General features: G+C 37.9%; 1 protein-coding gene across 1 annotated transcript; it reads left to right on the top strand.

Moving 5' to 3' along the window:
• Positions 1–22,852: 22,852 nt before the first annotated feature.
• RAB18 (RAB18, member RAS oncogene family) lies at positions 22,853–64,154 on the top strand. The gene is made up of 7 exons (XM_041767089.1): positions 22,853–23,042; positions 28,121–28,176; positions 52,295–52,356; positions 56,991–57,063; positions 58,277–58,395; positions 58,468–58,534; positions 62,219–64,154. The coding sequence occupies exons 1-7, from the start codon at positions 22,975–22,977 to the stop codon at positions 62,392–62,394; spliced, it is 621 nt and encodes a 206-aa protein (XP_041623023.1). The 5' UTR covers positions 22,853–22,974; the 3' UTR covers positions 62,395–64,154.
• Positions 64,155–72,089: the final 7,935 nt, after the last annotated feature.

The following is a 72,089-nucleotide window of genomic DNA, read 5'->3' as shown; positions in this document are numbered from 1 at the left end:
ACACCCGACACAGCGGAGCAGGGACTTGGACCCTGAGGTGGGTTTTAGCTTAGTTTTAAGGGTTGGTCTAGGAGACCTCCAGAAAGGGTGGAGGAATTCCTCAAGTTCTGTTTACATTTTGATATGGGGCCTTCAAGGGCATTGAGCTCTGTTCTTTTTTTTTTTTTTTTTTTTCTGTTCTTATTCTAATAGGGGCTTCCTGCCCTTGGCTTGGGCTCTGTTTTTTTTTTTTGGGGGGGGCTCTGTTTTTATTCTAATATGGGGCTTTCTAGGACGTTAAGCTGTAAGCTGTTTTCTTCCTGTAACTAAAGTAAGGTAAAGTTCAGCTCTTATTCACAGGGGCCTGGGATGGCTGTCCTTGTGCTAACGCTGAACTTAAAGTGGAATGGCCTTAATTTTCTCGGCCTCCACAAAGCATGCTCATGTGACCAAATGGGTCACCTTTTTTGGGTAATTTAAGGGTGTCTTCATAAATATAAACGGCATAAGTGACTGAGCATTGGTGAAGTCCCTGTGGAGGTTTTTAGGTCCATAATGTTTCTACTGATTTCTTTTCGTGTTTCTATGACATGTATCCCCAAAGCAGAGCTTAGCGTGTATGTTGAGGAGTAATCACACGCATACACACTAAACCTGCTTCACAGACGCTCCCAAGCGTGGTGCTTCCTCTTGGTCCCAAAAGGTAGCTTTCAGTGGTGATGGGAGCTGGAAGGGACATTGGGGGCAGGGGATCGAATTCAGGAGATCCCTATTTTCCCTCTGCCTCAACTGTCGGTCTTTTTTTTGTGGTCTTTTCACAGTCATGGAAAATAAAAACGTGATGTATCTGACCAAAGCTGACAATGAAATCCTACTGGCACAGATAAAAATTGGTCTTTGCGCAGTTCCATGAGTCACACACTCACAAACATCTGATAGTAATGCTAACATATGTTTAACATTTACTGTGTGCTCTCCATGCATCATTAATCCTGAAAAACAGTGCTATGATGTAGGCATTACTATTAGCCCCATTTTACAGGTGAGGAAATGGGCCTTGGAGATTAAGTAACTTGTCTCAATTTCTCCAGCCACCAAATGGAGCAGCTGGAAATGCTATCATGGTTCTCCAAACAATCACATGGATAAAACCTCCAAGAGCAACGGACACGGTCTCAGTCTTCTGGGCTCTTGACTAACCCCACTTAAAGCATACACTACCTCCTCCCCACCAACTTTTCAGGAGACCCACCACATCGCTAGGCCCTTGGGTAGAGAGTAATTAACGCCTGTCCTAAATAAGCAATATCCTGCAGGCTTAAGAGAGCTAGAGATATTTAAAGCTAGATTCAGCCAACGGACACTATTTACTCACCTGGCAAAATCCGGTCCAAGGGAAAAAAGGAAAGAACAATAATTATCTAATAAAAACTCCCTTTCTTTTTTCTGAAAGTTAACTTGAAAAGGGATTCTACTTTTGATGTGTAAAAACCTAGTGTTGAAAGGGATTTCTAAAGGCAAAGGACAGATCAATTCCAGCTTCTTTTTATTTTAATGTAATGCTTGAACACGAGTCTTTGTTTTAGAATTTTATATATTGTGAAGTTTCATAATAACAAAAGATGGCTGTTTTTCAGGTCTCAAAGCTTCTCTAGAAGGAAAGTCTTGTCTTGAAAGCATTTCTAGCTAAAAGCTTCAGCAAGCTCTGGCAACAGTTTGGAATCACGAACAACCTTGTTCTTTCTCAGACTGTTCCACTCCAAAGTCATTTCTGCTTGCTCCTTGCCAAATGGTTGAGCTACCCTAAGCCCTGCTGCCTCCCAGAATTCATCTCCAGTCAAATTTGCCTTGTCGCCTCTCCCGATTAATCTGGTTCTGTGCACCTGAACAGGGGACAGATCCAGAGGTTGTAATGCACTGAGGCAGTATTTTCCCTTTGGACTGCCAGCCTGAGTCAGGCCCAGGTGGGTGGTGATTCAAGTTGAAATGAACGTTGGCTCAGTCTAAGCTCTTGGTTTTGCTCTGTAGGAAAAATTCTTTGTAATGTGTGCCAGGGGAATGTAGCTTAAAAAAAATAATACTAATATGATGCAGGGAATTGTTATGTAAGAGTTAGAGTGCTTTATGGTTCCTTGGCTGAGATATTTAAAATGCTGTATTATAGGGGGAAAAACGTAAAGTGAAAGAATATTACAACCGAGTCTTTGGTATAAAACATACCCTTTAAAAAAAAAATTGGAGTTTAGGGCACCTGGGTGGCTTCGTGGGTTAAGTGTCTGCCTTTGGCTCAGGTCATTATCCCAGGGTCCTGGGATCAAGTCCCACATGAGCTCCTTGCTCCACTGGGAGCCTGCTTCTCCCTCTCCCTCTGCCTGCTGTTCCCCCTGCTTGTGCTCTCTCTTTCTCTCTGTCAAATAAGTAAATAAAATCTTGAAAAAAGTAAAAATAAAAAATTGGAGTTTAAGCACCTCTTTTAATGGACTTTGAGGCCATCTGGTGTGCCTTTTCAAGAGGTCACTCCATTTGCTGCTCCTGATATATTCTCCCAAATCTTGAAAGTATTAGAAAGTAATGAATCACAAAAGCCAAGAAGCTTCTCATTCTTGTCATCACCTGGCATGAGACTTACAGTCTCATGTAATATCCTTTAAAAATCATCTACAAAGGAAATCTCTTGATTTCTAAGATTGATTTGTATTTTAGGTAAATTTTTACTTGGAACAACATGTACCCAGATTGACATCAAGATAACTTATTTTTCCTTTCCCCTCATTTGACTAATTTTTATCTGTGGAATGCAGAGGATATTTGTGAAAATTTATGCAAGTAACTCTCACAAAATTTTTTTGAAACGCGGGTAATTAAAATGATTGCTTCAGTTCTCCATTTACTGATGTTATGCAAACACAGCAGCTGTAGCCCAAGTATTTAAACTCCAGTTTTTTATTTCTCTGGTTAATTATTTTTTATTATTAATATTTTAAAGCAGATATAGTGCTCGTAGGTCCTGAGAATGTGCATAAAAACCATCTGCTTAAACTAAAATCTATTGTAGTATGTGTCTAAAAATTAAAATTTAGAGATGCCTATGTGGCACAGTAGTTGAGTGTCTGCCTTTGGCTCAGGGCATGATCCTGAGGTCCTGGGATCGAGTCCCCCACATCAGGCTCCTTGCAGGGAGCCTGCTTCTCCCTCTGCCTATGTCTCTGTGTGTCTTTCATGAATAAACAAACAAAAAAATCTTAAAATAAAATAAATGAAAATTTATCAATAATAAGCAAAAGCAACATTTTAGGTAGAATATTCCCTCTAAAATAATTTCCACTTTCCTGTATATATGAAAACTTACATTAAAAACATTGAAAACAAAAGGACTATACTTACCTGACAGGACCTCTGTAACTTTCCCATTAAAATACCCAAGAAGATAACAAAAGGACAAAAACTAGAGACAGTGTAGGAAAGTAAGGAAAGAAAAAAAAAAACTGTTTGCAAATTTGAAAGACAATTGCACTATTATATTACTGGGGGTGGTCTAAGGGACACATTCTGGGACTCTGTGTGCTGTGAATTCTAAACAAAAGCAGCAGGGATAACAGCAATAAAGAAAGAAAAAGGCTTTGATTTACCTCAACTGCCTGCCCAGAACAAGGAGCTCTCTTGGACTAAACACCAGAGGCATTCAGGCGTCTCCCTGCTGTAGGAGCTCTGTTGTAAGCTGCTCGGGAGTTACAGCCCTTCACCCACTTAACCCACTCCCAGCCCCAGCACACAGCTCCTTTATTCCCTTTTTTCCTTTCTTAGATTTTTTAAATTTATTTTAAAGATTTTATTTATTTAACAGAGAGAGGGAGAGCACAAGCAGGGAGAGTGGCAGAGGGAGAGGGAGAAACAGACTTCCCACTGAGGAGGGAGCCCAACTCCAGGGCTCTAGCCCAGGACCCTGGGATCATGACCTGAGCCAAAGACAGATGCTTAACCAATTGAGCCACCCACCCACTCTTCTTTCTAAGATTTTATTTATTTGAGAGACAGAGAGAGAGAGAGAGAGAGAGAGAGCATGAGTGGGGAGGGCCAGAGGCAGATAGAGAAGCAGGCTCCCTGTTGGAGCACAGAGGTCAACGTGGGGCTCGATTCCAGGACTCCAGGATCATGACCTGAGCTGCAGGCAGCGCCTAACTGACTGAGCCACGCAGGAGCCCCGGCTCTTTCTTTCTATATCCACTCAGACTCTACAGCTCCTGCCACACCACTGGCAGGCAGTGTGATAGGTTTCAGTATAAAATGATTTTTCCAGAAGAACTATAGTCAAGGGGAAAGAAAGGAAGAGCCCCAAGAACAGTGTCTATAGTGGAATGGTTCACAAATGTCACAACAGAGCTAGAGATGGTAGCCAACTCTTGACAGTGTAGGGAGACAAATCCTCACTATCCATGACACATCCATTCTCACCAAGTATTGGTGACCATGGCCTGGGTGTTACAAGCCACACTTTATGCTGAGTTGGTCTACACCCACATGTTCATCCTTTTAAGTGTTCTTCGTTTTGTCTGCGGATTCTTTCTTCTATTTGGTATAATTTCCCATCTGTCCCCAAATTCTCTGCTGGCCATATCTTGCAGTGACAGTCTGATGGCAATGAATTCTCTCAGTTTGAAAATGCCTTTACCTTGCCTTCAGTTTTGAAGGAAAATTTTGCTGGAGGTAGAATTTTAGTTTGTCAGTTTCTCCCCTTTTTCAGGACTTGAAAGATGTGGTTCTGGTGTTTTCTGGTTTTCACTGTTTCTGGAAGAATTCAGCCATCATTCTCATCCTTATTTCTCTTAAAGCAATTTTTATTCCCTTCTGTGAATACCCATAAGATTTGCTCTTCATCTTTGTTTTTTGTTTTTTAACAGTTTGACCCTGTTGTGTCTGGGAGCAGTTTTCTTCATGTTTATCATGCTTGGAGTCCTCTGGCATGCTTGAATCTGTGAGCTGACATCATTAATTCAAGACATTTCCCAACCATTATTTCTTCAGATTTGTCCTCTGTTCCTCTCTCTCTCTCCCTTGGGGACTCAGTTACATGCACAATGTTAGGCCATTATTGTTACTGTCCCACAGAACTCAGATTCTCTCTCTCTTTAACCTCCTTCTGCCCCTCCCATGTTTGTTTAGCTTAATTTGAATAACTTCAGTTGACTTGTCTACAAGCTCACTGACTTCTTTTTCTCTGCTGTGTCTAGTCTGCTGAGTCCATTGAACGATTCTTCTATTATGTTTTTATTTATTTTTAATTTTTTTAATTTTATTTTATTATTATTTTTTTAAGATTTTATTTGAGAGAGAGAGAACACAAGCACTACTGGGGGCAGAGGGAGAAGGAGAAGTAGGCTCCTCACTAAGCAGGGAGCCCAATGTGGGGTTTGATCCCAGAATCCTAGGATCATGACTTGAGCTGCAGGCAGATGCCTAACTGACTGAGCCACCCAAGTGCCTTTGTTTTTTTTATTCTTAACATTTCTGTTTGTTTATTTTTTATAATTTCTTGCTCTCTCTGGATATTGCCCATCTATTTATGCATTGTCCATTTTTACCTGCTTGGTCCTTTTACATATTTATTATAGTTATTTTAATGTCCCTATCTGATAAGCCTACCATCTGGCCATCTCCAGGTTCACTTTTATTATTTCTTTTTTCAACCATAGCTCACATTTTCTTGTTTCTTTGAATGTGCCATAATTTTTTTTAAAAGATTTTATTTATCCATTCATGAGAAACATACAGAGAGAGGCAGAGATGTAGGCAGAAGGAAAGGCAGGCTCCCCATGGGGAGCTTGATGCAAGACTTGATCTCAGGACCACAGGATCATGCCCTGAGCTGGAAGCAGATGCTCAACCACTGAGCCACCCAGGCGTCCCTGAATGTGCTATAATTTTTAATATTTAATCAGGCAATTATGTATGAAAAAACAATGAAAAGGAAAATAATATATACTCCCAGAAAATAAATGTAAGGGCCTGAGTTAATCTAATCTTTAGTTGAACTGAGTATGGACTTTGTTGCAGCTTTAGTAGATTCAGGTCATCACTAGCTTCAAATTTTTTCTTTAAAAGACTTATTTGTTTATTTGAGAGAGAGAGAAGGTAGGAGAGGGAGAGAGAGTCTCAAGCCTACTCCATGCTGAGTGTGAGCCTGATGTGGTACTTGATCTTACAACCCTGAGATCATGACCTGAGCCGAAACCAAGAGTTGGTGGTTTAACCAACTGTGCCACCTAGGTGTCCCTAGCTTCAAATGTTTTGAGTGCAGGACCAGCACTTTCCCTTTGCCAAGGCATGGGACCCTAAAGAGGTTTTTTTTTGTTTTGTTTTGTTTTTTTGTTTGTTTTAGTTTCAGGGGTCGAATTTAGTGATTCATCAGTTGCATATAACACCCAATGTTCATTACATCACATGCCCTCCTTAATGGGCATCACTCAATTGCCCCATCCACTTCACCCCCACCTCCCCTCCAGCAACCTTCTGTTTCCTAGAGCTAAAAAAGTCTCTTACGATTTGCCTCCTTGTTTTTATTTCATTTTATTTTTATTTTATTTTTCCCTTCCCTTCCCCTATGTTCATCTGTTTTATTTCTTAAATTCCAATTGAATTTGGTGAATTCATATGGTATTTGTTTTTCTCTGACTTACTTATTTCACCTAGCATAATGCCCGCTAGTTCCATCCATGTTATTGCAAATAACAAAATCTCATTCTTTTGGATGGCTGAATAATATTCCATTATATCATTAAATATATATATATATATATATATATATATATATATATATATATATATATATACCATATCTTCTTTATTCCTTCATCTGTTGATGTGCATCTGGGCTCTTTCCATACTTTGACTATTGTGGACATTGCTGCAATAAAAACTGGGGTCCATGTCTTTATGATTTAAAACCAAATCACCAGCTTTACAGGCTAGCTACCAACTTTTTGGGTCAATGGGAAGTTCTCTTTGCCTTTCAATTATGATCCCCACTCAGAGGGCCTCAGGAGATCTCTCTGTGCCTTACCCTGATGGCTTATGCAGTGCATTCAGTGAAGGCCAATAGAGCCCAGGGGTCTTTGTCTCAGGACTCTGCTCTCCCCTAGCTATAGGAAGCTGGCAGCCAATTTCTAGTACTGAATGAAACATTCAAAGAGGTTTCTCTCAGTCCTCCTTACTTGTTCCCAGGCTTTGGTTTACCACCTCTGTGTATTCAGTGAAAACTCCTGGGATAGAGCTGACAGGTGGATGCAGAACTGATCTGTGGATAGGCTCCTTGGGTTCTAAACTGAAACGAGTGTTCACATGGGGCATTGAGATTATGCGACACAGCTAAAGTTGTCTTATAAGGAAGTACAGGAGCTTACTGAATATAATGGAGAAGAGGGCAGCCTCGGTGGCTCGGCAGTTTAGTGCCACCTTTGGCCCGGGATGCGACCCTGGAGACCCGGGATCAAGTCCCATGTCAGGCTTCCTACATGGGGCCTGATTCTCCCTCTGCCTGAGTCTCTCTGCCTCTCTCTCTGTCTCTCACGAATAAATAAATAAAATCTTTAAAAAATATATAATGGAGAAAAAGAAATCCTGAAAATCAATGAGATAAGTCTCCATCAAAGAAACTAGAAAAAGGGATCCCTGGGTGGCGCAGTGGTTTGGCGCCTGCCTTTGGCCTGGGGCGCGATCCTGGAGACCCGGAATCGAATCCCACGTCGGACTCCCGGTGCATGGAGCCTGCTTCTCCCTCTGCCTCTCTCTCTCTCTCTCTCTCTCTGTGACTATCATTTAAAAAAAAAAAATAGAACAAGAATGTAAAGATAAATCCAAATGAGGAGAAATAAGAAAATAAAAAAAATTAATGAAATGTATAATCAAAATTTTGTAGAGATTGTATCATACCAACAGATTGTAGAGAAAATTGAAAAAGACCAAAATGAGTCTTTAGAAAGCATTATAAATTGTATAAATTTCTGTAAACACCAATTGCAGTAAAAGATGGAAGGCCTTAATAGTCAAGAAGGGAAATGAGACATACCTCAGATGTTACAGAAATTAAATAGTCTAATAATAAAAACAAAACAAAATACTTCAGACCAAAAAAAGGGGGGGGGGGACTTAAAGGGGACGAGTCCTTAAGAAAAACCAACAAAAACCTTAAAATGAACTAAAAAAAGAAAAAGAAAGCTTTAATAATTACTAAATAAATAAATAATAAACAAAATTAAAGAAATTTTTATCAGTAGTCAAATAGCTATAAAAACCAAAAAGTCAGGCTCATGTGGCTTCACTGGAAGGTATACCAAGTATTAAAGGAAGGAATAATACAGCTCTTTGGATAAAATCTTTCAGATAATAGGAATAAGAAGGGGGAGACTTATTTTGTGAGGCTAGCATAACTTTGATACTATAACCTAACAAGGACAAAACAGGAAAGGACAATGACAAGCAAAGTATAATGGGTAATATGTAAAAAAAATAAAGATAACCATTGTTACCAAGTGGGGCTTATATGAAAGACGTAAATTTAGCATTAGAAAGTCCATAATTTTGTAACTATATATGATGACAGGTGTTAATAGGACTTATTGTTTCACAAGGTATACAAATAATGAATCATTATTTTGTGCACCTGAAACTGTACATTGTTATATGTCATTTATACCTCAATTTTATAAAAAGGAAAATTGGTAAGTGTAATTGATTGACAAAGGAAATACATCCTGGGATCCCTGGGTGGTGCAGCAGTTTGGCGCCTGCCTTTGGCCCAGGGCGTGATTCTGGAGACCCGGGATCGAATCCCACGTTGGGCTCCCGGTGCATGGAGCCTGCTTCTCCCTCTGCCTGTGTCTCTGCCTTTCTCTCTCTCTGTGTGACTATCATAAATTTAAAAAAAAAATTTTTTTTAAAGGAAATACATCCTATAATAATCTCGACAGATTCAGAAAAAGTACTTGATAAAATTCATGATCATTTATGATTGAAAATTCCCAGCGATTGTGGAAAAAAGCAAAATTATCTGTAGATTACCAGAAATCCTTCCATAAACTTTTTATGTAACAAGTGAGTCACTGAAGTTTCCCTTGGAGTTCAAGAAAAGACAAAAATGTTCATGCCACATCTTCAATTTAGCATTTTGGTAGTGCTCCTAGGCAGCACAATAAAGCAAGTGAGAGACATAAAGTTTTGATGATTGAAAAGGAAGAAATGAAACAGGTATGATTCACATGTGACACAGTTGTGTTTTTGGTAAAACAATAATATACAGATAAAATATTAGAGTTAGCAAGGAAATTTAATGAGAGAGGTCTATATAAAATCAGTAGACAAATTTCAACTGGCTTTCCATAAACCAGCAAATTCCTCAAAACATACAATTTACAATAGCATAAGAGGAAGTCAATTATCTAGGAATAAAATTGACTAAAGTTATAGAAAGGATATATTTTTAGGAAAAATACCAAACTTAAGAGGTGGTCACAGATTTAAATGAATGAAAACCACCATGTGCATAGATTAAAAGACTCAATAATGCAAAAATTAAATTTTTCACAAATTGATTTACAGAAATCATTTATAAGTTGCATTACATTGAAATTAAGAATTTTACTTGAAAACATCATAAAATAAAACACTAGCCATGGTGTGGGAGAAGACCTATTTCAATTATATCCTTACAGAGGACTAGTATGAAGAGCATTTCAAGAACTTTCACAATATGGAAAAGAGACAGAACCCAAAATGGGCAAAAGGCTTGAAATAGGCACTTCATAAAAGGGGAAATTCAAATGCCCATAGACATGAAAAGATGCTCAATCTCATTAGTGATTGGAGAAATGTAAATTAAGATCATGAGATACTGCTTCTGTGTTATCAAATTGGTGGCTTTTTTATTTCATTGTTTATTAGCTTGACTGATATCTTTGAAAATCTAGGCATATGTGTAGGATTAAGCAATGGAGACTTAAAGAAAAGATCTATTTACTTATTTTTAGTGGGGAGGAGCAGAGGGAGAGAGAGAGAGGATCTCAAGCAGACTCCCTTCTAAGCACAGAGCCCTTTCGGAGCTGGAATCTCACGACCCTGAGATCATATTCTGAGCCAAAACCAAGTCAGATGCTTAACCAACTGAACCACCCACATGCCCAGATAAATAATTTTGAATTTACAGAAAAGTTACTAGAATGGTACCCCCCAAAACCCTTGGACTATTTGGTTGCAAGACATAAGTTGCCACATGATTGAAAAACATTTGTGGTCTCAAATGCCAAGAGTTGGCAAAGATGTGGAACTACGAGAATTCATAGGTAGAATAAGTGAGTCTCTAAATTGGTAGAACTACACTGGCAGATGGTTTGACACTGTAGGATAATGTTCACAATATGTCTACCTTATGACTCAGAGATTCCACTCCTACTTATACCTGAGATATATGTACAAGAATGTTCAAAATTATCCCAAACTGGAAACAGCCCAAAGAGTCATCATTGGCAGAAAGGATAAATAAATTGTGATATTTTTACAAAATAGAGTCTTACATAGCAATGGAATTGGATGAATTATAGCTATATACAATATAAGTGCAGGTTGTGAACAAATTAAGAAAACAAGTAGGATTGGTGTGCCTGGATGGCTCAATGGTTGAGCATCTGCCTTTGGCTCAGGTCGTGATCCTAGGGCCCTTGGATCAACTTGATCTTTGATTCTTGGTCCCACATCAGACTTCCTGCAGGGAGCCTACTTCTCCCTCTGCCTATGTCTCTGCCTCTGTGTGTGTGTGTGTGTGAATAATAAATAAAATCATAAAAAAGAAAACAACTAGGATAAAACAAATCATTCCACATAAGAAGTTCAAAAGTAGGCAACACAACACATATTATTTATGGGTGGAGGCATATATGGTAAAAATATAAAGGAAAATAGGAAGTGATTAGCCTAACAGTTGGGATAAAGCAGTGCTCTCTCAGAGGGGAAGCAGGGTTTTAGGAGTAGGAAGGACTGCTCCATGGGTTGCTGCTATGCTAGGAAATTTCTATTTTGTGACCTACAGGATGGCTGTGCTGGTATACAGGACTGTATGTTTGTCTGTTTTTAGCTATTTGTTAAACTATACATGTACTTTTTACATGTGGTAATATTTCACAATAAAGAGTGTGTGTGTGTGTGTGTGTGTGAGAGAGAGAGAGAGAGAAAGGGAGAGGGAGAGAGAGAGAGAAGTGAAAGGGAGGGAGAGATTGATTCTCGGTTTGATTTAACGTGGTCCCAATAAACTTATTGTTCACTGAAGCAGGCATTTGCCAACAGAGATAAAATTTTTGCTATCTTAAAAAAATGGATTGATGATGAGAAAATAACCATTTAGGAGTGGGGACAGGCAGGGTTAAAGTATCATTGCAAGAGTGGCTGGCCCTGTCTTGGGATTTAAAACCAGAAACACTCTCAAGATGGCAGAGCCTTGGGGCACCTGGGTGGCTCAGTTGGTTAAGTGTCTGCCTTTGGCTCAGGTCACATTCTCAGGGTCCTGTGATTGAGTCCTGCATCCTGCTCCTTGCTCAGTGGAGTTTGTTTCTCTCTCTTCCTTTCCCTCCACAATCTCAAATAAATAAAATCTTTAAAAAAAAAAAATTAGGGCAGCCCCGGTGGCACAGCGGTTTAGTGCCGCCTGTAGCCCAGGGTGTGTTAAAAAAAAAAAAAAAAGAAAAAGAAAAAAAAAAGAAAAAAAAAGGAAGGAAGAGAAGTTATTACAGGAAGAGAAGTCATTATTGTACAGTTCAAAGATAGGATTGAAATGTTACAGAGTAGGTGAGCTAAAGTGCATTGGTTTCATCCAATGACCTTCTTGCCTCTCTTGATCTGGGCCGAAGAGACTCCTAAAATAAGCGCCTCCCTGTTTTCTCCTAGAAATAAGTGATACAGAACACAATAGTTTTGTTTCATCCAGCTGAAGCTTCTCTCATTTGGAGGAAGTGAATGAATCACAACTACTCCTTCAGAGTTTTGCTCTGTCTCTGAATTTTCAAATTACAGTAGCAAAAAGCAGTAACAGTATAACGGAATTGCGTGTGTAGAGGTTATAAGGTATATATTCTTAATTCAGGGCCTGTATACTGCTATGGGAACACTATATTCTTGGTTTTGTCCTTCACAGTTAGAAAGACAAGCTATAATTTTGTAGCTATATATAAAAAAAATTCTGACTTTAAATAGTACTGAAAGTTTAATCCAGAGTACTGGATTAAGTAATCCAGTACTTAAATAGTACTGAAACCTTTAGCTTCCCTAAAAATAGTACTAATAGTACTGAAACCTTTAGCTTCCCTAAAAACAAACAAATTGAAACTAGATTTACCTCTGTACACATGCACACACAAAGCCCGCATGGAAATGTCTTCCTCTAACTGGAACAAGTGGGACTCCACCTTCTCAGAAAGAAAACAAGATCTGTATGTTCTATATGCAAACAACTACCTTGAGTATTCAAGTAACAGAAAGTTAAGGGAACTAAGAGGTCCCTTCAAGGGAGAGTGAAGAGTTAAGAGAGCAAATGCAGGGAGTTAGTATCTGCATTCAGGTCATGACCTCGCTCATTTGGAACAAGCTGTTTTCATATGTTTTAAAATAATCATCCTGAAGAAAAAGCACATTAAATCGCAGTAATATGGTTCACAATAGGGTGCCGGCATAAAATTCGGCAAAGAACAAAATTGTTTATTATTTTAATTAAAGACTAATTTTGAAAAATCCTTCCAGTCTGATTGATTATGGTATGGAAATGACTTTTTAGGGAACACAAAGGCTTTCCTCAAACATTTTTGTAGGGCTGGTCCTTTTGGTATGGAGAATTACCAGCAAGTTCAGATCTTGTTCTGCTGAAAGATTTCTGCCCCTTTTCTGCAGACTGCAGGCCCTGCTACAACCACATCGTATTCTCAGTTTTCCTTTGCGCTCTTCCAACTAAGACAAGCCAACGTAACTGGAAGGAAAGGACTATAGGGTAGGGTTTATATTTTTCTGTACTTCCAGTGTACAGAACTCTGGATTAAGAGCTAGAGGATCTGGATCCCAGACACTTCATGGTTGAATGATTTAGAACAGGGTACTCAAATTTTATTGATCTAGGGTTCCTGAGGTTCTTGTGTTTTTGGGGTTTTGTTTTTTATTTGGTTATTTGGGTTTTTTCATCAATAACCTAGGGATAAAATTACTTATCTTGCCTACCTCACTGGGTTCTTAAAAGGATCAAATAAATGACATGTTTTGAAAACCACATGTGAATTTTAGAATCATTATTACTGTACTCTAGAACAATTCTCTGCTACTGGTTCCCCCACTCTGTGCCAGCACCCTTTGCCCTTGCCCTGGCTCTGGCTTGCCATTGGAACTCCAGAGCCTACTATGGAGCCAGTGATAGGATGGCAGAAGTAGTGGCATAGATATTGGGACAGGAGGAAACTAAACAGAGTAGTCCGACGACAGTTTAGCTGCTCCAGGTTATCAGCCACTTTTTGTTAGAGTCATAGCCGAGTCATAGCTGAAAGAACACTTTCTGAAAATTATTGCAGAATGTCAGAAAGGTTTCTGGACGATTGTCTTTTCTAGCTCTGAGTTCTTTCACTCTGATCTCTAAAACTTAGATTTAGGATTGGGATGGAGGAGGGTCTCTTACTCTAGGGCAATCACTTGCTCCACCAGAGAGAGTTCCATCCATATTGTTGAATCATGAAATAAGTTGGATGTCGTGGAATTTGGTTTACTAAGCATTACTTGAGACAGGCAGGACTGTACAGGTTTCAAAATGGTAACACTTAACAGAATGTAATACATGTTTTAATGGGATTTACGGAAGAATGTGTAATGACAGTGTTTTCTACACTTTTCTCTGGCAGATCACAAGCTTTGCATTGATATACAAGTGTATAGGTTAGAGGTACCTGGGTGGCTCAGTCAGTTAAGCGTCTGCCTTGGGCTCAGATCATGATCCCAGTGTCCTGGGACTGACTCCCACATCAGGTTCCCTGCTCGGTGGGGAGTCTGTTTCTTCTTCCACTCCCCCAGCCCTCCACCCCCGCTCACGCTCTTTCTCTCTCTCTCAAATAAGTAAATAAAATATTTTAAAAAACTGGTCACACATACAAAGAAAACCACAAGTGCATGAGTTATATGCCTGAACATATAATCATAGGGGTCACTTTAGAGGGGAGTTTTCTCAGTCTTTATGAGGGTTCCCAGGCTAAGGAAGGAATGCTTTAAGGTTAAATAATGTTAATACATGCGTAGGCATAAATTAAGTTGAAAGCAAGACTAACCAGAATAACTGGCCTTACCACCAAAATGGGGTTTCTCAACAACGGTGCTATTGACATCTTGAGCTGGATAGCTGTTGTTGTAGAAAGCTGTCTTGTGCATTGAAGGATATTTTGCAGGATCCTTGGCCTCTACTCTCTAGATGTTGATAGCATTCTCCAGGCAGTGCCAAATAACCCGTGGGGGTGGGCAAAATCACTCTTGCTGAAAATCACTGCACTTAAAACCAGTAATTTAATTCACTGCCCAAAATTCTGTTTTCCTTCTGGAAATTTGCTCTTAATGAAGGAACATACTTCTCAAATAATCAACACATTTTAGTTCTCACTAATTTTACAAATAATTTTTATGGCTTTATAATTTACAAATTATTATTTTTTTAAAAGATCATATTTATTTATTCATGAGAGAGAGAGAGAGAGAGAGAGAGAGAGAGAGGCAGAGACAGAAGCAGAGGGAGAAAGAAGCAGGCTCCATGCAGGAAGCCTGTTGCAGGACCTGATCCCAGGACTTCAGAATCACGCCCTAAGCCAAAGGCAGACGCTTAACGGCTGAGCCACCCAGGCATCCCTACAAAATACTTCTATATACAATATTATGGAATTGAAAGGAGAGGAGTCAATATTTATTATTTACCATATGCCATCCACTGAAGGATTTAATTCAAATACACTCTTCCATTGAGATCCTGGAGTATTTCTAGATGAGAGTATTTTCTTCTATATTACAGATGATCAAACAAGCTTAGAGATGGTAAGTGGCTTTCTCAAGAAATGTAGCAAATCTTCTGACCTCAAGTTTTACTATTCTTTATCCCACATAAAAGCTGCTAGGGAGGCACTGATCTTTTACACTCCAAGGTGAAATAGCAATTATGATCTGTGTATCAGAATTTGCTATCTCATAAGGGGCTCAAGTCATTTTTTACAAGAGTGTTACACTTTTCTATTTTGAGTTTTTTTTTTATTTTAAGATTTTATCCATTTATTCATTAGAGATACAGAGAGAGAGAGGCAGAGACACAGGCAGAGGGAGAAGCAGGCTCCATGCAGGGATCCCGATGTGGGACTTGATCCCGGGTCCCCAGGATCACACCCTGGTCCGAAGGTGGCACTAAACCACTGAGCCACCCGAGCCTGCCCATCTATTTTGAGTTTGATAGCCCCCACATCCACCATGTATCATTATTAAAACAAAATTCAATTCCATGTTTTCCATTGGGCCAGTTAAAATAATCAAATCACTCATGCTATTTCTGGGTCAGTAAGTTATGTTACCCTTCCATGTGGCTGGTTTGGATTATTACAGGGTGTGTGGGTAGCAGAGTAAGCAGGGTAGCAGATGTTACTGGGGGATTTGGAACAAAGGTGGGCAATTTCCTTGCAGGTGATAAACAATTTGAAATGAAGTATTAGATACCCCTTTTCTTAAAAGTCTTTGGGCCACTGCATTTCCAGAATGCACCCCATTCTTTCTGGCCATCTTTTCCCCTGGCTTCAATCTGCCATCACACACATCATAATCAATCTTTTCACTCAGGTATCCTCCCCTATTCCCAGACTCTCTAGATACCTTCATGTTTAGCTCTCCCCTAAATTAGATTTTCATCATTTACAGGGCAAAGCAATTAGTTCTCTACCCCCTCTTCAGGATGGGGTCCACCCCCACCTATTGGAAGATGCATTCATCACTTTGCTAAATCAAAGGCCATCCCTTCAAACACTCACCCCTGTGCAGCCCTGAAGAATTGGCAGGCTTTGCAATTTCTATCTTTCCTTAGTCCTCACCACACCTCCATTCTCCTCCTCCCAAGCTCTGTAAGCAGAAGAGGTCAATATGACATTTATTTTCCCATTGAGAAGAATTGACGAGAGGTGTCTGGATGGCTCAGTTAGTTAAGTGTCTGCCTTCGGCTTGGGTCATGGTGTTGAGTCCTGGGATCGAGCCCCACGTTGGTCTCCTTGGTCTCCTTGCTCAGCCGGTAGCCTGCTTCTCCCTCTCCCTCTACTGCTCCCCCTGATTGTGTGCTCTCTCTCTCTCTCTCTGTCAAACCAATCAATCAATCAATCAATCAATCAATAAAATCTTAAAAAAAATTGTCTAGCCAGCCCCACTCACATCTTGAATGGAAGCAGTAGTCAGTTTTTTATCTTTAAAAATGCTTTGAAGTATCCAATACATACAGAAAGGGTCACAATTCCTAAGTGTATACATCTATTAATTTTTATAAACTGAACACACCCATATAACCAGCATCCAGAACAAGACACAGAACATTACAAGCATTCCAGAAGCCTTTTGTTCCCTCTACCAACCAGCGTAGGATTTTGTAATAACAAAGAGTCTGTACATGCCAGCATATGCTCTCTAACCAAGAGCATGGTAGTGAGTAACTTAGTTTTATTACTGTACTGGCATACAATCAGAAGTTCACCACATGAGGCACAATTGCTTATGTTGTTTGTATACAAATCACTGAATATGTAGTCATTGTGTTAATATCATGGTTTAGGGGTTCAAGATGGGAAAGAGACCTCCTGCATCCTGTTCCTAGGAGTTCTCAGAGCCCGTGGGTCTTTCCTCGATGGGGTTCTCTCCTCATCACCCAAGAAGCCCTAATTTTCTTTGGGTTCTACAAGTTTTACCTAGTCTGATAAGTGATGAGGACTCTCCCAGCAGAGTTCACACTACTGCAGGTGAAATTATTGTTCCTAGAACCATCAACACCACCACTTGATACTGTAATGTGTCAGCACATGGGAGAACTTAAAGTCATAGAATTCTCTACCCCGAGTGGGTCTCATCCCTGGCAGCACATTAGTATTGAAGAATTTAAAATAACACCGAAAACAAACCCCCAAAACCCCACTAACCAGCCAAACACACACATACAAAACCCCCACTAGTCACATCTACCAATTACATCAGAACCTCTTGAAGGGTAGGGCTCAGCATTGATACCTTTAAAGTTCCAGGTGTTTCTGAAGGGTTGAACTTCTCAACCTCCCCTAGCAGCTCCCCTCCTTTTCACTTTTAGACAGATCAGCAACTCTAATTACATTCTCAAGGTGATTGAAATTTACCCCAGGCTTGATTCCTTAACTACCTTTCAAACATAAGGTAGGGCATTTTTTCCTTTTCTTTTCTAACCTAGGGACTATCCTTAAGTTATAGGAAATGGACAAAACGCCTCCATTATCTCCCAGTTTCCTTCCATTGGCCAGATCCCCTGGGATCCCTGTGATGGAGATCTGACCCCTAGAAGCCCTGCCAGGGGAAGTGAAGTCTATTCCAGCACAGGAGCATGCCTTTGTCTAGTTGCTTTCAGTTCAGGACACCAGGTATACCTTAACAGAGCCACATGAACAAGTGCCTCCTGTGTCTCCAAAGGCAGTTTTACTGTCAACACTCACCAGTCACTCACCAGTTACCTTTTGAGGGCTTATGAGCTGCACTGGTGATAGGAGGGGGTCGGTAGGCAGAGAAGAGGATCTGGCAGTTGGTCGAGGAGGGAATATCCCAGAAGTTAGTTCAGGAAAGGTATAGAGAGATAGGAGCTGGCCTGGCTGTGGAGGATTTCTCTTACATAAAAAAATTAGTCCCTGTTTTCTATCAATGTCATCACGTGCTTGCTTTTTCTGGCTTTTTCTCTCCCCCTAGAAAGTATTGTGTCCAGAAGATCTTCCTTGGAACTGCATCTGGCTCCCACCACTTGAACGATGCAATAACTACAGGATGCACAGTGACTTGAGAAGATATTAGAGGCGACCTGTCACCATGCCGGGGGTGGGGGTGGGGTGTCACATGAAGAGCTGTCTCTCTGTGTTCCTTCTAATCTAATATTTGGAGGGTAGGAGAATGGATGTCATACTGCATAATTTGCTCCAAACTCTAAACTTCCAAGAGATGTCTTTGCTGGAAAGCAAAGTGTACCCCTTGATAAACTTGAAGCTCCAGCTTTGAAACAGGGCCCCAGGCAAATAATCCTCAACTCATCCTTCCATAGTAAAATCCCTAGGGAGTCATGATCTCTGATGGCAGTTCTGACTGATGGGATTGGCTGAATTAATAATAATAATAACAATAATAGCCATCATTATTGAGGATCTGCTGTTCACCAGTCACTGTATATTCATCATGTTATATAATTAACCCTTAAAGGTAGGTATAACTCATGTCGTTTTACAAATGAAGAAATCAGGGCTTAAAAACTTGAATGGCTTGCCTCTCATCACACAGTGAGTGACTGAATGAAGCTTTGAAACCAGGTGTGTCTGATTAGACCCTGTGGCCTTTCATAGAGAACATTGTCTTCCTGTAAAATAAGCTGCTAGACCTTCTCAGGTCTAGTGGCCTGGTACTTTTATGCCAAACCTGAATTCAGAATTTCTCCCAATCACCAGCCAGTTCAGGCTTGCTTTCCTCCTTCATAATCCCACAAGAAGAGAGCTATGTACTATTCTCCACGTAAGGCTCTCTCTCTCTCTCTCTTTTTAAGAGATAGCTACCAAAGTAGCAATGGTTCCAGTTCTATGCAAAATGTCATGAGTTCATCTTTGGTTCCTAGAAAATACCTTTAGTTTATGAGATCCCTCCAAAAGTAATGCTTTAACCAAGATTGATGCTGATAGTTGGGATTTTAGACACCTTGAAGAGAGGTCTATATGGGGTACTTTTAGAGGTTTCTTGAATGTGTCAGTTAGGACCCTTTGGTTGGCAAGTAAAGGAAATGCAAACTCAGTCTAGCTTAAGGGAAAAGAAGATATACTAGCTGCAAACATCAGAGAGAGAATGGTGAATACATAGTTTTATGGAATTTATAATACAGCACTTTAAATGAATTATAGCTATGTCTCACAACATAAGTAAATCTCTAAAACAACACTGAATGAAAATGTCAAGTTGTGTTGAGTCCCTGTGTAATTTGATAAAATTATCAAGTTAAAAAAAATCTATAAAATAGGTTTAAGGATACATAACTAGGTAGTAGAAATCTTATGTCATGTATGGGCATGATAAACACTAAATTTATGACAGTAATTATCGCTGGGTTGTAGTTGGGATCTGGTGGAAGCACACACATGTTGTTTCAAATCTGCAATGTTTAATGCTTTCCATGGAAAACACTTAAATTATGATGCTTATCATATTTGATAAAACTAGATGTTCATTATATTATTCTCTACTCTGATCTGAGTGTTTAAAATAATTGAGAATTGGGGCACCTGAGTGGCTCAGTCAGTTAAGCCTCCAGCTCTTGATTTTGGCTCAGGTCGTGGTCTCAGGGTCATGAGATCATCCCCCACATCCGGACTCTGTGCTGGGTGTGGAGCCTACTTGAGATTCTCTCTCTCTCCACTGCTCTTCACTGTGCTTGCTCTCTCTTTCTCTCAAAAAAAATAATAGTTAACTAATTAATTTCTCTAAGTGAAAGTGACTTACAGGAAATATATCTTCAGTCTCACTGAGGAATATATTTATATATGAAAACTCATAAATAATGTGCCAGAGAATATAACTGAACAGTGTATAAAAGAATAATTTGCCAGAATAATTTGCCAAAATCAATCAAGATTTATCTCAGCATAGAATAATATAGCAAAAATTCATTAATATAATACATTGCATTGATAAGTTATGGGAAATAACAAACAATAGGTGGAACTCTATAGCTATTCAAAAAACAGTGCTCTCACTATTACTTATTATTATTTTTTTTAATGAAATGCTAAGTCAATGCATTAAGGGAGAAAGCAGTTATAAAAAGTATCATAGATAGAAGCTTGGGAAAATATTCTACCCATAAAAGACCAAAACTAATAAAAGTGGACAGATTCAGTTCAGTTTATGAATAAAGAGAACCTGATCTCAAGGAAGAGGACAGACACAAGCTTGCTTTGGAATGGGGACAGTGGGAGTATTAGATACAGACCCAGGTTGCTCTAAGAATTATCTCAGAACATAAAAAGAATAAGATACAGCCCCCAAGAAATGAGGCTGGCATGAATGAAGCCAGAAGCAGGTTACAGCCAGCTGGCTTGGTACCCATAGGGCACTGATACCATAGCACCAAGAATAGGGAAGCCCCGAGTCCTCTCTGTAGAAGAGAGTCAGATAGGGGCCCAGGCGTGCCATGTTGTGTATCTGTCAACACCTCTTGGCATTCTGGAACTGAACTATGGACATACTTAATGTAAGCATACTTAGGTGAGAGCAGCAGGGTGAGAGATTTTGAGGTGGTGCTAGGCTGCTCATCATTGGTGGGTGAAGGCAGGCAGCCTATTATTCCTAAATGGATACTCCTTTGACAGACAATACAACTTGGCTGAGAATAGTATGGGATGAGCCCTGACAATGATCTCTATGTGTATCAAGGATTGTGAATAGTATATCATAAAATAAATCGTTATGTTTTAAATACACTAATAAAAGGCATCTGCTGACGTTTGAGCTTTTGACATGTTACTCAATAGATCTAGTCCTGAGTGTGCCAGAGGGCCAGAAATGCCAAAACTCAAAAGGAACTGGTCAAAGTATCTGCTCTTAGGTAAAAAATAATGCATATACTCCACTTCTTCTCTCCCACTGAATGAAGTTATACAACCTGGAAAAAATGTGTGGCGCAACTATTTAAGTACTCTGAAAAGTAAATAGCATATGGCCTGGGAAAGAAGACTAGGATTTGAAATACCACTAAAGCAGCTGTATTTATCATTCTTTTTATTTTCAAAATTTCCTGGCCTCAGTTCAATGTACCAGAAGTGGGCAATGAGGCACAGAAAGAAAGTTCTAGGAGAAGTCCTTTGGTGGTGACTTAAATGGAAAACATAGCTTCTAAGCTCAGAGTGAGTGTGAAGTTTAGTCCCCCTGTTTCTTTTCAAGGAAAACAAAGAGGGGGAAACACTATGTATACTGGATACGTTAAAAGGATAATAACTCTACTTATATAAATTCAACAGCTTAGTGAAATAGACTCATTTAATTCCTTAAAAAACACAAACTCAGCCCCGGGGGGGCTCAGCGGTTTAGCGCCGCCTTCAGCCCAGGGTGTGATCCTGGGGACCCAGAATCCAGTCCCACGTCGGGCTCCCTGCATGGAGCCTGCTTCTCCCTCTGCCTGTGTCTCTGCCTGTCTCTCTCTGTCTCTCTCTCTCTGTGTCTCTCATGAATAAATAAATAAAATCTTAAAAAAAAAAACAAAAAACAAAAAACACAAACTTCCTAAACTGACTAAAGGTGAAATAGATAACCTGAATATATAATGATATAACTGTATATAACTGTGTACATATATACAGTTTTATATATATACATATATATGAAATTATTTAAAATAATTAATTCTTGGTTAAAATTCTTTTGAAATTCTCCAACCTCAAATAGTTTTACTGGTGAGTTCTACCAAAGAGGTAAAGAAGAAGTAACACTAATTCCACCCAATATCTAAATAAATTAAATCAATATTAAATAACCTTCTCAAAAATAAAGCACCAGGCCTAGATGGTTTCACAGGTGAATTCTACCAAATATTTAAGGAAGACTTAAGTTTAAATTGAATTTACGTCAGTTCTCCACACTCCTCTAGATAATAGAATGCAGACCATTCTCTAATTCATTTTTATAAAGCCAGCAAACCCATACTTGGCAAAGGTAGTACAGACAAAGAAATCTATGTATACCAGGTTTATCCAGGTTTTAGGTTCTCAGACTACACTGATTAATAACTCACAACTAACTTTATAATAAAAAAAATACCTCTGACACTATATTTTCTTTTGAGATCCTTTGTTAGCTTTTCTCTTCCTGGTTTTTGGTAATTGAAGTTGTTGGCTATTGACATCCTGGTCTTTTTACCATTTGCTCTAAATATCAGCTATTCGTTTAATATGTCTTCAAGAAAATCTATGGCCTACCTTGAATTGTTGCTATCCTCTCCGCTCTATGTTCAAATATCAGAATGTTTACTTGGATGTTTGAACTGAAAGGATCATAATCAACATGAAATACCTAGAACATTGTCGTCAGTAGTGAAAATGAGCTCAATGCAAGTGTTTGAATAGCATATCCATTTAATCACTGTTCCCGAAAGTAAATTTTTCTTCCTTTGTGGCTTCTTGGTGGCTAAGAGACAAAGCTTTAAATAGCCCGATGAATTAGGGCTTCTTTTCCTAGATCACTGGGCACTGGCGGTTGAGGAAATGAAACTTTGCAGGTTTAGCTCAAGTGTACATGTTTATGGTGACGATACGATATGGAGTGATAGAAGTACATTGCAGCTGTTACGAGGAGCTGCTGAAACAAAAGCGCCCCGCTGGGCCAACTCAGTCCTTCCCCAAGTAACACCAGCGACGCAAGGTTAGGTTAGGGCAGGGGAGGGGCGACAGCCTGCAGAAGGAGGGCGAACTCACACGCGGGGCTTCCCATCTGCGCTTGCGCAAGGCTGATTAATCACTCCGGAAAGACGCCGGAGCCCCCGAGTTTGCGCAGACGCAGAGCTTCCTCAAGGCGGAACTGGGGAGACCGGGCCTTGTGCAACCTAAACAGCCCGGGTAGGAAGGAAGGTGGCAGATGCGCAGCGCTGCGCATGCGCGGGCACCGCTCCCGGGGGGGAAGGGTTGAGAACCGGACCCGGGCGGCCGGCTGGGCTCAGAGCGGAGCAGGGTCAGGATGGACGAGGACGTGCTGACTACCCTGAAGATCCTCATCATCGGCGAGAGTGGCGTGGGCAAGTCCAGGTGAGGCGGGTCTGCGGGCGGTGACGAGGGCAGCGGGCTTGCTGCCGCCGTGGCGGCCGTGCGCTGGGCCGCTCGGGAACGGTAAAGGCAGCGGCCGGTGCGGGCCGGGGGGCGGGCTCCGCGCGTGCTCCCAGGCCTGTCGGCGGCGCGGCCCGCGGCCCCGGCCCGGCCCGGCCCCCCGCCCCCGGCCCCCGGCCCCCGCCGCGCCCGCCTCGGTGTCGGCCTCTGGCAGGCCCGACTCGTCTGGATACGTGTCCCCTCCTGTTGAACCGGATAAAGAACAGTTCCGAGGGCCGCCGCTCGGCCCGGCCGGCGGGTTCGCTGCCGAGCAGCCTCGGGCGCGGCGGGCGGGTGTGGGCCCGAGTCTGGACTCGGCCGCGGGCGGGGCAGGGGGGCGCTCAGGCTCGCCGTCAGCCCGCGAGTGGAGTTGAAACTTCAGTCCTTTGATTTCTGTCAGGCCTTCTCTGGATACGTAGTGTTCCACGCAGGAAGTTTCGTGACGCCCTAGGTCACGTTCCTGGCCTACTCGGGTGCCCCACCCCCCGTGGGTTCGGAGTCAGCTTGTGGAAGAACCCTGTGGTCTTCTGACTACTGGAGTAATTCACTGTAGTCCAGGATGCTGTGAGTTTAAGCTGGGACCACCGTTGAGAATAAAGGGTGTTTGTTTGACTCCGCATTCTGCCACAGCACAGAGAGGTCAAGGAACAAATGAGTATGTTGTTTCTTTTCTTGAGGGAAAATGATAATTGGCAGGAGTTCGAGTTGAGATCAGGTAAGAGCAGTGGAGCTCGAGCAGTGGGTGTTGCAAGCGGGTTGTGATTTCACTCAAGCCTCGGAACAAAGTTCTCCAGGTAAAGTTACCCTTGCCATCTGGCTATTATTATTATTATTATTATTATTATTATTGATCCTAGTAGTCGAGGCTGTCCTGGTTTGTAAACAGTGTTCAATTCCAGAAGTTCAAATCACTTCATCAAGTTTTACTTTTTTAGATGCGTAAGGATTTCAGATTTTATTCTGTAATACGTTCTTTTTGCAATTTTATATGTTTTTAAAGTATGACAATATATTTCCAATTTTTCTCGTTTAAATGTATTAAGTACAGCGTATTTTGGAGTGAAAGATTTGTACACAACAAGGAATAAATTAATGAAACACTGTGGGCTAGTATAGTAGTGTGGGGAGTGTGTGTGTGCATTATTTAAAGGACTGAGTAATTTTCACGATCACCATCTATTATATTTCGGATTAAAAAGTTGCTATATTGAACATTGTCTTAATAGGACTTCTATAGCCCTGTGATCTTTTTTTTTCTTGAGGTGTGACTCATGTAGGTTAAGGCATATGAAATTGCTGATTCTGAAGTCAAGAATGGGTTGACTGTCATTTCATATAGTTCAACCCAATACAGTTTTTGGTAGGCAACATTTTCCTAAATGTATCGGGTGGATGACTGGTTGTGTTAAAATTTTCTGGAAGGTTAATAGAATGTTTACATAATTGAGGTTCTTCCTCTAGCATAAGATCTGCTAAGTGGATTTATTGGATTCCTTAGTTCCCTCCCCTCAGACAAACATGTTTGGATCTAATCTGCTCCAAACTTTTCTCAGTACTTAATGAATTTTCAGCTGCTCACTGCCAAATTTTAACTTTTAAAATTTTTTTTAAAATTTTAAAAAAAGGTCTTTTTTAACTTTACCTCTTTCAAGAAAGGGTCGTGTTCAGGGAGAAAGTTGGCTTATTTTTCTAGCTAGACATGCATTATTGGTGCTTGTGCTGTGCTACGGAAAACAACCTTGAATACTTATTCTTTCTGGGTACCCAGAGAACAAATGACTCTACTAAGATAGAAGCCTGTGCTTTTTAAGTTAGTACAAAAACATTTGTCGTGGATGTAGTCTTTAAGAATTGTTCTGACCAATAAGTTTATATTTCTTTACAGATCTAGAGTTAATGGAAGTGAAATATCATTTGTATTGTTGCACGACAAAGGATATTTTTTTTTAAAGATTTTATTTTATTTACTCATGAAAGATACAGAGAGAGAGAGAGAGAGGCAGAGACACAGGCAGAGGGAGAAGCAGGCTCCATGCACCGGGAGCCCGAGTGGGACTCGATCCCTGGTCTCCAGGATCACGCCGTGGGCTGCAGGCGGCACTAAACCCCTGCGCCACCCAGGCTGCCTGACAAAGGATATCTTAACTAATTCAAATTAGTAGGTTATTTTTCCAGTTTATTTCAGACTGTTGGAGTGTGATCAGCATGTGTGGTAGCAGACAGGAGATCCGGATTATGAAACTGGTGCTGTCACTTACGTGACCTGTGTGATACTTGTGAATGCTCTAGGCCTTCATTTCTTCGTTTGAAAAATGAGGTTGGAATAGAAATCCTTCAAACCTTATCTAATGTTAAATGTATAAGATGCTTTGAGCCATGGTGAAGTAAAGAACTAGCAAAGTGTTTCAGAAACTGGAAGGTTGGGACGCCCGGGTGGCTCGGTGGTTGAGCGTCTGCCTTTGGTTCAGGGCATGATCCTGGAGTCCTTGGATCGAGTCCCGCATCCGGCTCCCTGCATGGAGCCTGCTTCTCTCTCTGCCTGTGTCTCTGCCTCTGTGTGTGTCTCTCATGAATAAATAAATAAAATCTTAAAAAAAAAAAAAAAAAAAAGAAACTGGAAGGTTATAGAGACCTTCTGTTACCTAAATTGCTGTCCCTCCTATGTCTCTGTATCCCCCATCCTTTTTGGCCAACTTCATTTGTAAATTAAGAAATGCAGACTAGTTATGAACGCACTGTTTATTACAGATTTGATTTCCTCTAACTGGTAGTTACTCCTTCCATCTATAGCTCTGCATGGAGAGTATTTTTCTTCTCTAACTTTGAAAATATGAACACGTAAATAGCATTGGTTCTTAATCATTTTCTGGTTGTGGAGTCTTTAAAAAGTCAAATAGAGAAGTAGACTCTCTGCCTAGGAAGAAGCATAACATAGAGTTTAGAATACATTTCCAGCTAACAATGTATCCCTTGCTATGACCTGCTTATATTCAGAGCTGGTATTAAAATTTGTTGTTTTGTACCATATCAGTTCCCTGGCTTTCTGACAAAGTACCTTTAATGACAAGGGTTATTGTAAGGATTAGCAATTATGTAAGAAGAACCGCTGGTTCAAATGTCTGGCACGTTGTTACTCTCCAATAAATGATAGCCAATACCATTGTTATTTTATTATTCTGGTATTTTTACTACTACTAGTACTCTGCAAGTTTCTTTTGTTTTTGTAACTGAGTCTTTGTAGTAACTGAGTTAGATACATACCTTTTCCATTCTTAAAATACGAGTAACTAAATTTTTAGCGAAATCTTCACTTTTATGAATTTAAAAACTTAATGTTGGGGAGAACATTTTTACAAGTGCAGTCTTAAGATTCTTGTTAGTGCAGTCACCTAACTCATGTTGGAAGTAAGCAAAGTTATAATCAAGAGGGTTCAATGTTAAGTAGAAAATCTATTTATTTTACTTCTATGATGCTGGCTTCATCGAAAACACAAGAAAGCAAAACCAAGAAAGGGAGAGTTAACCCTTCAATACAATTAATGACACCAGCTTTTTTTTTTTTTTTTTTTTTTTAAGATTTTATTTATTTATTCATGAGAGACAGAGAGAGGCAGAGACATAGGCAGAGGGAGAAGCAGGCTCCATGCAGGGAGCCCGATGTGGAACTCCAGGAAGGCAGATACTCAACCACTGAGCCCCCAGGTGTCCCAGACACCGGCTTTTGAATACCAAAAGGCCATTATGTGTTGCAGTATACTCTGGACAAAAAAAACCTCTAGCAACAAAAATTCATACCTTTTTTTTTTTTTTTTTCATTTCAGACATCTGATAGCTATTTCCTTGATTTTATTAATGCATACAGGTGGATAGAACAGTCTTTTGTCCTATTGTAGGAGATAATGTGAGGGAAGATGGATTAATTTTATTAATTTAGGGCTTTAACAGAAGCTTAGATTGTATTTTTGAATAGCTTCTAATAACTGACCCTTCTGCCTTATAATAAATAAAAAATTCTGGGAGATATGAAATCTTAGAGTACTCATATGTGTCTTTTGCTATTATTTCATCTCTCATCTCTTTCTAGTTTCTTTACCATTTCTTAGGTTTAGTCCTTCTTATCTTTCACCATAACCATGGCAGTTGTCTTTTGTTAATTTTCTTGCTGGCATTTTTTGCTGGCATTAAAATGAACAGTTTTTGTCAAGAATTCTTTCTTTCTTTATTTTTTTAATTTTTTATTTTTTAAGAAATCTTTTTTAAAAAAAGCTTTTGGGAGCTCCCTATTGCCTACTTTTTTCATTCACCCTGCCTAGCATTTGCCAGATAATACTTACTCTGGCTATCTATTGTTTGGTCAGTCTACCCTTTCTGTTTATCAGTCTGCAGCTTTCTGTTTATACTTGAATTCAGAGTGGAGTATACATCAGATTAAACAAAAAATTAGCTTGTTGCATTCCAAGGGACTTATTTTCCCCCCTTTTGACCACATTACAGTATGATGTGTTGCTACTATTTTCTCACAAGGATACATTTATAGTTAAAAACCAAAATCAAGCCTAAATCTTTTTTTTTTTTAATTTTATTTGTTTGAGAAGAGAGAGTGACAGAGAGAGGGAGAGTACAGAGGAAGAGTAAGAGGGAAAAGAATACTCCCCGCTGAGCAGAGAACCCCACTTGGGTCTGGACCCAAGGACCTTGAGACCCCAGGACCTTGAGATCATAACCTGAGCTGAAGGCAGACGCCTAACAGACCGAGCCACCCAGGCACCGTGAAACCGAAATCTTTTCACACTTGAGAATTGTGTAGAGGAGTATGGGGAATATATTAAGGAAACTTCTTTGCTCTTGGGATTCTTTTATTGCCTTCCAATAATTTAATTCCTCTCTGTATTTCTGCAGTGAGGCATTATTCTTGTGAGCAGACCTGTGTCTGATTTGTGACAAAATATAATCATGAATGTTTTGCCAAATGGTTAGAGAAAAGACAAATTTCTAATCTGTGTTTTAAACATCTCTTTTAGCCTGCTCTTGAGGTTCACAGATGATACTTTTGATCCAGAACTTGCAGCAACGATAGGTAAGCCTATGTTTAAAAATTCAATAGAAATACCATGTATTTTCTAGCCTTCAGTCTTTTATCTAATTCCTTCTACCCTCCCTCTCACCACCTCATTGCTTCCAAGTCTGTTGAATTATTTCCCTTTAAAAGCTTAGCTATGGTTTCATTAAGTTTCTGGAGCCTTTGTAGATCTCACCAAGCAAAAATAACTTATTTGTTGTTTCATGACACTTGGTTAGCACTGTGGGTATTATGATTATGATTAATCTATACATACATTTCTTTCTTGTACTATGGATTGTCTTTTACTTAGCAATTATCTGAATATTTATTGTATGTCAGGTACTGTCCTAAGGGTTGGGGTTGTAATGATGAATAATATAGACTTGGTATCTATCATCACGGACCTAACAGTATCACTTAATACTAGAGTGTGTTAATACTGTGTTCTTAGCGTTTGCAACAGTATCCTGCATAATTCTGAACTCAACATGTTTATCGATATTAGTTACTAAAGATTCTTAGGAGCCTTTTTAAGATGAGATTTAGATCTGAAAGTGGTTTGTCACATTAGCTTACTAGAATATAAGAGAAGATTGAGCTAAATATTTTGGTGTATCACATGTTTAGGGAGTAGATGACAATATAAAGGTATTAAGAGACAGCTTGCAATGTGAAAGAGCTGAGTCAGAGCAGGATAGTAGCCTTGGCTCTGCCTTGAACCAGTTGGCAAGATCTTGAGGAAGTCCTGTAACTTCACTGTTTCCTCCTATAAATGGAGGAGTTTTGTTGAGAGATAATACATTTTTCTTACAGCTCTAAAATTTCATGATCTGATGAGTAGAATGTATTAAATACCATCCTAGCATTATTATTAGGGAAAATAAAGAGTTTCTCTTAACTGGGTTTGTTTTCATTTATTATGTTCATTTATTCGTGTTCATTTATTTATTATGTAGGTTTTTTTTCCCCTTTCTTTCAGATGCTAAATAATTTCATACTTAGAGAAGTGTTGTAAAAAATAGTAGAAGACTTCTTGTATGTCCCCAGATGTTAATATTTATCACATATGCTTTATCATGCTCTCTCTCCACACAACTTTGAATCCAGAGTAAAATTACAGAAAGCTCTCTAAATACTTCAATGTGTATTTCCTGAGTGAACTAGATACAATTTTACTGTATACAGACAGATTTCATTAATTGTCCCCCTAATGTCTTATTTAGCCAAAAAAAAAACCCAAAACAAAACAAAACAAAAAAACAGAAACTCAAAACTATTTTCTGGTCAGCATCCAGTCCAGGATCACAACTGAGTTTAGTTGTCATTTCTCTTCAGTGTCTTAATCCGGGCAGTTCTTTGGTCTTTCTATGTCTTTTATGGCCTTGACATTTTTAAAGAGTACATACAGGTCGATTATTATAATGTAGAAATCCTTCAGTTACATCTGTCAAATATATCTTTGTTGTTAGATTTGGGTCATGTATTTTGACAGGAATTGCAAAGTGCTTCTCAGAGCATGGTGTATATTTGTACCATTATTGGTGATGGGACTTTGGTTACTTAAGGTGATATATGCCAAATTTATTTAAAGTATCATCCTGTCATTCTGTGATGGTTGTCAGATGGTGATTTTTTTAAAATCCCGTCATTCCATCTACATTTCTTACTTAGAATTCTGCCAGGAAGAGGTCTTGTTTCTTCAGTATAAACTCATAGTGCCTCTAAATGTTTAGTAAGTTATACCAGGCATTACTTAGCTTTTGTGTGGCATATTAATATTTACAGGTTTACATTTATGTGTGAAAAGAAATCATTTACAACACTAGTAATTTAAAATCCACTTTAATTTGGCTTTGCTATATTATTTGTTCCTTTAAAAAATTAGTTGTAAAAAAAAAAATTAGTTGTAAAACTTCATTTCACTCAGTACATGCCTCACAGTGGATGGCAAGGAGAAGAGTAGGAACTGGCAGGAAAATGAATTTGCCTAGAGTTAAAATTGTACTAAGGGAATGATCAATATACAATGTAAAGGTATCTCTTCATTTTAAACCCAAATGAAATCCGGGAACTTGGACATGACAAATTATGTATTGTCTTTATTTTTAAAAAGGCTTTGTCTGCTTTAAAAACCAGGACTAAGATTGTGATATACTGATTAGGATATACATAATTTGTTTCCCAAATGGACCCTAGGTCTTGAAAAGTATCTTTTGCATTTAGACATCAGATTATTTTCTGCCTTAGTTATAACTAATACACACATGAGTTTTTAAAATAAAAACAACTCAGTTGCTAATGGCCCTGTAAAAATTAATGTTTTGTGGAAAATTAGTATTTTACGTAAAGTAGTAAGGAAAGCACACCTCTATCTTTCAGTAATATAGTGAGACATTCAAGTTTCTATCTTGTATAAAATATTCTTTTATTTATTTATTTTTTAAAGATTTTATTTATTTATTCATGAGAGACACACACAGAGAGAGGCAGAGACACAGGCAGAGGGAGAAGCAGGCCCCATGCAGGGAGCCCGATGTGGGACTCTGTCCCAGGTCTCCAGGATCATGCCCTGGGCCAAAGGCAGACGCTCAACCGCTGAGCCACCCAGGCGTCCCTAAAATATTTTTTTGACATAATTGTTGGGTTTTGAGTCTGAGGATGGTACAGTAAAGCTGGCATTTTTTTCTTCTGCTTTCTGGAAGTTAGCCAAAATAACAACAAAGAGAGGGAAAAAGTAAAACACAAGCCCCATATTCCACTGAACTAGAAGAAAGCTAAAAACCCCAGGCCACAAGATAGGTGGAATGGCTGCCAAAAGCAGTAGCATAAGCAGGATGCATTTGGGAAGAAGGAGGGTGAGGATGCCACAGCTGCAGAGCTTAGAACCAGCCAGAGATGCTTCATGAATCTGAGAGGCCCACCTGGAGATGCCTAAATCCCTTGTTTGCAAAAGCAAAATGGTTTTTTAAGCTAATGTCAGGGGTTTCCCTGCACCTGGTTTGATTCTCAGACTCAAAGGAAGAGGGGAAGCCAAACAAAGAATCACAGGAACAAGCCATTTTTGCATTTGTCCCTATCTGTAGCATGAGGGGAAGGGATGTCTTTGCATTGTGAAAACTTCAAGGCTGCCTGTCTCCATTTGCTGTTGAGAAGTACAAAAAGAACAAAACAAAAAACCCTACAGGATTCTCCTATAAAATCCTGAATCAAGACAAAGTTTTGCTGGTCAGGAATTGGAACCACTATAGCCTTCTGCATGAACCTCTTACAAATAGCTTTTCCAAAACAACCTTACCTCTAAAGATGAATTATCAAAAGGATTTCAGCTTAAAGCCCCTCCCTCCCCATTCAAGAATCAAAAAGGAAGAAAGCAGAAAAACAAGGAAGAGTTGAAGAATACTCAACAGAAAAAAATATTTCTGTAAAGGAAATGAAAATCATGCCCAGCTGTTTTGCTCTGAATTTGAAACACTTTTTGAAAGTATTTACCACTGAGAGCACAAAGCAATAAGAGGTCAGGGAAGAGATAGTGTGACTGCATGAGAAAATGCAATGTAAGCTGAGCAGAAAGAAAAATAAAGAAAATAAAACCAAAAAAAAAAAAAAAAAAAAGAAAATAAAACCATCACTGAAATAAAGGTGAAATTGGAAGGATCACAAGGGACAGTAGAGACTGGAAAACAAAATAAAGCACAATAGAAGCTCGAAATGGAAAAAGTGGGTAGAATTTACCAAAATGAATAAAGACTTTAAAACATAGAAAATGATGTGGAAATCAGGAAAGGAGGAGAAAAATTTCCTTGTTCTAGGTGACCTTTGAGCATAAAAAATGCTTTAACTAATAGTTATTTCAAATTAAAAAACTAGAAAATTTATTTATTTAAATTAGAAAATTTAAAGCAAATTCTTTTTTCTTTTTTTTTTTTTTTTTAAGATTTTATTTATTTGAGAGAGAGCATGTGCACACACAAGTAGGGGTAGAACCAGAGGGAGAGGGAGAGAAAGAAAATCTCAGGCAGGCTCAGCGAAGAGCCTGGCTTGGGGCCTGATCTCATGACTCTGAGATCATGACCTGAGCCAAAATCAAGATTTGGATACTTAACCAACTGAGCCACCCTAGTGTCCTGAGGAATATATTTATTTAATTGTTTGATAAATTGCTTCATTTCTTTTCTACCCCCCCTTCCTACTTTTCTTTTGGTTTATTTTTTAATTTCTTAAGATAAGTGTTAAGTTCCCTTCTTTTTAGTCCTTACTCAGGGTGTCCTCTAAGAACAAGTGCCCCATAGGTTTTGGTAGGGTGTATTTCTTTTCTCATTGCTCTTTGGACATATTTGAAATTTTTGATTCAGAAATTCATTTGTTTTTTAATTTCCAAGTTATTTTGTGGTCATTTGATTTCTTCTTTATTGGATAATGATGTTTGTTTGGAATAAGACCATCCCTCCCTCTGCCAGCCCCACGTCCATCAGCAGGAGTCAAGTTGGAGTCTTCGGAATTCAGCCAGCTTCTGACAAGACCTTTCTCAACCCCACTCTTTTCTCTCCAAATATTTTTTTGTCTTGCTGTTGCTTGTCTCTCTGTAAGTAGTCATCACAAAAAGCCCTGGACTCCCAGATTATTCTTCATCTCCCAGACTTTAGTCTTCATAAGGTTTTGTATGTCATTTCTCACCCCCTTCCCTTCCTTCTCAACTCTTAAAACATATTTACTCTGTCTTCTGGGGTAGCAGAGAACCTACCTTTTTTCATTGTTGATACTTTTAAAGTTTGTAAACTCAATTTTGGGGAATCTAGGTTGTCATAATATTTTCTCCATTGGATCCTTAAGCTTTCATAGTATCCCTCCTGATGTCTCCCTACCCTGATATTCTCTACTCCCTCTTCTCCCAAAATAAAGTAGCAGGTGAAGCAGGAATTTTTATTTCTTGATGAGAAGGGGGAAACCTACTTAAAGAGGTTAAGCTCTTGCCTATCTAGACCTCAGTAAGAGAGCTGAGACTAAATCCACCTTCCTAACCTCTAACTTGGTATTCTTTTAATCACAACATAGTAATACAGAAATAAAAAGAATCAAGCACAAATTTGAATGGAATGTTAAACATAAGAAGCAACAGAATTAAAATAAATTAAAAAATTGATATATTTAATTAAATGTCAGTAGGTCCAATTCTCCTAATAATTTACATTGTCAGATAGAGTTGAAGAGTACTTAAAACAAATAATGAAAGGTTGAAAAAAAAAAAAAAAGAGTAGGCCAGGCAAGTGCAAGCAATACAAAAGCAGAGGTGGTAATATAATGTAGTTTAAAGTAGAATTCAAGGCTAATGCACTGGATATAATGAAATAGGACAGTATGTAATAATGAAAGGCCCAATTAATTCCTAACAAAGTAGTTGTAACAGTTATAACAAGTAGGCACCAAACCTAGATGCTCTTTGTGACAGCAAAATTTGTTCAAAACATAAAGAGTAGTTGATGAAAATAAAGTTACTTTAGGAGATTTGTTACATGTCTTTCATACTTAAGTAGATCCCAAAGACATAAATGAGACCATAGGGAAATAGAATAACACAATCAACAAATCTTATTTATTTATTTATTTATTTAACGATTTTAAGGAATCCTACACCCATTTTGGGGCTCAAATGTGCAACTCCAAGATCACGAGTTACATGTTCTATTGACAGACCTAGCCAGGCACCCCTCAATCAACAAGTCTTTTTTTCTCTTTTTTTGTAAGATTTACTGAGAGAGAGAAAGAGAGAGAGCCTGGGAAGGGAGGGGGCAGAGGGGGAGAGAGAGAGAGAGAGAGGGAGAGAGAGAGAGAGAGTGTTAAGAAGACTCTGCTGAGTGCAGAGCCTAACGGATACAAGGCTCCATCTCACAATCCTGAGATCATGACCTGAGCCAAAACCGAGAGTTGTTTGCTTTTTTTTTTTTTTTTTTTTTTTAAATTTTTATTTATTTATTATAGTCACAGAGAGAGAGAGAGAGAGAGGCAGAGACACAGGCAGAGGGAGAAGCAGGCTCCATGCACCGGGAGCCCGACGTGGGATTCGATCCCGGGTCTCCAGGATCGCGCCCCGGGCCAAAGGCAGGCGCCAAGCCGCTGCGCCACCCAGGGATCCCGAGTTGTTTGCTTAACCAACTGGGTCAGGCAGGACCCCCAGTCAACAAATCTTTTAGATGAGGAACTCATTACTTCAAAAGCCCACGGAACAATTCTACAAAATCAGTCTTGGACTTAGTATCAAAGTAAATCATAAATCAGTACAAAGTAGGGATTTTATAATACATGTTCTCTTATAATTTATTCTTTCAGAAAATATTTTTTTATGTGTTATCTTTCTACCATATGAGTAGAAGTGGGTTTTTTTTTTAATTACCATACAGTAAAATTGATCTTTTTTTTGGCATTTTGGTATTTGATATTGGCCAGTTTTTTGAATTTTAACATGTATTATACAAATGTATATAGTCACTTAATTGTTACCGCAGTGAGGATATTAAGCAGTTCTATCATTCCAAAAAACTAACTAGTGTCTTTTTAGTCATACATTTTCCCTGCCTGTACCTCTGGTAACCACTGGTCATTCTTCATCAGTATAATTTTATCTTTTTGAGAATGTAATATAAATTGAATATATTATGCAAAATTTTCAGGCTCTTTTCACTTAGCTTACTTACTGCTTTTGGGTTATATCCAAGTTGTTGATGCCAGTAGTTTCTTTTTATTGCTCAGTTGGTTATATTCCATTGCATGGATGTTTCTTTTTTTTTTTTTTTTTTTAAGATTTTATTTATTTATTCATAGAGACAGAGAGGGAAAGGCAGAGACACAGGCAGAGGGAGAAGCAGGCATCATACAGAGAGCCTGACATGGGACTTGATCCAGGGTCTCCAGGATCACGTCCTGGGCTGCAGGCAGTGCTAAACCTCTATGCCACCCGGGCTGCCCTGCATGGATGTTTCTGAGTTGATTTATCCATCCACTTATTATAGGACATTGGATTGTTTCCAAGTTTTGGTGATTATTAGTAAACCTGTTATAAACATTGAAGTGCAGGATTTTATATGAATATTAATTTTTATTTCTTTAGAGTAAATGGCCAGTAATAGAATAGCTGGATCATATGGTAAATGCATGTTTAACTTTGGAAAATAGTTCATCCATTTTTTAAAAAAATTTTTATTTATTTATGATAGAGAGAGAGAGAGAGAGAGACAGAGACACAGGCAGAGGGAGAAGCAGGCTCCATGTACCGGGAACCCGATGTGGGATTCAATCCTGGGTCTCTAGGATCGCGCCCTGGGCCAAAGGCAGGCGCCAAACCGCTGTGCCACCAGGGATCCCCATCCACTTTTTAATAAAGTGATTGTATCACTTTACATTCTCACTAGCAGTATTTTAAAATTTTACATTCTCACTAGTAGTATATTAAAATTCCTGTTTACATTCTCGCTAGCAGTATATTAAAATTCCTGTTTCCACATCCTCACGTGTTATATTTAGCATGATCAGACTTTAAAAATTTTAACCATCCTAATAGGTATGTATGTATTGGTAATCTCATTGTGGTTTAATTTGCATTGTCTAATAACTAATGATGTTGAGTGTCTTTAAAGTTCTTATTTGCTGTCTGTTGATCTGTTTTGAGTGTGTGTGTGTGTGTGTGTGTGAAGTTTATAAATCTTACTCATTTTAATTGTTTTTTTCTTATTGTCGAGTTTTGAGAATTCTTTACATATTCTGCATATGAGTCCCTTATTACATAATATATGCTTTGCCGTATTTTCTTAGTCTGTGGCTCCTCTTGTCATTCTCTTAAAAGTTATTTCTAAAAGTAGAAGTTTTTTATTTTGACGAAATGCAGTTTATCATTCTTATGAATGATGGTTTTAGTGTTGTATCTTTTGCTTAACAGAGGGTTGCAATGATTTTCTCTATTTTCCTCTAGAAGTTTTATAGTTTTATGTGTTACTTTAGGTCTGTGATTGATTTTGAGTTAATTTTTGGATACAGTGTTAAGCATAGGAATCAAAGTTCTCTTTTCTTTGTTTTCTTCCTTCTCCCCTCTTTTCTTTCTTATATGTTCTAAAACCATTTGTTGAAAAGACTGTCATTTCTGCACTGCATAGCTTTTGTACCTTTGTAAAAACAGTTGTTTCTATAGGGTGAGTCTATTTCTGGACTCTGTTCTGTCCCTTTAATGTATTTGACTTTATGTCAGTGCCTCCCTGTGTTGGTTTCTGCAGCTTTATAATGGATCTGGAAGTCATGTATTGTTAGTATACCAGTTTAGTTACTTTTTTCAAAGTATTCATTCTTCAGGTTCCTGGAGTTGCTTAGTCTGGATTATTATTATTTTTAAATATTTTATATATTTATTTGAGAGAGTGTGCACACAGCAGGGGGAACAGCAGAGGGAGAAAGAGAAGCAGGCCCCCCGCTCCCAACAGGGAGCCCCATATGGGGCTTGATCCCAAGACTCTCGGATCATGACTTGAAGACAGATGCTTAACTGACTGAATGGATTACTTAAATGTTCAGTAGAATTCATTTTGGGCATGAAAATTTTTTTTAATGGAAAGGTTTTTAACCATAGATTCAACCATAGATTTCTTTGGTAGATGCAGAACTCCCCAGTTATCTATATTTTTATTGTGGTAAAATATTCATAACATAAAATTTACTGTTTTTAAGTGTACAGTTCAGTGGCAATAAGTACATTTGCATTGTTTCACAGCCTTCACTGCTATCCAGTTTCAGAACTTTCTCATTACCTCAGACAGGAGGTCTATACCAATTTAACAAAACCTTCGACTCCACTTTCCCCTCAGCCTGTGGTAACCTTTATTCTACCTTCTGTTTTTATGAATTTGCCTATTCTATATACCTCATATAGGTACAATCATACAATATTTGTCCCTTTGTGAGTAGGGGCATTTAGCATAATGTGTTCAAAGTTCATCCATGTTGTAGCATATATCAGAATTTCATTCCATTTTATGACTAATATTCCACGATACATATAAGCCGCCTTTTGTTTATCTGTTCATCTGTTCGTGGACACTTAAGTTGCTTCAGCCTTCTGTTGTAATACTGCTATACACATTGTTGTGCAAGTATCTGTTTGAGTTTCTGCTGTCACTTTTGGGTATATACTGACGAGTGGAATTGCTGCATGATATGGTAATTCTGTTTTTAGCTTTTTGAGGAAACATAAAACTATTTTTTCACAGTGACTGTACCATTTTACATTCCAACCAGCAAAGTACAAGAGTTCCAATTTCTCTATATCCTTGTCACCATTTGTTATTTTTCATTTTTTAAAATAGCTATCTTAATGGATGTGAAATATAATATTTGGTTTTTATTAGCATTTCCCTAATGGATAATGATATTGAGCATGTTTTCATGTGCCTATTGGCCATTTGTATATATTCTTTGGAGAAATGTCTATCCAAATCCTTTGCCCATTTTTGAATTAGGTTATTTTGTTATTGTCGTTGCATGATAGTTCTCCATATATTGGGATTATACTAATCCTCTATCTGCTGTATGTTTTGCAAATAGTTTCCACTCAGTGGGTTATCTTTTCATCCTTTTGATGGTGTCCTCTGATGCACATAGTTTGTAAATTTGATGAAGTCCAGTTTATCTATTTTTGTTTTTGTTGCCTGTGCTTTTGGTGTCATGTCCAAAAAATCATTGCTGTATTCTGTGTCATGAAAACTTTTCCTCCTATTTTTTTCTAAGACTTTTAAAGATTTAATTTTTACATTCAGGTATTTCTTCATTTTGTGTTAACTTTTGTGTATGAAAGAAGGTAAGGCTCCAGCTTCATTCTTTTGTATACAGATACTCACTTTTGCCAGAATTATTTGAAGATGCTGTCCATTCCCCGTTGAATGGTCTTGGCACTTTTGCTGAAAATCAATTGGCTTTATATGTTAGGGTTTATTTCTAGGCTCTCCCTTCTGTTCCATTGGTTTAAATGTCCGTCCTTAACGCTAGTACCATCTGCTTTAATTATTGCAGATATGTAGTAAGTTTTGAGGTTGGAAAATGTGAGTCTTTAGACTTTATTCTTCTTTTCCAATATTGTTTTGCTATTTAGTACTATTTGCTTTATATAAATTTGAATACCAGCCTTGTCATTTCTGCAAAAGAGTTGTTGGGATTTTTATAGGGATTGTGTTGGAGCTGTAGATTGTCTTAGATAGTATTACCATCTTAACAATATTAAGTTTTCCAACTCATAAATACAACATGTCTTTCCACTTATTGATGTCTTCTTTAATTTCATTAAACAGTGTTACAATTTGCAGCTTTCAGTGTGTCAGTCTTAAAAGTCGCTGGTTAAATTTATTCCCAAGTATTTTCTTTTTGATGCTACTGTAAATGGAATGGTTTTTTAAAAATATTCTTTTTGGATTGTTCTTTGCTAATGTATAGAAATGCAGACTTAATTTTTGCATGTTGATTTTTGTATCCTACAAATTTGCTGAATTCATTTATTCTAACAGTTTTTTGTTTTTGTTTTGTTTTTTTAGTTTGGGGCATGTGTGTATTAGGATTAAAAGTAGGATTTTCCAGGCAGCCTGGGTGGCTCCGTGGTCTAGTGCTGCCTTCAGCCTAGGGCCTGATCCTGGAAACCCGGGATGGAGTCCCATGTCGGGCTTCCTGCATGGAGCCTGCTTCTCCCTCTGCCTGTGTCTCTGCCTCTCTCTCTCTCCCTCATGAATAAATAAATAGAATCTTTAAAAAGAAAAAGTAAGATTTTCCTTGGGGGGGCAAGATGGTGGAGGAGTAGGGTCCCCAAGTCACCTGTCCCCACCTACTTACCTAGATAACTTTCAAATCATCCTGAAAACCTATGAATTCGACCTGAGATTTAAATAGAGAACAGCTGGAATGCTATAGAGAGAAGAGTTTGCACTTCTAACAAGGGAGGAAGACGAAAAAAAATAAATAAAACAGACTCAAGTGGGGGAGGGGACCCCGTGAGGAGACTGCTAAGGGGGGCAGTGAAAGCCTCCCGGGACAGGAAAGCCCAGCCCTGGAGAAGCAGGAACTTTAAAAATCCAACCGGATTCTTCCTGAACAGAAAAGCGCTTAGCAGGGAAACTGGGCCGAGCCATAGGAGGGGCAGTGGGGCCTCCAGGTTTCCAGGGTCACTAATAGGGGAGGTGTACCCGGGGGAGAGCGCCACACACACTGTGGGCCAAGCTCAGTTAAAGGGCTGGAGTGCGTGGCTAGTGGGGCCTCGGGAGGAAGCTCAGGCGGCGGCTCCGGGCAGAGGGTGCTGCGCCCTGCTATTTTTGAGAGCTGTGGCCCCAACAGTGCGATTCCAGCAACATGGATCCCAGGGTGCCGGGGGACACAGCCCAGGAATCTGTGCTCCTCCCGGGACAAGCAGAGGCAGGGAGGACACAGGACAGCAAGGATTGTCCTGCCCCTGGGTGCCCCCAAGCTGTGCAGATCAGCATCCCGCCCTGGGAACATCCAGGCCCCTGTGGACTGGGAGCTGCAGTAGTTACTGTGGGAGCTGACTCCAGAGCTAGAAGGCAGGCTGCCGTCAGTCTTGTCCTCTTGGTGTCATCCTGTGCCTGGGACGGAGCGCGCCGTCAGGGAACAGGGGCCTCAAAGGATGAACAGCTTCCAAAGGCCATGCACCTGGCAGGGGGCGGGCAGCTCCCCCAGGTGCACACACCCAGGAGAGAGGAAGTTCTTGACCAAGCAGCGCTGGAAAGCTCCAGGGGAAGTCGAGGGATTTACAGTATATAGAACCAGAGGATATCCCTCCTAGGTTTTTTTATTTGTTTGTTTTTTTTTCTTTTCTTTCTCCCTTTTTTCAGTACAACTCGTTTTTAGCCACTCTGCTGAGCAAAATGACTAGAAAGAAGAACTCACTACAAAAGAAAGAATCAGAAACAGTCTTTTCTCCCACAGAGGTACAGAATTTGGATTACAATTCGATGTTGAAAGCCAATTCAGAAGCACAATTAGCTACTGGTGGCTCTGGAAAAAAGCATAAAGGATTCAAGAGACTTCATGACTGCAGAATTTAGAACTACTCAGGATGAAATTAAAAATCAATTAAATGAGATGCAATCCAAACTGGAGGTCCTAAGGATGAGGGTTAATGAGGTAGAAGAAAGGGTGAGTGGCATAGAAGACAAGTTGATGGCAAGGAAGGAAGCTGAGGAAAAAAGTAAAACAAAAGACCATGAGGAAAGGTTAAGAGAAAAAAATGACAGCCTCAGAAGGAAAAAATCTACATTTAACTGGGGTTCCAGAGGGTGCCCGAAAGGGACAGAGGACCAGAAAGCATATCTGAACAAATCATAGCTGAGAACATCCCTAACTTGGGGAGGGAAATAGGCATTCAGATCCAGGAGATAGAGAGATTCCCCCCCCCCCCCCAAAATCAATAAAAACCGTTCAAAATCTCAACATTTAATAGTGAAACTTGCAAATTCCAAAGATAAAGAGAAAATCCTTAAAGCAGCAAGAGGCAAGAGATCCCTAACTTACATGAAGAGAAATACTAGGTTAGCAGCAGACCTTTCCACAGAGACCTGGCAGGCCAAGAAAGGCTGGCAGGATATATTCAGGGTCCTAAATGAGAAGAACCTGCAGCCAAGAATACTCTATCCAGCAAGACTCTCATTCAGAATAGAAGGAGAGATAAAGAGCTTCCAAGATAGGCAGAAGCTGAAAGAATATGTGACCACCAAACCAGCTCTGCAAGAAATATGAAGGGCGACTCTAAAAGAAAGAAGCCCAAAGAAACACTCCACAGAAACAGGGATTGAATAGGTATCATGATGACCCTAAATTCATATCCTTCAGTAGTAACTCTGAATATGAATGGGCTTAATGATCCCATCAAAAGGCGCAGGGTGTCAGACTGGATAAAAAGCAAGACCCATCTATTTGGTGTCTACAAGAGACTCATTTTGACCTAAGGACACCTACAGCCTGAAAATAAAAGGCTGGAGAACCATTTACCATTCAAATGGCCCTCAAAAGAAAGCAGGGGTAGCTATCCTCATAGCAGATAAATTAAAGTTTATTCCAAAGATTGTAGTAAGAGATGAAGAGGGACACAATATCATACTTAAAAGATCTATCCAACAAGAGGACCTAACAATCCTGAATATTTATGCCCTTAATGTGGGAGCTGCCAACTATATCAATTAATAATCAAAGACATACTTCAATAATAATACACTTACACTGGGAGACTTCAAGACGGCGCTTCTGTAAATGACATATTTTCTAAGCACATCTCCAAAGAAACAAGAGCTTTAAATGATACACTGGACCAGATGGATTTCACAGATATTTACAGAACTTTTCATCCAAACGCAGCTGAATACACATTCTTCTCAAGTGCACATGGAACTTTCTCTAGAATAGATCACATACTGGGTGACAAATCAGGTCTTATTCGATACCAAAAGATTGTGATTGTCCCCTGCTTATTTTCAGACCATAATGCTTTGAAACTTGAACTCAATCACAGGAGGAAATTTGGAAGAATTCAAACACGTGGAGGTTAAGGACCATCCTGCTAATCGATGAAAGGGTCAACCAGGAAACTAGAGAATAATTAAAAGAGTCATGGAAACTAGTGAGAATGAAAATACAACTGTTCAAAATCTTTGGGATACAGCAAAAGCAGTCCTGAGAGGGAAATACAGTGCAATTCAAACATCCCTCAAAAAAATTGGAAAAAAAGCCCCTCAAATACACATGCTAACCTTGCACCTAAAGGAACTGGAGAAAGAACAGCAAATAAAACCTACACCCAGCAGAAGAGAGTTAATAAAGATTCGAACAGAACTCAATGAAATAGAGAGCAAAAGAACTGTAGAACAGATCAACAAAACCAGGAGTTGGTTCTTTGAAAGAATTAATAAGATTGATGAACTATTAGCAGCCTTATTAAAAACAAAGAGAAAAGACTCAAATTAATTAAATCACAGATGAAAAAGGAGAGATCACCACCAATACCAAGGAAATACAAATGATTTTAAAAACATATTATGAGAAGCTATATGCCAATAAATTAGGGATTCTAGAAGAAATGGATGTATTTCTGGAAAACCACAAACTACCAAAACTGGAACAGGAAGAAATAGGAAACCTGAACAGGCCATTAACCAGAGAGGGAATTGAAGCAGTCATCAAAGTCCTCCCAAGACACAAAAGTCCTGGGCCAGGTGGCTTCCCAGGGGAATTCTATCAAACGTTTAAAGAAGAAACAATACCTATTCTACTAAAGCTGTTCCAAAAGAAAGGGATGGAGTACTTCCAAACTTGTTCTGTGAGGCCAGCATCACCTTAATTCCAAAACGAGAGAGGGACTCCACCAAAAAGGAGAATGATAGACCAATATTCCTGATGAACACAAATGGAAAAATTTTCAAGATACTAGCCAGTAGGATCCAACCGTACATTAAGAAGATGATTCACCATGACCAAGTGGGATTTATCCCTGGGATGCAAGGCTGGTTCAACACTCATAAAGCAATCAATGTGAGAGATCATATCAACAAGAGAAAAAACAAGAACCATACGATCCTATAAGTAGATGCAGAGAAAGGATTTGACAAAATACAGCATCCATTCCTGATCAAAACTCTTCGGAGTGTAGAGATAGAGGGAACATTCCTCAGCATCTTAAAAGCCATCTACAAAAAGCCCACAGCAAGTATCATTCTCAGTGGGTCAACACTGAGAGCCTTTCCCCTAAGATCAGGAACAAGACAGGGATGTCCACTCTCACCACTGCTCTTCAACATAGTACTGGAAGTCCTAGCCTCAGCAATCAGGCAACAAAAAGAAATAAAAGGCATTCAAATTGGCAAAGAAGAAGTCAAACTCGCCCTCTTTGCAGATGACATGATACTGTACATAGAAAAACCAAAAGCCTCCACCCCAAGATTGCTAGAACTCATACAGCAATTTGGCAGTGTGGCAGGATACAAAATCAATGCCCAGAAATCAGTGACATTTCTATACACTAACAATGAGACTGAAGAAAGAGAAATTAAGGAGTCAGTCCAATTTACAATTGCACCCAAAAGCATAAGATACCTAGGAATAAACCTAACCAAAGGGGTAAAAGATCTATACCCTATATATAAACTACAGAACACTTCTGAAAGAAATTGAGGAAGCCACAAAATGATGGAAAAATATTCCATGCTCATGGATTGGAAGAATTAATATTGTGAAATATTAATTTACACATCTAAAGCAATCCCTATAAAAATACCATGGACTTTCTTCAGCGAGTTGGAACAAATCTGAAGATTTCTGTGTGGAATCAGAAAAGACCCCGAATAGCTAGGGGAATATTGAAGAAGAAAACCAGAGCTGGGGGTATAACAATGCCGGATTTCAGGTTGTACTACAAAGCTGTGGTCATCAAGAGAGTGTGGTACTGGCACAAAAACAGACACATAGATCAGTGGAACAGAATAGAGAATCCAGAAATGGGCCCTTAACTTTATGGTCAAGTAATATTCGGCAAAGCAGGAAAGACTCCGCGGGAAAAAGGACAGTCTCTTCAATGAATGGTGCTGGACAATTGGACAGCCACATGCAGAAGAATGAAACTGGACCATTCTCTTACACCATACACAAAGATAAACTCAAAATGGATGAGAGATCTAAATGTCGGACAGGAATCCATCAAATCCTAGAGAACACAGGCAACACCCTTTTTGAACTTGGCCACAGCAACTTCTTGCAAGATACATCTATGAAGGCAAGGGAAACAAGCAAAAATGAATTATTGGGACTTCATCAAAATAAAAAGCTTCTGCACTGCAAAAGAAACAGTCAACAAAACTAAAAGAGAACCTACAGAATGGGAGAAGATATTTGCAAATGACTTATCAGATAAAGGGCTAGTATCCAATAATTATAAGGAACTTAGGAAACTCAACAGCAAAGAAACAAACAATCCAATCATGAAATGGGCAAAAGACATGAACAGAAATTTCACAGAGGAAGACACAGACATGGCCAACAAGCACATGAGAAAATGCTCTGCATCACTGGCCATAAGGGAAATACAAATGAAAACCACAGTGAAATACTACCTCACAGCAGTGAGAAAAGTGAAAATTAACAAGACAGGAAACAACAAATGTTGGAGAGGATGTGGAGAACGGGGAACACTCTTGCACTGTTGCTGGGAATGTGAACTGGTACAGCCACTCTGGAAAACAGTGTGGAGGTCCCTCAAAGAGTTAAAAAGGTACTGCTCTACAACCCAGCAATTGCACTGCTGGCGATTTACCCCAAAGATACGGGTGTAGTGAAAGGGCAGGACAACTGCACCCCAATGTTTATAGCAGCAATGTCCACAATAGCCAAACTGTGGAGCCTTCGTGTCCCTTGAAAGATGAATGGATAAAGATGATGTGGTTTATGTATACAATGGAATTTTACTTAGCCTTTAGAAATGACCAATACCCAGTTTTTGCTTCAACATGAATGGAACTGGAGGGTATTATGCTGAGTGAAGTAAGTCAGTTGGAGAAGGACAAATATTATATGGTCTTACTCATTTGTGGAATATAAAAAATAGCGAAAGGGAATAAAGGGGAAAGGAGAGAAAATGAGTGGGAAATATCAGTGAGGATTACAGAACATGAGAGACTCCTAACTCTTGGAAATGAACAAGGGGTGGTGGGAAAGCAGGTTGGTGGGGGGTTGGGGTGACTGGGTGACGGGCACTTAGTGGGGCACTTGACAGGATGAGCACTGGGTGTTATACTATATGTTGGCAAAGTGAACGCCAGTAGAAAAATATACAGTAAAAAAAGGTAGGATTTTCTACTTATAAGATTATGTCCTCTGTGAACAGAAATAATTTTGCTTCTTCCTTTCCAGTATGGATGCCTTATTTCCTTTTCTGCACTAATTGCTGTGGCTAGAACTTCCAATAATCTGTAAAATAGAAGTGAGAGTAGATGTATTTGTCTTGTTCTGATCTTTGGGGTAAAGCTCTCAGTCCTTCACCAGTGAGTATAATGTTAGTTATGAGTTTTATATAGCCCTTATCTAAATGTTAGGGAATTTTTATTTCTGTTTCTAGTTTGCTAAGTATTTTTTTTTTTTATCATAAAAGGATGTTGAGTTTTGTCAAATCCTTTTTCTGCATGCATTGAGATGATCGTGTGTTTCCCTCTTCATTCTTTTAATTTAATATATTATTTTGTTTGATTTGCTCATATTCCTTCAATCTTGTATTACAGAGATAAAACTTTATCATGATGTGTAATCCTTTTAATAGCTAACGTATTAAATTTGATAGTATTTTGCTGAGGGGTTTTGCATCAGTATTCCTCTCGGTTATTGGTCTGTAGTTTATTATATTATAGCATTTTTGTTGGCTTTGGTAGGTATCAGAATAATGCTAGCTTCAAAGGAACACTTGGAAGTGTTCCTTTCTCTTCAGGTTTTTTGAAAAATGAGGATTGGTGTCACCTCTTTGAACGTTTGGTGGAATTTATCATTGAAGTCATCTAGTCCTGAGCTTTTCTTTGTTGGGACTTTTTGACTACTTATGGGTCTCTTCAGATTTTCTTTTTCTTGGTAAGTTGATTTTGTCATTTGTATGTTTTCAGGAATTTGTTCATGTAAGTTATCCAACTTGTTGGTGTATAATTGTCCATAGTATTCTCTTATAATATTTTTCTTCTCTAAAGTTAGTAGTAATGTCCCCCACTTTCATATCTGAGTTTTGTAATTGGAATCTTCTCTTTTTTCACTTAGTCCAGTTAAAAACTTGTTAGTTTTATTGATCTTTAACAATAAGAATAATAATAAAAACCCAGCCCTTTGTCATGGATTTCTCTATTGTGTATCTGTTCCCTTTATCTTTTGTCTTTGTTTTGATTTTCATTATTTTCTTCCTTCTGTAGCACTTAGTTTCCTCTTCTAGGTTATTGATTAGGTTACTGATGTGCGATATTTCTTCTCTTAGAATTTCTTCTCTTGCGATGTGTTTATAGCTATAAATTTTCCTCTTAGTACTGCTTTTGCTACATCTCAAATTTTGGTATGTTGTGTTTTCATTTGTCTCGAAATATTCTCTCATTTTTCTTAAGATCTTTTTTTTTTTATTTATTAGTTGTTTTTTAAAAGGGTATTTTTTAATTTGCACATTTTTGTGAATTTTCCAGTTTTCTTTCTATTACCAATTTTTAGTTTCATTCCATTGTGATAAAAAATATTTCATCGATTTTAGTCTCTTAAAATTTATTAATACTTTTGTTGTATACAATATATGGTCTGTCCTGGAGAATGTTTCTTGTGCACTTGAGAAAACTTTATTCTAATGTTATTGAGTAGAATGTTCTATTGGGTCTTACTGGTTTGTATTGTTCAAATGTTCTGTTTCTGTGTGATCTTCTCTCTGGTTCTATCCATTATTGAAAGTGGTATATTAAAATCTCTGACTAATAGTCTATTTCTCCCTTCAGTTATGTGAATGTTTACTTCACATATATTGGGAACTTTGCTCTGGTGCATATGTTTATAATTGTTATATCTTGGTGAATTGACCTTTTAATCTCAGTATATTTTGTCCTTTCTCTTTTGTAATAGTTTTTAACTTAGTCTATTTTGTCTGATATTAGTATAGCCACTCCTGTTCTTTCTTGGTTACTGTTTGCGTGGAATATTTTTATCTATCCTTTTACTTTAAACTTATATGTGTCTGTAGCTTGAAAATGAGTTATAGACAGCATATGGTTGGCTCTTTTATATATATTTGTTTATATATTTATGTATTTATATATATTCTGCTAGTCTCTGCCTTTAATGTAATTACTGATAAGGAAGGATTTATTACTGACATTTTGCTGTTTGTTTTCTTTGTGTCTTACAGAGTTTTTGTCCCTTATTCCTCTATTGCTGCCACCTTTTGGGTTTAGTTAATTTTTTATAGTGATGTTTTGATTTCCTTTTGTTTACATTCCTTAGGTATTTTGTTCGTGATGTATTTCTTTTTGAGTAAATTCAGGTAGTTTTTAATTTTTTTTTTTTTAATCAGTGTTCGTTTTTTTTTTTAATTTTTATTTATTTCCGATAGTCGCACAGAGAGAGAGAGAGAGGCAGAGACATAGGCAGAGGGAGAAGCAGGCTCCATGCAGGGAGCCCGACGTGGGATTCGATCCCGGGTCTCCAGGATCACGCCCTGGGCCAAAGGCAGGTGCTAAACCGCTCCGCCACCCAGGGATCCCTAGTTTTTAATCTTTGAAGGAAGTTGACATTTCATCTGAATTTTCAGGTTTTTGGGGGGGGGCATGAACTTTGTAACATTCTCTCTAAAATCTGTAATGATGTGATCTTTCTCATTCTTTATAATGGTAATTTTTGTGTTTGTTTCTCCTGATCACTTAGGCTAGAATTTATCTGTTTATTGATTTTTTTTTCCCTCATAGAACCAGCTTTTTTGTTTCATTAATTTTTTTTGTTAATGGTTTTGCAGTTTTCATTTTATCAGTGTCTGCTTTGAACTTCATTATTTCTGTTCTTCTGCCTGTTTTCTATTTGTTTGCTTTTTAAATTGTCTTAATTTGGAAGCTCAGGTCATTGATGTGAAATGATCTTTTTCTAATATGGTCACTTAGTTCTGTAAATTTTCCTGTAAGTATTGCTTTAGTGACGTCCCACAAATTTTGATAAATGTTTTTCTTTTCATTCAAAATACTAGTTTGAAAAATTTCCTAATTTCCCTTTGAGCAATTTGTTATTGTGACCCTTAGTATAGTTTTCTTCATGTTTCTGTGCTTAGGGTTCATTGAGCTTTTTTGATCAATAGGTTTTACATTTTATTAATTGTGAAAAATTTGAGGCCATTATTTTTTTAGATCTATCTTTTGACCTTCTTTCCACCTTCTTTTTGTCCACTATCATTGCTTGCCTATGAGACTACTTGGAATTGTTTCATATCACGGATGCCTTCTCATTTTCTTTGAATTTTTTCTCTCAACTTTTGGGTAGTTTTTGTTGCTGTCATCATATTCACTTATGTTTTCTTCTACAGTATCTAATTTTTGTTACTCTCATCCCATGTATTTTACATCTCAGACATTGTCATTTCATCTCTTGAGTTTGATTTGGGTCTTTTTAATCTCTCATGTCTACTTAACTTTTTCAACATGTGCTATATAGTTAAAATAGTTTTTAATTTCCCATTTGCTAATTCTAACATGTTTGTTAGTCTCAGTTTCTGTTGATTGCTTTTTCTCCTTTTGACATGGCAGGTGATTCCTTGATATGTTCTAGTTTTTCACTGACAAATAGCTCTTTATGATATAGTTGATATTTTTGGTAAACTTTCATGTTTCATTTACTGCTTGTCTTAAAGGCTTTATTGACTATGATGTCTAGTTTTTAGTAAAATAACCTTCATAAAATGTGCCTAAAAAAAGATTACTTTAAAAAAAGTGAATTAAAAATCATTTTAAAAGTGCAAGCCCAAATGAATGACAAGAAAAAAAGCCAAAATGGCCATTCAGTGGATATTGTGATTTATAATAAAAAAAATATATTTCGTTCATGGCACAGACCTTTTAAAACCCTTTGATTTTCTTACCTGATCAAAGAGATAGATGTCTTTTGTTTTTCATAACTATCCCCTTTCAACCACACCAGAGTTTATGTTAGTCCTGTGACTTCTGGAAAGCCTCTAAAGGTGGAGGCTCTTGCCTGAGGAACCAACCATGTGATTGGAGGATTGGGATTTTCAATCCTACTCTTTCCTCCTCTGCCCCAGGGGAGGGAAGAAGGATGAGGGACAGGAGATTTTGTACACTTTCCAAAGGTCAGTGATTTAATCAATCATGCCTAAGTAATGAAACCTTTGTAAAAATGCTAAGTTTATGGGTTCTGAGAGTTCTTTTTTGGCAAACACATGAAAGTTCTGGGGAAATGGCATACTTGGAGGGGACATGGGAGCTATTGTGCCCCTTCCTTATACTTTTCCTTATTTATCTCCTCCATCTGGCTGTTCCTGGGTTATATCCTTTTAGAATAAAATGATACTCTAGTAAGTGTTTTTCTGAGTTCTGTGAGCCACAATTTGATCTAATCAAGGGTGAGGATTATGAGAACCTTTTGGTTAATAGCCAGGTGGTTGGAAGCACAGGTAACAATCTGGATTTGGGGGGCAGCCAAGGTGGCTCAGTGGTTGAGTGTCTGCCTTTGTTTCAGGGCGTGATCCTGGAGACCCGGGATCGAGTCCCACATCGGGCTTCCTGCATGGGGCCTGCTTCTCACTCACCTGTGTCTGTCTCTGCCTCACCTGTGTCTCTCTCTGCCTCACCTGTGTCTCACTCTGAGTGCAGCAGTCTCATAGGACTTATTCTTGCCTAGCCTTTACCCCGTAGAATCTGACTTTATCAGACTGAATTGAGTTGTAGGATACTGATGTACCTGTCAGAGAATTTCTTATGGGTAAAACCCTCACAGTATTTGGTCACAGAAGTGTTCAGTATTGTAGGAGAGTAGAGGAAATACACAGAAATGTTTTTTTTTTTTTTTTCTTAGACGTTCAGCTGTTATGAGCTCCTTGTCATTCACCTGTAGAGATTGAAAAGATAGTTTAATCAAATCTAGTAAGAAGTTGGCAAAGCACATTAAAAAGATTCACACTGTGGCCACCAATAAAAACAAATTATGGGCCACTTGCAAAACAGAAGAACCAGACTTGGTGAAGAAGCAGTTTAAGCCTATGAAAGCTACAGAGCTTAGCGTCTGCCTAGGACACCAAAGAAAGATGAAATTGGGGACTTGCAGGGTCTGGTTCCAGATGGGGCACCCTTTCAGGCTACCTGTGTGTACTGACTTTGAAGGTAGGACTCCAGTGAGCATTGTTTTCTGGGGAGGTTATCTGTAACTTTCAGGTCTAATATCTCAGAAGAGTAACTTGGAGAAGATTATTAACATGTAAATGATACATATGGTAGAGGCCATCGTTAGACTGTCAAGAAACATATGAAAGGCTGGCAATTGTAAAAGAGGGAGGAGATTTAGAGAGAAGTAAACACAAACATTTTGGGAACAGTGAGTTTCTTTTCTTGGGTGGACTAATAATTAGCTTAGAGCCAGCAAAAAGCCAGTCTAGTCTGCCCATGAGCATGTCATCTGGAGTAAATAGGGAAAAAATTTTCTTTATTCTCTGAAAAACTTTGAGAATTTAACTGTAGAGTGTGTATGATGGGTTATCTCTGTAATGTCTTCCAGTGGCCTTAATTTTGTACCTGTACCAAGTCAGAACCATTTCCCTCATCCAAATTTTCTCAGGCTTTGTTTTGTCTTTAAAGCATTATGAATAATGGGACACCTGGGTGGCTCAGCAGTTGAGAGTCTGCCTTCAGCTCAGGGCATGATCCTGGAGTCCTGGGATCAAGTTCCCCCTTGGGCTCCCTGTGAGGAGTCTGCTTTTCCCTCTGCCTATGTCTCTGCCTCTCTTTCTGTGTCTCTCATGAATAAATAAAATCTTTTTTTAAAAAAAGCATTATAAATGACATATAAGTAGTTTCGTATTTTTTATATAAATGGTATGGCATATTTCTTTATCTAGACCTGGTGAATACAAGATTATTTAATATGACATTTTTTGTTTAGGTGCAAAAAAACTTTACACTTAGGTTTTCCTTGGACTATGTTCTTGGCACTGTCATTTAACAATAATTGCCCATGATTCTAGGTGCGGCTTTATCAGCTCCTTTATCATCCTAGTCAAAACACCAAAATTTTTTTTTTCTTAAATCTGGCATGCAGAGAGACTTGGTATAATGCACATTTTGAAATGCATTTTTATTACTTAATTTTGTTTGTAGTGGATCACCAGAAATCATCCAAGATTTACTAATATATTTTCATATTGGTGACAGGTGTTCTTGTAAGTGTTTAGTATATGAGGGTGCTGTTCATCTTAGTTGTGGATGTTCTGAATCAATCATGACAAGCTAATAAGATCTTTTGAAAGTTTCTTTCCAAATTTCTTGAGCTAATGCTTTCCCTCTAGCCAGTGGGGTAGACTGCACATTAATTTTGATACTCTTTAAAGACATGTGGACATCTACTGTTCATTTAAGCCAGATGGCATGTGTCAACTCCTTTTCCTGAAAAGGGAGAGGTTGTTTTTTTTTGTGGGGGGGGAGGGCCATACTATATAGTAGAACCTTAAGTGTCATCTTACGAAGCTCTTCTCTTTACATAAATTAGTACTTATAGCTGTTTTTTAAAAGATTCATTTATTTATTTATTCATAAGAGACACAGAGAGAGAGAGGCAGAGACACACCTGCAGAGGGGAGGCAAGCTCCTGTGGTGAGCCTGATGTGGGACTCCATCCTAGGACCCCAGGATCACTACCTGAGCCAAAGGCAGACACTCAACCACTGAGCCACCCAGGTGCCCCAGTACTTACAGAAGGTTTTCATAGCACTTTGAGCATTTCACTTATGAAGATTCTTAGAGATTTGGCACAGGTGTTTTTGGGTGTAAGTTCTCCTTTTGCAACTGTGCAGTAGCAAGGGATCATTGATAAAGTTACTGTTTTTTAGGATGAAGACCATTCATAAGACAAGGAGTAAGTGGCCCTTTTATGTTTTTACTAAGTTGCTAACAGTCAGAATTTGAGTTAGGGAATTGGCTGGTATGGACAGCACTCTTGATAATGGAATATAGATACAGTTGGAACTTTTTAGAAAATTACCCTTATCTGGAGTCAGCCATAGAGTCTTTACATTAGCACTGTGAATTCCATCCAGCACTTGGCTTTTAACATGCATTGTTAATCACCTTACATTGAAGTTTATTTTCTCATTAAACTTATTTTTTTCAAGGAAGTACAGGTAGGTGAGTGTTTGAATTCTGCAAGCATTTGGTTTTTATTTATCCTGACTAAATCCTAAGCTGCTGAACTTTTTTTTTTTTAATTTTCACATCTATAACTCCAAGAATTTGGGGTGTGAACTTGGTATTTGATAAAGTGGCTTTTCTGTTTTCTCGTTTTCTTGATAACTGATTTTATATTTTACTGGGATTCTTACCAAAATGTTCTTTCTTTTTTTTTTTTTAAGGTGTTGACTTTAAGGTGAAAACGATTTCAGTGGATGGAAATAAGGCTAAACTTGCAATTTGGGTAAGAGTTTTAAAAATGTACTTTGTATAAATATTCAACTTGTATTTTTTAAAGAATCAGAGATGTGTAGAGTTCTAGAGATAAACAATTTGTATTAAATAACTTTTGGATAACTTAATATTAAGGGATAAACAATAAATGGTTATACCTTAAAATTAGGTAATTAGGCAGAGACTTGTTTTACTTAAAAATTTAAAATATATGATCCTTTGAGAATATTTAAAAGCAGAATAAAGTACAGAAAAATAGTCTTGTTTGCCAGAGAGAATTACTATTATTGAATATGTTTCTTGAAGGTCTTAAAAAGACAATGTATACTCACTCAGTTGTGGATGAGAAGGAGATGAAGTAATGCTCAGGAAAAACAGTATTTTTTATGTTTGTTACTATATTTATGAAATTTGAGTTTACCAATTTTGGATTTATTTTTTAATGCCTATGCCCAGTCTTTACCTACTGTCTTCATTTGCCTGTGAACCCAAACAGTCTGATACACATTGCTTTCCTAACTAGACCTTTTCTTGATAGTGCTGATTGAAAAAGGTAGCATTAAATGTCAAAAACATCCAAAATGGTCAGTGTCTGTCTGTCTACTTGTCTCTTCCTCACTCCTATCTATGTATCTGTCTACCTGTCTACCTCTCTCTATCTAAATGATTGCTAATATTTTAAAAATATTACATAAATAATTTATAAAAATATGCTCATATATATCTGATTCCCATATATACTGTGATAATATATAAATATGTTTTTATTACATGTGATAATATTAGAACTGGTCAGCAGTCTTCACCTTGAGATGTACTTAAACATAGTGATTAAATAGTAAATCAGTTACAGATTGAAACAGAAGTGTTTATTAATTATATGATATGATTCATCTTCCTGGCATTCTCTGAATGGCATATTATTTCTAACACACGTTTTATCCCAAATGACAAGTAATTGTGTGTTTCTCACATACAATACATGATTGGTATCCTATTTGCTCCCTCCCTGAAATATAATTATGGTATCAATAAGAATAGTAATGTCTAACAAAACAATTTGAAAAATGTTGGACTAGGTAATAACGAAATATATTGAACAGTTTAACAAAGCTGGCTTCTTTCTGTACAAAAGTGGGGCCTGATTTTCCATGTACTTTTCATGGTTGAATTAATCACTTCTTTCTGTCTTTGCTACTGTTTTGTGAGATACGCATATTAGAATAGGATCTAAGGCTTGATGGTTTCCATGAGATCTTTCTTTTATGCAAGAGTTTTTTTTTTTAAATTTATTTTTTAGTTCCTGTTAATAAAAAGGTTGGCAGGTATTATTGAAGTGATATCTTTATCATAGGACTATAAATATTTTGTAAATAAAAGGCTCAGTCTCATGACCCTGAGATCATGACCTGAGCTGAAATCAAGAGTCAGATGGTTAGCTAAGCCACCCAAACACCCCAAATGTTAATGTTCTGGTGTTTTTGTTGTTGTTGTTGTTTTGTGTGTGTGTGTGTGTGTGTGTGTGTGTGTGTGTGTGTAATACTAACTTATATGCTTTGAATATTTTTTCTGGTTTGTCATTTGCCTTCCAATCTTGTATAGGATGAATGAATGTGTGTATAGATGGTATGGGGAGCTATGTTCTTGCCATACCAAGGTTTTAGTATTTATGTGGTCAGACCAGTTATTTTTCTTCATGAATTTAGGTATCATGTTGTATTGAGGAAGGCCTCCTCCTCACTCATTAAGAGAAATACACAAATCCATTGTTTCCTCTAATTCTTCTGTAGTTTTATTTATATACATAAGATCAGTTCCTTTCCTACTTGGACACTCCTCCTAGGATCAAATAGAATAATCAAGTACAGCTCTGTCCTCACTGATCTTAAAAGCACCTCTAGGGCTGTTTTTCTCAAAATCCTACCCTTATTTCCACTCCCACGTTCTAATATTTAGCCTTTTCAGATACTGCCTAGCCCTTTATCCATTTCTTTTTTTTTTTTTTAAGAGTTTATTTATTTGAGAGAGAGCAAGAGAGAACATGAGTGAGAGGAGATGCAGTTGGAGAGGAAGAGGCAGACTCCCCGCTGAGCACAGAACCTGGCATCGGGCTCCATCCCAGGACCCTGGGATCATGACCTGAGCTGAAATCAAGAGTTGAACCCTCAACTGACTGGGCTACCCCGGAGCAGTTCTGATTTTTATGTTGTTTCATCAGGGCAGTTACTGAAACTGATCTCAGTGAAGATGAAGGGGAACAAAATTCATATTCAAATACTTTCTGCTATTTCTAGAAATTAGTTTACTACAGTGTGAATATGGGTTTTGTTATGCAAACAGAATTTTTCTGTTATAACAAAAAGTCTTTTGACTAAACTATTTCTTGCTTGGTCCTTGCCCTAACCTTTATCAAATTATCCAAATTATAATCTGCTTTAGATAGCAAGTGCACTGCACTTTATGGACCTTTAATTTATATTATTGTTTTTGAAAAGTTGAGCCAGTATGCAGATAGGATAATTTTAAATATCAGAGGTTTCTTAAGAAATTTTGAAGCTGGGATCCTTGGGTTGCTCAGCGGTTTAGAGCCTGCCTTCGACCCAGGGTGTGATCCTGGAGCCCTGGGATCGAGTTCCGCATCAGTCTCCCTGCATGGAGCCTGCTCCTCCCTCTGCCTGTGTCTCTGCCTCTCTCTCTGTCTCTCATGAATAAGTAAATAACATCTTGAAAAAAAAAAAAAAAAGAAATTTTGAAGCAAAGGGAATTTTTATAAAGAGAGAAATCATTTTTATCATAAATTTATCTGTTTAGAAAGTTTAGCTTTAATTTTGTTAATTTTTTCATTTCAACATGGAAAGGTTGGGGGCAGTTTCTGTAGTGGTGACAATCTGGAAGCAAGAATATTCTGCATTTATTATGTAAGCTTATCTGAGGAAGAGTAGTAGATGTGCAAAGTGGTTTACTTTGAAAGTTATTTTCCTGTTAAGTTTCTCTTCTGGGGCTGTAAATTACTCATATACTCTCTACCTATAGCTCTTCATATTAGAGCAGTCTCTATTTTGGCCAGGGAAAGAAAGGTAAGTAGGAAAGTAGGTAGCCGGAGCCCGTCACCGCTAGTTTAAAATTCCTCTCGAATCTTTTAAACCTCTGAGAGGTTCTTAACATGTTACATATTTGAAGGAGCCTCTGCTTGCCACATAGCTAAACTCGAATTTACGACCATTGGACGGGCAGCTAAGTTGATGTTTGACATACGTCTTCACTCTTCTTTAGGTTATTTTATATTAGCAGACTGGAAACTTTCTCTTTAAGTCCAGATAGTAAATATTTAGTCTAATCCGAAGGCCGGCCATATTGCAGTGCATAAGCGAGTGGGCCTGGCTGTGTTCCAGTAAAATTTTATTTAACAAAACAGGTAGTGGGCTGAGGGAGCCGTTTGTCAACTGCTGCTTTGCATAATCTTAGGTACCTTGAAGCCACAGTCCAAGGATGGTAGAAAAAAGATAGAAGGAACCAGACCCAGAAGTACAGACTTTCTTTCTTTTTTTTTTTTTTTCTTTTTCTAAGAAAAGTTGAACAACTATCCTGTGGCAAGAAGTACTCTGGGCACAAGGCTTAAACCCATGATTAATCAGATGAAGTCTTTTTTTCACAAAACTTGCACTTCCTAGCTGGTGTACATCTGTTCGTCTCTCCCAGTAGGAGTCAGAAACCTGTGATAGCAAGTGGTTTGGTTTTATGCATTTTCCTAAAAGAAGATACTTAGATACTTTAAGAGTTCAACCTGAAAATTGCTTAACTATAGTAAGACACTCTTGTAATTCTCTTTTAAAAAAATAAGAGGTTTTCAACCTTGATTTTATGTTAGAATCACCTGGGAAGATTTTGAAACCTACTTTCTTACTGAGGCCAATTAAATCAGAATCATTAGGGATTGGACTCAGGCATCGGAATTTTTCATTTCCCAGGAAATTTCATTGTGCTTCTAAAGTTGAGAACCATGGTTTTCAAGGAAATGTTCATGTGCGATAAAAATCTTTTTTAAAAACAAATAACTAGGATGCCTGGGTGGCTCAGCAGTTGAGTACCTGCCCCGGCTCAGGGTGTGATCCTGCGGTCTCAGGATCGAGTCCCACATCAGGCTACCTGCCTGGAGCCTGCTTCTCCCTCTGCCTACGTCTCTGCCTTTCTCTCTGTGTGTCTTTCATGAATAAATAAAAAAAATCTTAAAAAAAAATAAAATAAAAAGCCTTTGGGATGCCTGGGTGGCTCAGCGCGTGATCCCTGAGTCCCGGGATCGAGTCTCATATCAGGCTTCCTGCATGGAGCCTGCTTCTCTCTCTGCCTGTGTCTCTGCCTCTCTCTCTCTCTCTCTCTCTCTCTCATGAATAAATAAATCAAAAATATTTAAAAAATTTAAAAATCCGTTTACTTAGATGCATTTTTCTAGAGATGAGTATTAATTTTATTTTATGTAATAACACTTGTCAGTAAGAGAACACATCTAATTTAAATTTCAAGTTTTAAATCAGCTTGTGCACGGGTATTTTTAATAATGTTTGATTTTCTTTTTTTTTAACGTTTGATTTTCTACTCTTAATTTATACTTTTAAAAATTTAATAATAATTGATTGTCACTTTTAGGATACTGCTGGTCAAGAAAGGTTCAGAACATTAACTCCGAGCTATTATAGAGGTGCACAGGGTGTTATATTAGGTAAGGTTTTCCTTTAAGATAATGCTTGAAAAATATTATTGTCTTATTATTACAATTTCTGATTTTCTTAATCTGTGAAGGTCAGTAAATTTTTATTTTTCTTCAGGGGCATCTTTATGTAACTTGAAGTTATAGTAAGCTTGATTTTACATTAATGACTAAACTTTCAAAATTTATTTTCAGTTTTTTTGTCTAGCAATTAAAAGATAAAGATCAGATTAATTAACTTGGTTTAAAGGCTCATATTGATGAGGACGTAATTGAGGATTAATCTGCATGCCATTGGTCTGTCTTAAGAGTGTTAACCAGAAACTGACCTTCAGTGAGCAGTGTATTAACATTTGCTTTGTGTTTATAAAGGAAGAAGCCTACTAGTTGCTTAGTTGAATGTTTTATTGTCCTAAAAAGTATCACAAAGCACTTAACATTGTTGATTCGTAATCATACAGAATTTAAAAACCAAATGGGGATTCTTACTGTAAAGTGTTGAAAAGTACTTGCTATTAATATGCCAGAGAAACTTTTTAAAATAAATACTGATCAATTTTAGAGGGAATTGTCTTTTTGTATTATAACTTGTGAGGTTTGGGTTCATTTCATTAACAGCAACTCTTATTTTGGTTCAGCATCTTTAAGTTTAGAAAACACTTTAATAAGGTTTTTATATTAATAAGCTATTTTATATTATAATGTGGTTTCATGTAAGATGAAAGTGGTAACAGGGAGATAGAATCCTATTCATTAAGTTTACATATTTTTTCTTTTTTTTTTCCATATTTTTTCAAAGTTGGAAATTCTGGTCCTTGTAAGAAACAAATTAACAGGATCATAGATGTTTAAATCCATGTAAAAAATTTGGTATTTTGCCACAGATTGAATATGAATGTTTTTTGGTCTTTGGATAAATGTTTTTTACTATTAGGAATGGGAACAACAGTTGTTTTGCTTAAATTATTTTTAATTATTGCACAGGATATAATCTCATTTCTCTAACAATGTGTGTTAAAATTGAAGAATGTATATGTATGTGTTTATTATTTTTTAATAGACTTGTTTCTTTCATCCAGGTGAGTAGATACTGATTGTTAAGCATTGAAGGCTTAGAAACATAATCACCTATATAGAATATTAGTTCTCAGTCATATATCAGAAATATTATATCACTGCTTCTTATTTCTAATGCTTATTTAATAAGTGACCCTTTTTATTTCAGTTTATGATGTCACAAGAAGAGATACCTTTGTTAAATTGGATAATTGGTTAAATGAATTGGAAACATACTGCACGAGAAATGACATAGTAAACATGCTAGTTGGAAATAAAATTGATAAGGTAAGAAGTCAGACACTTGACATTTTGACTGCATTTTAGTAGCTTTTCTTAATCTTTATATTTATCTTTTAGGAAAATCGTGAGGTTGATAGAAATGAAGGCCTGAAATTTGCACGAAAACATTCCATGTTATTTATAGGTAGGTGTATGAGCATTTATCCTTCATTGTTAATGAGAAATTTTAAAATTGGAGTTTTTGCTATATTTTTCTCTTTATAAACTGTAAAATGTATGTACTTAGGTCATCATTTTTTTGTGTTCTAAAATCTAACTATACAGCCAGGTTCATTTTTCCTTTTGTTAAAAAAAAAAAAAAAAATCACATTATGTAAAGTTGTATAGGACACAGTCAAATCTTTCCTCTCAGGATATAACAGCGTTCAGCAAAGCCAGGCACTCAGTGCTGTGGTTGTACTTTGCTGGTCCTTGTGCCAGCAACAGTGGTGTACCACCTGGGGAGTTTGTTAGAATTGCTTCATTTTGAGGCCCAGTCCAGCTTTTCTGAATTAGAATCTGTATTTTAACAAGATCTTCTTGTGATTTGTATGCACATCAGTACTTGAGAAACATTGTAAAATAGGGTTTGGCACACTACAGCATGGGGTCAGATCTGGCCACGCCATTTGTACTGAAGCACAGCCGTATCTACCCAATTATCTACGTGCTGTCTATAGCTGCTTTGTGCCTCATGGCAGAGTTCAGTAGTTACAACAGAAACCATATGGTGTTCAAAGTCTAAAATATTTACCATCTGGCCCTTTACAGAAAAAGTTTGTTGACCCCCTGTCTAGAAAAGTGGACAGGCTATATCACTGTAGAACTTTTTTAACACTACAGGTTCCTTGAGCCTTGTTACAGGCCTGAAACTGGGCCTGGAAGACAGTTTATAGAAACACCCTAGTTGATTCTGGTGTGAAGCCAGCTTCAGGAATTACTTATTTAGCTACTTCACTGTGTTAGAATCTTTTAGGCATTAGAAAATGGAAATGAAAGAACATCATCTATAGATAGAAGCAGGGTGCTATAAGTGGAAGGTAATAGGAAATTTTAGAAAGGATAGAAAGCACATATTTCCTGAGCTAGGAAGCAGTTTAGTGTGTTTAAGGGACAGGAAAAAAGCTTGTGGGCTGAAGCATAGTGTATGTTGGGGGAAAAGGTGGTGATGATGGGAGAGAAGATTTAAAAAGTCACGTTGGGCCTTTTTAAGGTATGGTAAAGAGATGGATTTTATTCTAAGTGTGAAAAGTGAGGGGGTAGTTTTGTGATCTGGTACTCTTTTAAAAAGACCTGTTTGTACAGAAGATGGTCCATGTGAAGCAGAAACAAGAGGTTCATCATTTTCTTACAGTGGCCCAGATGAATAATGCCAATGCCTTTATCTTCGGGAGTAGTTGTGGATGGTGGAAGGATGGCAGATCTAGGAGATATTTGGATGATAAAGGTGACAGGCTCTGTTGATAAATTGGGTATTGAGGATAAGGAAAGAGAACAATCAAGTGTAACTCTGAGTCTTTGGCATGAGCATACTAGGTGGACTGTGTTGCCATTAGCTGTGTGTGGAAGGCTGAGGTAAGAACAGGTTTGGGTAAGGGAGTGGGGAATTAAGAATTCTGCTTAATATAAGAATGAATCATTTCTCAGATAATCAGTGGACATGCTGATCATTAGCATGTAGGTGGTATTTTTTTTTTTTTTTTAATTTTTATTTATTTATTTATTTATGATAGTCACAGAGAGAGAGAGAGAGAGGCAGAGACACAGGCGGAGGGAGAAGCAGGCTCCATGCACCGGGAGCCCGATGTGGGATTCGATCCCGGGTCTCCAGGATCGCGCCCTGGGCCAAAGGCAGGCGCCAAACCGCTGCGCCACCCAGGGATCCCATGTAGGTGGTATTTTAAGTCATGGAGTTATAGTGGCCACAGGAGTAACTGGGTAGAAAACAGCTGAAGATTGAAGCCTGGGATGCTCCACCAGTTAGAGGTCAGCAGAAAGTGGAAGGGTCAGTGAGTAAGACTGAACGATGTGCTAGTGAGAGGAGGAATATGATGAGCAGTGTTCAGTGTCCTGGAAGTCAAGTGAACAAAGTATTTAAAGGAAGAAAGTGATCAGCTGTATTAAATGCTAGATGTCGAATAGGATAAGGACATTGGATTTGACAGGATGGAGAATGTTGGTATTTTTTGGAAAATAGTTTCAACGGAGTGATGAGAACAAAAGCCTAGTTAGGGTACAGCTGACCCTTGAACAATGTGGGGGTAGGGTGCCAACCCCCCACCCCCCACAGTCAAAAACCTGTGTATAACTTTTGACTCCTCTGAAACTGAATTGCTAATGACCTATTGTTGACCTGAAACCTTACTGATAAAACAGTCAGTGAATGCATATTCTGTATGTTATGTGTATTACATACTATATTCTTACAAAAAAATAAGCTAGAGAAAAAATGTTATTAAGAAAATCATAAGAAAAAAAAAGAAAATCATAAGAGAAAACACCTTTATAGTACCGTACTGTATAGGAAAAAATCCATGTGTAAATGGAGCTTCACAGTTCAAACTGGTGTTGTTCAAGGGTCAGTTACAGTTTGAAGAAAACATGTGAGGTAAGAAAGTGGAAACAGCTTAAGTAGCTAACTTGTAGGTAAATCTTGATTATCAGTTTTGCTTTGAAACAGAGAACCCAGGTGGCTACTAGAAGGTCACGTGGGCTGGGGGGTGGGGTGGTTGGTTGCTTGATTGATTATTAAGATGGACAATAATTTTGGCAGGTTTTTAAGCTGACTGATGTGATCCAGTAGTGAAGGCACATGATTCTTCAGTGAATGAGAAGGGATGGGAGTTAGAAAAGGGGATCCAAGGAGTTAGAAAAGGGGATCCTCCTAGATAGCAGCAGGGACCGTTCATGTACTGTCACAAGAGCGAAGGCAAGAGCCCATGGTTACAGATGCAGACAGGTTGGTGAATCTCTTAGTGGTATATGATCGGTTAGCTCCTGTCAGATCATTTCTATTTTTCTCAACATAAAGTTAGGTCATGAGCTGAGATAGAGGAGTTTTATGATAAAGGAATAAGGGAGTCATTCAAATAGTGAAAAAGGTAATGACTAGGGAAAGGTACTATTGGGGAGTAGGGCTCAGTATCCACATCAGTTTCATGGGGAGCATAAACATTAAAGGAGACCAGTGTCCATGAGTGTGTATCATTTATCCAACCACCTAGAGCTCCTTGATTGCAGGCACAGAATGGCCAGATTGTTCAACTTGGAGCCTGAATTTCCTTATTCTGAAATGGGAAGAATAATCTGTTTTAGGGGTTGATTTTACGAACTAACTAAAAAATTAGTTACTCACTGAGAAATTTTGGCATAATATTTCTGTAGGGCTTTACAATGTGCAATTCTATGACAAAATCTTGGGCTTATATACCACTGTTTTTGTGGATAGAATTTAAATCGGTCAACTTTGAGAGTTGGGCAGAATTCATGAATATTAAACTGTGGGGAGAAATTGCTGACTTGCCTCAGTGTATACTGCTGGCTGATGTTTACACCATAATAATTTCCCAGAAAGGGATTCCCTGGGTGGCGCAGCGGTTTGGCGCCTGCCTTTGGCCCAGGGCGCAATCCTGGAGACCCGGGATCAAATCCCACGTCGGGCTCCCGGGGCATGGAGCCTGCTTCTCTCTCTGCCTGTGTCTCTGCCTCTCTCTCTCTCTCTGTGACTATCATAAATAAATAAAAATTAAAAAAAAAAATAATTTCCCAGAAAAACATAGGAATATGGCCAGAAAAGAATATACTCTGACATTTTTTTCTTGAATTTCAGAGGCAAGTGCAAAAACCTGTGATGGTGTACAGTGTGCCTTTGAGGAACTTGTTGAAAAGATCATTCAGACACCTGGACTGTGGGAAAGTGAGAACCAGAATAAAGGAGTCAAACTGACACACAGGGAAGAAGGCCCTGGAGGAGGGGCCTGTGGTGGTTACTGTTCTATGTTATAAACTCTGGGAAACTCCATCTCTTGCATATTTGATCAGATAGTGACATCTTTCTGTATATAAACTCTTTAACTGCTATTTTAGGGACCTTGCAGTTTGCACATATTTGTTTTGTATCATGGCAGTAAATACTTGCAAGAAATCCCGCTCATCGGCTTTCCCAGGTAAAATGTTATGGTAAGCATGCATAGTTTGCAGTCTATAGGTTTTTATGTAACATAAAATAGGTGTACTTTTACAAGTACATTTGATTTTATGATTTACATTTATCATGTGATTAAAAAAATCCACCTATCTAGTATATGTTGATACAAGGTCTACTTTTGGTCTCCTCTTTGCTTAAAAACTCCTATCAATTAATGAATTAATTGGTATGTAGAACTCCCAGAACCGCTGGGAGATATTCAGGTATCATCAAACCTGGCAGATTTCCTTTCAGGAATAACACAGAGCATGATTACACAGCTTTTGTAGGATGTTTGCTGACCGATTCTCTTTTAGTACTAAACAAAATTCTCTTGACAGGCCGCAGTCCAGGTCAATTTATAATTAAATCTCTGTTCTGATGATGCTTCTAAAATAGCATTGATATATTACAAAGTTTGGCCTTACTTTTAAATTTTCTTCAATGAGTAGCTCAGTTGCTTAACTGGAGTTTTAACTCTGGTTACCTACGTTGGATTCTGACCCTTTGTGCAGCATTTTTAGTTATGTGGTGTTTGGCAGAATGGCAATAAGGTTTTCCCCCATTTTGGTTTGGGAAGGATGCGAATAGTGTGTTTATGTAACTGGTGTAGTACTTACCAATGTAAACCGACACCTTCTCCCATAATGCTGGTGGTGTTTGTCCGGGTACCTCATTTGTAGCTTGTATAATGTTTATGAACATCTGTGTCTCATGACTTCCCTAAATGGCTAGTTGCTATTCAGAAACCTATCTCTGTGTTTTGAGGGTTGGGAAAAGAACACTAAATGACAATTTGAGAAAGACCTATTGTTTCCAGATTTTGATGTGTGTTGGAAAATACTATTGCAATGGACATCTTGGTAATTTACTGTAACAAGTAGCCAATAGTTTATCAAAACCAACTTGTACAGACTAATAAATCTTTTCCACAGTATTCAGTTTTCTAACCTCTTGCTATTATACACTGCTTTTTTTTTTCACTCATATGTTATTTAATTTACGTTGATACCTGCTATATTAAGCCCCCAAATAAGTTATTTGTCCTTTTAGCCAGGTTACCCTTATACTCCTCAATAAGATGTCTGATACTAATTTCTGTACAGTTGCAAATGATGCAATAACTTGTGATAGTGGATTGACTTCAAGTTGGGGTTCTTTCTGAAATGTACATCTTCACGTAAGACAACCTTACATTCTACTTGGTTCACACCTGTGAAACTACATTACATGTGATTAAAGGTTTTATACATTATATATGTATTTACTAAATATAAAACATGTATTCCTTTATTGTGGGAGAAAAGTAGCTACAGATGTACTTATAATTGGTGTTACATTAAAGCTGTAGATTTGTATATTTATATAGTGTCTGAATTGACAAGACATTTATTTCTGTTTATTGCTTTTTGCTCTTTGAGGTATATAATAATCTTTTTGTGTGCATTGGATTGTTGTGTTGATTCGGTCAAAATTTGGATACATATGAGTCACTTACTTTTAAAACTAATTTTGTTTGATAGATTTATATTGTAACCTTTTATAGTTTTTGAAATAAATATAGCCTGCTTTCCCTAGATGCATTTGTGCAGGAAGTATTCTACATTTCCCTGTTGCTCTCATGGGTAAGGAACATTCTGAATAGAGCGTCACTCAGATTCTATTATATGGCTTTCACTCTACTATTTTGTTGCAAGCTTATTTCATAGTGGAGGTTTTCTAAGTGAAGTAGTTATGATATCTAAAATTAGTCATTTAAATAGCTGAGGATTTTATTAATTCTTTATTTCCAGATCAGTTGTAGTAGTTTAAAAGTGCCTTTTGGAGATGGTCAAATTAGAACAATTAGAATATAGTGTTTTGAATTCTAGGAGTACTGATACACAGACCTAAACAAATAAATAAATACTCAATTTATATTAAGAGTAATAGTTAACATTTATTGAAAGCTTCCTTGATGCCAGGTGATGGTCTAATTGCTAGATTATTTCATTAAACCTCACAGCAACCTTAAGAAATTGGTTGGTATGCCTATTATGCCCATTTTAAAGATGAGGATAATGAAACATAGCTTTGTTAGGTAACTCCCCAAGGGTCACATAACTTAATCAGAAATGGAGCTGGATTCAAGTGAAATCATTTTTCATAAGTCCATACTCTCAACCGCTGTTCCTTTTGCTATGGCTAGTTCCTAGCTTTTTGATTTAACACAGCAGGATTAAAGGATTTCCTTTATTTTTATTTTTTAATTTTTTTTTTAGTCATTTTTTGTTATGTGTTAAAGAAGTAGTTCAGATTTCTTGGCTATAAAGGTAGTAGTGGGTGGTCTCTTAGTTCTTTTTCCTTCTTGGATTGGAACGAAAATACCTGACTTAGGAAAGATACAAAATCAGGATATGTATGGGACCTTTACTTTGTAATTGGACCTGAGAAAAGAAATTAAATCTGGGAACAGTCTTTTGCTCAAAATTGAAATCTGTGGGAATGTTTCATTTCAGGTACTTAATTGTCATATACACAGGTGCACACTTGGTGTTGACTTTCTTGAATGCAGTGGGATTGAACTTGATTTTGATTTGTTGTACTTTACATACTCAAGAAATATATGTGATTCTGTACAAGTATGGAACTGACCCCATAGCTCATAAAATAATCCTGATTACTACTACTTTTTCTGTGGGATGGCACAGACCTACCTCACAACCATAATATCTTTAAACACAGTTTAATGTATAGTTATTCTGATTTTCAAGTAAACTGGAATGCTAGATTATAGTTCTTCTCAATATTTAAGTATTATGCTTTTATATCTTGGGTTCCATTTCACTAATTATATTTTGGAAGGTTTTTATCTGGTTAAGATGAGGGGAAAAGCATTTAATCAGTTTGCTGAAGACATTTATCCCAGTTCTGATCCCAGCTATGCCAGGGGTAATTTACTAGAGACTCCCTCCTGGGTTTTGTCTAAGAATGTTCAAAGAAGTGGATAGAAAGAAATAGGCTAAGTCAAGAATTAGAGCTAAGGAATATAAGTACAGATTTACCCAGGGATCTTGGATGATTGTTTTTTTTTTTTTCCCTGAATGGGAACATCTTATCAGTTTGGATTTAAAAACAAAAATAAAGGAGTCAACTTCTTTTGGTGCTTTAAATTTTCTATTTGTTGTTAGCTTTTTGTTTCGTATTCAGAAATTCATGTTGTTTGAGTGTAGTATAAAATTTGCTGAGGAGCCTCTTAGAGCTGTTGTGTTACACATTTGGAATCGTGTGAGCACGTATTCTTAGCTCTGTACCCCCCGCCCCAATTTCTCACAAACAGGACTTTTTCTTTTTTAAATTAACCTGGTAAGTGACAAATTATGTAATTTTATTTTTATTTCTTTCATTACTAGTGAGATCGGGCACTTTCAATATCTTATTAGATATTTGTATTTTAATTCTTATGTATGTTGTGGTTGCCCATCTAGCATTCACTGGCACTCATGTTTTCTTTGGATAACCAACTTCCTCCCATCATGCATGTGGTTCAGATGGGATTGTCACATCCCCAGCTCTATAGGTAGAGTTGGCTTGGTTACATTTAACTCTCTCTTCCCTCATCCCCAAAATAAATAGTTCAGGGATAGGGACCTGACCCAGTTCAGGCTGCTTTGATATAAGATACTTGGTTGAGGCTTCCTTAGGAATGGCTGCAAGAGGACACCTTCTTGGAGATAGTGTGGTACGAAGATTGACCCTCATAACTTGCTGCAAGTTTTTCTAATACAAAAGAGCCAGCCTCGGGGCTGTACCAAAAAAATGAGAGAGAGTCTAAGTTGGAGCCCAGAGGCAATCTGGAAAGTCTAGATCAAGTTGGATCTAAAATCAGCCCTACTTGTGGATTTTTTACTTATGTGAGCCAATAAATTCCATTTTTGCTTAAGCCAGTTTGAGTTGGATTTTCTTTTTTCTTGCAACCAAAAGTATGCCACATAAGTATATGTGTTATTTGTAGGGGCTCTTTGTACATCAAGTTCAATATGTTGGTATTTATTTGTATAGAGAAGAAAAAAGTAAAACTATCACTTGAAAAGCCATTACTCTTAAATAACATATTTTAGTGAGGTGACTTTCATATATTTCTTCATAGGTATATATATATATATATATATATATATATATATATATATATATATGAGTTGAATTCATACATATGATTTTAAGGACCTCTTGATTTATGTCCTTCAATTTAGTTTGCTCTGTCACATGAATACTCAACTCTTACCTGTGTCCTCCCTGAGGTAATCAGTGTTAGAACCTACATGAATCCCCTTTTCGCATTTCTCTGTGCCTCGGATAGTTGCCTCCAAAATAAAATGCACGTATGCATATATATATATGTTATACAAAAAATATTTTGTTATACAAAAAAATGGGATCATCTGTGTATTTACCTCCTGTTTCCTTTCTTACCTGTCAATAGATTGTGAAGATCCTTCCAAACCAATTTATATGCATCTAACATCTATTTTAGCAATTGTGCAGTATTAATATTCCGTGGTGGAGGGTACGGATTGCCACAGTTTATTTAACCATTCTTACAGTGGTGGGCATTCATACTGTTTCCATTTTTTGCCTTTGCAGATGGTACTGCAGTAAATATTCTGTAGAAAGTAAGTAAGAGTTGGATCCATGGGTCAAAGAAAATGTGTTTTTTGTTAGTTTTGATATATTTTATAGAAGGCTTACCAAAAAGTGTGACAATGAACATTTCCACTAGCATTCCCCATCAGCCACAGGAAGTGTTCTCAAATTTTAATTTTTATTACTTCATATTTGCAAGGTGTAACTTAATTTAGTTTGCATTCCCTGTAGTTTTTCATATTTGTGTGCCATTTGGAGTTGCTCTTTTTTTAAATGATTATTCATATTCTTTGCCAATTTTTCTGTCAGTTTTTGTGGTTTTATATAAGCTCTTTGTAAGTACAGATATTAACCGATGTGTCTGTTCTAAGCATTTTTTCTGATCTGTGTTTGTCTTTTCACTCTGATGATGCTGTGGTTTCTCATACAAGTTTTTTATTTATTTATTTTTTTCTTTTTTACCTCTGGGTTCCCCAACTCTCAGATTGTACATGCAGTCTTAGTCTCTTCAGAGATTGTCATTTTCTTTTTTTCTTTTTGAACCACTCATAACTTAGAATTACTTTTGCTTATGTTACAAGATAGGGAGCCATCTTCCTCTTCTCCGTATGGATATCCAGTGTGCCTACACTACACATTAAATACATTTTATTTTCCCCTCTGAGCTGAAGTACCACTTTTGTGCTAGATTACATTCCTGTAAGTACCGGAATCTTCTTCAGCCTTCTATTTTAGAATTTTTTAGTCTAGGAAGGTAATGTATTTCAGTGCAATTGGTTTTCTTTAATCATGTGTGTATTGTTTTATGCTTTAAAAAACATTCTTAGAAAGGCTCTGCAGCTTTCATCAGACTGTCTCAGGGGCCTAGTGAAACAATAGTTTTGATGTTAGTGGCTCTCTATGTTTTTGGCTGGTAAGGCGAGTCCTTTCTCACTTTTTTTCAATTTGTTTTTTACATATGAGTCTTAAAGATCACTTTATCCTTTGCCCATTTTTCCTTTTTGTGTTTTTTTTAATGGAGTTTTTTTCTAAAATGTACTAGAGATACTAATCCTTTACCATTAATATATATTGCCAAAGTCTTCTCCCAATTAGTAATTTCTCTTTTGGATTTGTTTGAAATACTGCATAATTAAAACATTTTAAACCAAAAATGTAATCCTTTTCATCAGTGTTTTAAAACTGGGAATCTAATTGGAATCACATATTTCTATACAATGAGAAAACTGATTAATTGTAAGACTGCCATTAAGAAAAATGGGGTATCTCTTTGGTCTGTTCAGATTTTTTACCATTTTAAAAACTGATAGTTTTCTTTGCATAGGTCCTGAATTTTCTTAAAAGTTATTCTCAGGAATTCTTTTTTCATTAGTGTGAATAGAATTGATTTTCTTATTTCAGATTCTATGTAGTTGCTTTTCTGTCTATACAGGTGCCTAATCAGTTTGTTACTTTGGTTTAAACTAGTTTGTTTTTTCAGGTAAAATAACAAAAATGAAATTTATTTTAAAATATACATTTCTTTAGAGGAAACTGCAGGCATCTCATTTTGTTTTGATACTTTTTTTTTTAAAAGATTTTATTTATTCATGAGAGACAGAGAGGCACTCCCTTCAGGGAGCTCAAAGCAGGACTCGATTCCAGGACCCTGGGATCACGCCCTGAACCAAAGGCAGATACTGAACCACTGAGCCACTGAGCCACGCAGGCATCCTTTTTTTTGGTACTTTGAATCTGTGCCCTGACAAAGTGGTTAAAGGATGCCTCCCATTTCACACCAGTTGTTAATCCCAGCCTCATGGAGGCCACTTATGCGCTGCTCCTTGGCCAGTAGTGCCCAGATCTCCTAGCTGTCTCCAGGCCCAGGCTTTAGCTCTTCATGGGTTTCCATGGGTCAAGCTCTCCTGAGATTCCCCAATTTCTAATGTAGTAATAGTGAGACAGGACTGTTATTTCTTTATTTCTGTTGTTGATAACTTCATGTTTTGTAAGATTCAAAAAAATTGGGAAGATACTGTCTTTTACACGCTGAAATACTTAATTTAAAAAGGGAAATTGTTCATTGCTTTTCCTAGAAGTCAGTGTAGCATACTGGTTAAGAGTGTGGCCACTTGGCATCAGAGTATGCTCATATTCCAGCTCAGTTACTTAAAATTTTTGGGTCTCAGTTTCTTCATACTGAAAATGGGATGGAGTGCCTGGGTGGCTCAGTTCGTTAAGCATCTGATTCTTGATTTCGGCTCAGGTCGTGATCTCAGGATTGTGAGATCAAGCCCCACATTGGGCTCTACACTGCCTGTGGATTCTGCTTGGGATTCTCTCCCGTTGCTTCCCCCACAGTGTGTTCGTTCTCTCTCTCTTTCTCTCTAAAAGAAAAGAAAAGAGAAAATGGGGTAATAGTCTCCACAACTTTGTCAGGTTGTAAGCATTAAATGAATAAGGGGGGTATAAAGCTTGACAAAGTGTGCTTTGATAAGTGTTAGCTGTTACTATTAGCATATCCTGGTTATTAACTGGCTCAGTTTTTCTGTTCTTTAAATCTGGTTTTATAGTTCCAAGAGAGAAAACAGTACTTTTTTTTTTTTTCTTTTGAGGTTTAAGGATTTTCTGGAACAAAATTGGACATACTCATTTAAAAATTATTTTCCTAGTTAGTTTCTCGTTACATGTATAATTTTCCTTTTTTATTTTGCAAGCATTTTGTCTCTATGTTCTTTCAAACAGGTAAGCTATAGAACAGTGAGCTGGAAATAAATGATACAGTGATTTTTAGGATAGAGTAGATAAATGTGGATACGGTACCTGTTCAGAATACTGCCAAATTCTCTCTCTTGCCAAGGCCTCGATATTGACAGCAGGCCTCACCTCCAGCTACATAACATCCCGTGTGCCTTGGCACTCTGAAGTCTACACACACCACAGGAGCTCCAAGCATTCACCTAGCTGTGTCAGGAAATAGTATAGCCTCCTGCCAAAAGACATTTGTTCTTTTTAGATTCATGTTCCTTTAGCCATATTTTCCTCACTAGGAATTTTAAGCTAGTTAAGTATTCCCACATGTCACAATCGTACCACCTATTTTAGGTTAAACACAACTGACATCTAAGTTTTCTGTAACGCAACACTAATAAATCTTGTAGTACCAAATAGCATAACCATGTACATTTATAAACTTGTCTGTTTACACTTACTTCTTGCACAACTCACTTTATAGTAATAGAAATACAACTAAATCACTCAGAGGATGACTGGTGTCACAATACCAATAGAACTACCAATGAAACTGGCTCAGAGAATGTAAAGCTTCATTAGCACTCTTTTTGTAATTTTACTATGAACATACAGTCACGTGCTCATACTACTTGAATACTTTTTCTCTATGGTTTATGGTTTCATCTATTTGATCTGAGTTACTTTGCTCCTATTTGTATTCAACTTTAGGGCTTACTTTTTTCATCCCTTTCATTTGATTTTTCCCACTCCTATTGATGCCATCCTGATCTCATGCCCTTCCCATATATAGTCATTATCACCAAGTTTTTGTTTATTCCTCCTGTGTTTCTTTTTGACAAAATTACGCAACATTCTTTTTTCCCCCATTTCTTACAGAAAAGGTAGCATACTATATATACTTCTTTTGAATTTTCTTTTTTTTTACTTAACAATGCAACCTAAAGAAATTCCATATATCATTGGTCCATGGAGCTCTTCCTCATTTTTTTTTGTTTTGTTACGGTTGCAAGTCCTCTTGTGGATTGCACAGTCTGTTCAGCCAGTGGCCCATGAATGAACAGTGAATGTATGTTTCGTTTCTCTGGATGATAAGTTCCTAAGTCAATTTTAAAAACTTTATTCAAGGGATCCCTGGGTGGCTCAGCGGTTTAGCGCCTGCCTTTGGCCCAGGGCGCGATCCTGGAGTCCCGGGATCGGGTCCCACGTCAGGCTCCCAGCGCGGAGCCTGCTTCTCCCTCCTCCTGTGTCTCTGCCTCTCTCTCTCTCTCTCATAAATAAATAAATAAATCTTTAAAAAAAAACTTTATTCAAGTATATTTTATATAATATGAAATGCACTCATTTTAGGATCACAGTTTAATTAGTTTTAATAGATATATACCCTTGTATAAATATCACAATAAAGATATGGAACTTTTTTTTTAAGATTTTATTTTTATTTATGTATTCATGAGAGACGCAGAGAGAGGCAGAGACAGGCAGAGGGAGAAGCAGGCTCCATGGAGGGAGCCCGATGTGGGACTCGATATAGGGACTCCAGGATCACGCCCTAAGCCGAAGGCAGATGCTCAACTGCGGAGCCTCCCAGGCGTACCGATATGGAACATGTTATTGCCAAAAGGGTCCCTTGTGTATAATGTCTGGTTCTCTTCTTTCTCCCACCTCTACTATACTCAGTGCTGCCTGGGGCTTTCTCTGTGTACCCACAGGTAGATGGGCTCTGGCCTCTATTGAATCTTTACCTGGTTGTTTTAGACTTCCTTTTTCTTCCCTTTTATCCATTAAAGGCATCTATCTTTTCCCCATTTTGCATAGATCTGCGGAAATAATGAGAGTGTTTTTCACTGCCTTCACTATTAAGATTTGTTCAATTTCTTTATTTTTAAACTGTTCTTAGAAACAGACATGTGCTTGGGTATATCTCCTAAGCTAGAGTAGTCATTGGTCTTTTAATTGGTGAGGCCAATAAATAATTATTGACAGGAAAAAAAAAAAGGTAGAATCAAAGGATGGGCATTCCTAAAGAGATCAATATCTTGGAATAGATACACCAAGGCAAGTGAGCTAGAAAGATAGGCAGTGTCAGAGAGATGCTTGACTTTGAGGTTTTGGGAATAAATCAAGATTATAACCATGCACAGTTACCTGTAGGAGTGGA

Source organism: Vulpes lagopus, chromosome 8, assembly GCF_018345385.1.
Source record: "Vulpes lagopus strain Blue_001 chromosome 8, ASM1834538v1, whole genome shotgun sequence".
NCBI lineage: Eukaryota > Metazoa > Chordata > Mammalia > Carnivora > Canidae > Vulpes > Vulpes lagopus.
Note: the sequence above shows the minus strand (reverse complement) of the source record. Positions and strands in the feature narration are given on the sequence as shown.

Bases quoted from the DNA above. Each gene is read 5' to 3' on its own strand.
- RAB18 (XM_041767089.1), top strand. From the start codon at position 22,975: ATGGACGAGGACGTGCTGACTACCCTGAAGATCCTCATCATCGGCGAG. The intron at 57,064-58,276 runs GTAAGGTTTTCC...TTTTTATTTCAG, and splicing joins TGCACAGGGTGTTATATTAG to TTTATGATGTCACAAGAAGA. The intron at 58,396-58,467 runs GTAAGAAGTCAG...TTTATCTTTTAG, and splicing joins TTGGAAATAAAATTGATAAG to GAAAATCGTGAGGTTGATAG.